The sequence below is a fragment of the Saccopteryx leptura genome, chromosome 9, assembly GCF_036850995.1.
Source record: "Saccopteryx leptura isolate mSacLep1 chromosome 9, mSacLep1_pri_phased_curated, whole genome shotgun sequence".
Taxonomy (NCBI): Eukaryota; Metazoa; Chordata; class Mammalia; order Chiroptera; family Emballonuridae; genus Saccopteryx; species Saccopteryx leptura.
Genome location: NC_089511.1, coordinates 43274006 through 43345758, shown reverse-complemented (window position 1 = coordinate 43345758; position 71753 = coordinate 43274006). Strand labels below are relative to the sequence as shown.

At 43.0% G+C, this 71753-nt stretch overlaps 2 protein-coding genes and 1 non-coding gene across 6 annotated transcripts; 1 reads left to right on the top strand and 2 right to left on the bottom strand.

Moving 5' to 3' along the window:
- Positions 1-122: 122 nt before the first annotated feature.
- Positions 123-198, bottom strand: TRNAV-AAC (transfer RNA valine (anticodon AAC)). Its single transcript has one exon. It is a non-coding gene; the product is annotated as a tRNA-Val (tRNA).
- Positions 199-12295: 12097 nt separating this feature from the next.
- On the bottom strand, positions 12296-61369 carry LOC136380501 (zinc finger protein 599-like). Of its 4 annotated transcripts, XR_010746956.1 has the most exons (5): positions 61139-61369; positions 56144-56270; positions 40188-41450; positions 13337-13524; positions 12296-12442 (listed from the first exon to the last, which is right to left on the bottom strand). XR_010746956.1 is itself a non-coding variant. In XM_066348371.1 (4 exons), the coding sequence occupies exons 1-3, from the start codon at positions 61151-61153 to the stop codon at positions 40192-40194; spliced, it is 1401 nt and encodes a 466-aa protein (XP_066204468.1). In that variant the 5' UTR covers positions 61154-61369; the 3' UTR covers positions 19842-19934; positions 40188-40191. The 4 variants fall into 4 exon arrangements, 2 of the variants coding, with proteins under 2 accessions (XP_066204468.1, XP_066204467.1); XM_066348371.1 differs by lacking the exons at positions 12296-12442; positions 13337-13524 and adding an exon at positions 19842-19934; XR_010746957.1 differs by lacking the exons at positions 40188-41450; positions 56144-56270; positions 61139-61369 and adding an exon at positions 13693-13816.
- On the top strand, positions 19261-21317 carry LOC136381483 (major allergen I polypeptide chain 2-like). Its single transcript, XM_066350217.1, has 3 exons — positions 19261-19321; positions 19823-20004; positions 21177-21317. The coding sequence occupies exons 1-3, from the start codon at positions 19261-19263 to the stop codon at positions 21273-21275; spliced, it is 342 nt and encodes a 113-aa protein (XP_066206314.1). The 3' UTR covers positions 21276-21317.
- Positions 61370-71753: the final 10384 nt, after the last annotated feature.

Here is a 71753-nt window from a genome sequence, read left to right as displayed (position 1 = left end):
AGCCATCCTCTGCACCGGGACCAACTTTGCTCCAATGGAGCCTTGGCTGCAGGAGGGGAAGAGAGAGACAGAGAGGAAGGAGAGGGGGAGGGGTGGAGAAGCAGATAGGCGCTTCTCCTGTGTGCCCTGGCCGGGAATTGAACCCGGGACTTCCACATGTTAGGCCAACACTCTACCACTGAGCAAACCAGCCAGGGCCGGTTTTGAGCACTTCTTTATTTATTCCGCCACTGTATGTTAGGGGTTTACTATATCTAAGTCACTGAGTTTTAGAGATTCAAAAAGTTAAAACAAAATAAGACACAGAACCTACCTTCATGAATTCAAAGCCACACAGAGATGGTCTTGGCGCTTGTCTAAGGTAACCGTGAATTCTGCGTGCTAGCCACTGTGTATGACCAGTCTTCAGCACCTCTTGTAAAGCAGTGGTGACATCCATCACACCTCCAGAAGCAATGCCTTCCTCCGCCCTGGCTGTGAGTAATAGGTGGAGCCCAATCTTGAACGCACTTAAGCCACCTCTGTCAACACCAGAGGGGGCAGGGAAAGAAGAGCCAGAAATTCTTAAATAGAATAAACAATTGCTGTGCTTTTAGAACTTTTTAGGTGGACAAGAATATACACTAGTCCATGGGGAATGTGTTCCAAGACACCCAGTGAAAGCCTGAAACCCAGGTTGTACCAAACCCTAAGTACACTATGCTGTTTTCCTACCATACACACCTATGATAATGTTTTTTTTTTAATTTTTATTTATTTATTTATTCATTTTAGGGGGGGAGAGAGAGAGAAAAAGAGAGACAGAGAGAGAGAGAGAAGGGGGAGGAGCAGGACGCACCAACTCCCATATGTGCCTTGACCAGGCAAGCCAGGGTTTTGAACCGGCAACCTCAGTGTTTCCAGGTTGACACTTTATCCACTGTGCCACCACAGGTCAGGCCGATAATGTTTAATTTGTAAACTAGGCACAGTAAGAGAGTAAAACAATAACCAACAACAAGTAAAATAATTATAGCAATATATGTACTATAATAAACTTTACATGCATGGCTTTGAGGCCATTTTTTAGTAAAACAAAGGTGACTTGAACATAAATACTAAGACACTGTGGCAGTGGATCTGATGACCAAAAACCTTACTAAATGGTGAACACGTAGTGATCAGACTTGTATGAACATATACAGTTTGGAGACAAGGGATGATTTATGTCTTGGGAAGGACAGGGCAGGCCACCATATACAGTTTTAAATGATCTAGAATCCACAATAAAAAAGTAAAAAGAAACTGATGAAATTCATTTTCATAATGTTTTATGTAACCTACTCTTCAAAAATGATCATTTCAACATCTAGTCAGTACAAAATTTTTTTTTTTAAATATTCTACATTTTGGTCCTGACTGGTAGGCTCAATGGATAGAGTGTCCACAGGGCAGTGGCCAGGTTCAATTCCCGGTCAGGACACATAAAAAAGTGACCATGTGCTTCTCTCCCCCTCTGGTAGCCAGTGGCTCGATTGGGCTTGAGCCCCTGAGAACAGTGAGTTTGGACTCAGTATTTGTGCATTGGCCCCAGATGGGGGTTGCTGGGTGGATCCCAGTTAGGGGGCATATGGGAGTTTCTCTCCCTTCCGCTCCTCTAAAAAAAAACCACAATGATATATCACCTCACACCTACTATGATGGTTACTGTCAAAAAGACAATATAGCCTGATCTGTGGTGGCGCAGTGGATAAAGCGTTAATCTGGAACTGTGGGGTTGCCAGTTTGAAACCCTGGGTTTGCTGGATCAATACACATATGGGAGATGATGCTTTCTGCTCTCCCTGCCCCCACTCTTCTCTTTAAAATGAATAAATAAAATATTTTTTTAAAAAGACAATAAATGGGAAAAACAAAAATGGCGACAGAGTAGGCAGACATTCCACCTGTCACCTCCCAGGACCAAATTGGATTACAACTTAATTTAAGAACAATCATCTTGAAAAACCAACTTTGGACTAAACTAAGAGGAGTCTATAACCAAGGATCGGCGAAGAAGCCAACCGAGACTGGTAGGAAGGACAGAGACGTGGGAAAAGCCTCCTGGCTCCCAGGAGTGAGCAGCAGCTGAGGGTCTGGAGAAACTCTCACTGCGGGGAGGTTTTCCCTGAGAGGTGTGGGTGCTCAGCCCCAGGCTGGGAGCCACAGACTAGAGCCCCAGAGCCTAGAAGAGGCACCCAGAAAGCATTTAGTTTTGAAAAGAGCTTGGTTTCTGTCTGCAAAAAAGAGACAGAACTTTCAGACAGAGTCCGTCTTAAAGGACCCGCGCAGAAAACCTCATTCACAGCCACTTACCTGGGGCTCTGGCGGGGAGAGCTGAGAGTACGGGAGTTGTGTGATGAGAATGTAAACTTGGAGACCCAGGGAGAGACACTGTGGGGGACTGCCACTGGAACCCCTGTGCTTAGTCATTCTCCAGTACATCAGTTGCCATCTTTCTTCGGTGGAGCAGTCCCCTTTGAGTGGCATAAGCCTGGAGTAAAGCAGGTGCTCCGCCCTCAGGAGTCTCTCCTATCCTAGTCAAGACAATGGCTTTTCGGAGAGGCCAGGAAGCAGGGGCATGTCAGTGACTCAGTTTTCTGGTGTTGAGACCAGAGCTTCCCCCACACTCTCCTGAGACTATAACTGGTGCTTCCACTTCACGGGAGACTCAGATGAAGCTGTCTGGAAAATGGGGAGACCACACCTCTGGGTCTCAGAGGCCAACCCACTGGACACCTGGAGGCCACACCATACAAAGTCTGTAACAAAATTCTGGACAGATTGACACCTGGGGCTGAGGGGCAAGGGCCACTCCAACCACCCTTCCTAATCCCTGGATTTCCCCAGGCTCTAGACTAGGGGTCTCAAACTCGCGGCTCGCCGAACAATTTGGTGCGGCCCGCGGACTAATCCATGAAGTTCAAAATATTTTGGATAAAATTAAGTAAGCCTAGGGGCCTACTTGTATTTTTCATTTCTCTAGCATCCTAGCTAGATATTAGCTTAGTTAACAGCAGTTGTGATGCGAACTACAGTTTCTGGTCGTTTTGTGACACTGAGTAAACTGCATGTACGATTGTGCTTGTTGTACTGATTTTTTTTTGTTTTCAACTGCAGTGAGAAAAGTGTTGCGTAACAGTTGCCTTTTGTAGACCTAGTGCGGCCCGCCGAACGGCTGTGATCTTGCTCTGCGGCCCACATGCTGAGTTGAGTTTGAGACCCCTGCTCTAGATTCTACCAGAGGTTTTTCAGCTGCGGAGCCCAAAAAGCAGCCAGAAAAAAGAGGCTGCAGGAGACAGGACGCAGGGAAACCTGACCATTTGAACTGACCTTCCCCAGACCCAGTGTGGATAAACGCCAGCCTAGAGTGCAGCTTGGTATTTCCATGTATACTTGGGCCTAGCAGAGGGAGCCACAAACTCTGGATTGTTTGTAGCTCCAAGAAGGTTGCTGAAGGCCAGTCACGAGCAGTGTCTCCCACTGGTCTGTGCTGGGTTTCTGCCACGGAGGCACAGGGCTAGCACAACCTGTGGCCAGCTGCAGAAAGCAATGGTTCAGGACCTAACTACCCTTGCCAGTGTGGTATCCTAAAGTAAAGCTCCTCACACTAGGCCCAGCTGAGGCAAGTTCCATTTTCTGTAATCAGCACTGACACAGAGGCTCATGTGCACTGGGTAGGGTGGAGCTTCACAGTCACAGTCAGCCAGACGTGCACTGGATATTCTGTCCAGCTAGGTTAGATTCCACAGGGGGAAGGGAAAGAGGCTTGGAGTATGGACATTTAACATGTGAGTCCCTGTGAGTCTATTGTTGGATATGGTTGAGGGGCTTAGCCACCTTTGAAAGGGCCACAGCCAGCACCAGGAGAGAACTATCTCAGTTTTCCTCCCTGAGACTGGGTTCTCACCAGCTGAAAGAACTTCTGCAGAGGGGATTGTCGGCCACACTTGGACTGAAACTGCTGCTCACCTTGTTGGGGAGAAATAAAATTTAATTATTCAGCAGTGGCCAAGGGATCAAGCTCTGGAGAAGGGGCCACATTCCCTGTCCTAAGCTCCTGACAAAGAGACCCTTGAAGTAGGGGGTACCACAAACATTGTATTCACAACCTCAGCTGCCCTAACCCAGCAAACGTGCAACCTGTAGAAGGGGTTGGTTGGGTAAGGCCAGTCTGAGCCCACACTACAGTCTTAATACAGAAGGCTCTGTGGAAAGACCAGGCAGTTGCAAGAGGAAGAGGAGCAGCTGAAAAGTGGAGACAAATCTTACAAATCTTGGGGCTTTTATGAAGCTTTTGTCATCTCTAATCAGGAAGAACCTAATCCTTATACAAAGATTGTCCACTCCCACAGTACCCAGGCAAAGAAAACACAAACAGCAAAAAGTGCAGTAGCTGCAGACTGGGGGCCCACAGTGGGGTAAAAAACAGCTGATGCCAACCCAAGATAAACTAGAGCCAACACTACTGGTAGTGGGTAACAGGCAGCACCAACCCTAGGCTCAACTACGTACACAAGCAGCACACCCAGAGGTGGAGTCTAGCAGGAAACAGACACTGTGGAGAATAAAAACACCCACAGGACAGACATTGCACAGTTTAAAATACACATGATCAAGGTTCACCCTTAGAGCCAGCCAGCCTGAAGGGATAATGTTACCCACGAAAGGACCAACTGCATCTAATACTCACATACAACAAGAGGAAAAATAGGTCCCTAAAGAAGCATTCTAGAACAAGGAAAACTAGTGGCCTGGAGGACAGAACCACCGAGCCCATCTTCTTCACAAAGACATCACAGAAGTTTCAAAGTCAGACGGCACTACTTAATATACAAACAAAATGGGCCGACAGAGAAATGTGACCCCAATTAATCAAGAAGAGAAATCCCCAGAAAAATAACTGAATGAGATGGAAGTAACCAAAATACCAGATGCAGAATTTAAAACAATGTTTTTAGGATGCTCAAGGACCTTAGAGCACCAATGGATGGACATAATGAGCACCTAAATCAAGAAATAGCAAGCATCAAAAAGGACATTGAAATCATAAAAAAGAACCAGTCAAAACTTGCAAATACAGTATCAGAAAAAAGACTGCAGTAGAGGAATTAACAGCAGGCTGGATGAAGCAGAGAATTGAATCAGCGATGTAGAGGACAAGATAAATGAAAGCACAAAAGCAGAGCAGCAAAAAGAAAGGCTCAAAAAGTCTGAGGAAACTCAAAGACAGCTTTGGGACAACATGAATAGAAACAACATCTACATAATAGGGGTTACTGAAGGAGAAGAGAACGAACAAGGGATAGAGAACCTGTTTGAAGAAATCATAGCTGAAAACTTCCCTAAATTGATGAAGAAAAATGTCACACAAGTTCAACAAGCACAGAGTTCTATTAAAGGGAAACCCACCATGTCTTGCCTACACCAAGACATAAAATAATTAAAAGTCCAAAATTAAGAAACAAAAAAAGAATACTAAAAGCTGCAAGAGAAAAGCAGCAAATTAGCTATGTAGGAGCCCTCATAAGGTGACATCCGACTTCTCAACAGAAACACTGGAGACCAGAAGGGATTGACAAGAAATATTCAAAATGATGCAAAGCAAGAACCTACAACCAGACTTCTTTACTCAGCAAGGCTATCATTAAAAAATTGAAAGAGAAATAAAAACCTTCTCAGACAAAAAAACACGCAAGGAATTCATTACAACCAAACCAGTACTACAAGAAATGTTAAGGGGCCTGCTATTAAAAGAGCAAAGGAAAAGAAATCTAGAAAAAGAGAATTGTAGATTTAAAGAATAAAATGGCAATAAACTACATATAAACGCATTAAATGCTTCAATCAAAAGACATAAGGTAGCTGCATGGATAAGAAAACAGGACCCGTACATATACTGTCTACAAAACACATAGACTGAAAGTGAAGTGATGGAAATAAGTATTTCACGTAAATGGAAATGAAAAAAAAAGCTGTGGTAGCAATACTTATACCTGACAAAATAGACTTTGAAACAAAGGCTATAGTAAGGGATAAAGAAGGTCACTACATAATGATAAAGGGAGCAATGCAACAGGAGGGTATAACCATTGTAAAAATCTATGCACCTAATATAAGAGCACCTAAATATATAAAGCAGATTTGATGGACATCAAGGGTGAGATCAACAACAATAATATAATAGAAGATTTTAAATCTCCACTAACATCAATGGATAGATCCTCCAGACAGAAGATTAACAAAGAAACAGCAGCCTTCAATGACACACTAGATCAACTGTATTTAATAGATATCTTCAGAACCTTTCACCCCAAAGCAGCAGAATATACATTCTTTTCAAGTGCTCATGGTACATTCTCTAGGATAGACCACATGTTAGGACACAAAACAAGTCTCAATATAATTAAGACGATTGAAATCACATCAAGCATCTTCTCTGATCACAGTGGCATGAAACTAGAAATCAATTACAATAGAAAAGCTGAAAAACATTCAAACACTTGGAGGCTAAACAGCATGTTATTAAATAATTAATGAGTTAACAATGAGATCAAGGAAGAAATAAAAAATTTCCTTGAAACAAATGAAAATGAACATACTGTACAACAACTCAAAATTTATGGGACACAGCAAAAGCAGTCCTGAGAGGGAAGTTCATAGCATTACAGGCATACCTTAAGAAGCAAGACAAAGGTCAAATAAACAACTTAACCCTGCATCTAAAAGAAGTAGAAAAAGAACAACAAATAAAGCCCAGAGGAAGTAGAAGAAAATAAATAATAAAGCAGAAATAAATGACATAGAGGCTAAAAAATAATACAAAATATCAATGAAACCAAGAGCTGGTTCTTTGAAAAGGTAAACAAGATTGATGAACCTTTAACCAGACTCATCAAGAAAAAAAAAGAGAGAAGACTCAAATAAATAAAATTGGAAGTGAAAGTGGAGAAGTAACAACTGACACCACAGAAACACAAAGGATTGTAAGAAAATACTATGAAGATCTATATGCCAAAAAATTTGACAACCTAGGTGAAAAGGATAAATTCCTAGAAACATGTAATCTTCCAAAATTCAATCTGGAAGAATTAGAGAACCTAAACAGACTGATTACAACAAATGAAATGGAAACAGTTATTAAAAACTCCCAGCAAACAGAAGTCCTGGACCAGATGGCTTCACAGGCGAATTTTACCAAATAATCAAAGAAGAACTAACACCTATTCTTCTCAAGCTATTTCAAAAAATTCAAGAGGAGGGAAGACTTCCAAACTCTTTTTATGAGGCAAGCATAATCCTCATTCCAAAACCAGGTAAAGACACTACAAAGAAAGAAAACTATAGGCCAATATTCTTGATGAATTTAGATGCTAAAATTCTCAACAAAATATTAGCAAACTGGATCCAGCATATATGAAAACAATCATACATCATGATCAAGTGGTATTTATTCTGGGAAGGCAAGGCTGGTACAATATTCGCAAATCAATCAATGTGATTCATCACATAAACAAAAGGAAGGATAAAAATCACATGATAGTATCAATAGATGCAGGAAAAGCATTTGATAAAATCCAGCACCCATTTATGATCAAAACTCTCAGCAAAGTGGGAATACAGGGAACATACCTCAACATGATAAAGGCCAAAAAGAAATGGTATAATAGAGTAACTATATTTATTTTTATATCTGGGCACATGCCGCAAACCAGCACAGCTAATAATTTCAGGTCCCGAGTAGGAATTGTATGGAATTAAGAAAATAGATGGAATTAAGAAAATACAAGGTCAGCAGGGCCCTGTACTTGCTGCTAGCAAGAACAAAGCATGCCCCAAAACTGCATCTTGCTCTATTTATAGGGTAAAGTGCGCCATTAGCAAATCAATGAGATTTTTTATCATGTTTCCTTTTTTTTTTTTTTTTTTCTTTCTTTTGTATTTTTTCCAAAGCCAGAAACGGGGAGGCAGTCAGACAGACTCCCGCATGCGCCCGACCGGGATCCACCCGGCACGCCCACCAGGGGGCGATGCTCTGCCCATCTTGGGGCGTCACTCTGCCACAATCAGAGGCATTCTAGCGCCTGAGGCAGAGGCCACAGAGCCATCCTCAGCGCCCGGGCAAACTTTGCTCCAATGGAGCCTTGGCTGCAGGAGGGGAACAGAGAGACAGAGAGGAAGGAAACGGGGAGGGATGGAGAAGCAGATGGACGCTTCTCCTGTGTGCCCTGGCCAGGAATTGAACCCGGGACTCCTGCACGCCAGGCCGACGCTCTACCACTGAGCCAACCAGCCAGGGCCTGATCATGTTTCCAATGCAACCCAAGAATTTTACCAAGTGCAGAAAATCCCCACCATACATATCATCCTGTCCTTTATGTCACTTGCCCATGGAGATAAATCAGCAAAAATATTGCTACAAGAGACATCGGAGAGTTTACTGCCTATGTTTTCTTCCAAGATGTTTATGGTTTTGTGACTTACATTTAAGTCTTTTATCCATTTTGAGTTTATTTTTGAGAATGGTGTAAGTTGGTGGTCTAGTTTCATTTTTTTTTGCAGGTAGCTGTCCATTTTCCCAACACCATTTGTTAAAGAGGCTATCTTTACTCCATTGTATGCTCTTACCTCCTTTGTCAAATATCAATTGTCCATAAAGGCGTGGGTTTATTTCTGGGTTCTCTGTTCTGTTCCATTGAACTGTATGCCTATTATTATGCCAGTATCAAGCTGTTTTGAGTACAATGGCCTTGTAGTGTAACTTGATATCAGGAAGTGTGATATCTCCCACTTTATTCTTCATTATTAAGATTGCTGAAGCTATTTGTGTTCTTTTTTGGTTCCATATAAAATTTGGAATATGTGTTCTATATTTTTGAAGTATGCTATTGGTATTTTAATAGGAATTGCATTGAATTTATAGATTGCTTTGGGTAATACAGACATTTTAATGATGTTTATTCTTCCTATCCATGAACACGGTATATGCTTCCACTTGTTTGTATCTTCCTTGATATCTTTTATCAATGTTTTATAATTTTTCAAGTACAAGTCCTTTATGTCCTTGGTTAAATTTACTCCTAGGTACTTTATTTTTTTTTGTTGTTGCAATAGTGAAGGGGATTGTTTTCTTAATTCCTCTTTTAGACAGTTTATTGTTGGTGTATAAAAATGCCACTGATTTCTAAATATTAATTTTATATCCTGCCACCTTGCCAAATTCATTTATCAGGTCTAGTCATTTTCTGACTGAGACTTTAGGGCAGTGGTTCTCAAGGTGTGCACCAGGGAGCACTGGTGTGCCCTAGATGTTTCCCAGGTGCACCCTATGGTATTCCAGAGAAATATGTGCCTGTTGGGGACCAGAAAACCAACAGAGTATTTGGAGTTTAGATTTTGGGGAGACAGAGGTGTGGGGAATTGGCTGTAAGCTAACAGTCTGCCCAACTCCCCACCACACTTGCCTGATTAGGTTGCAAAAGGCTGTTAAGCTTGGTGCTAGATTGTTTACACTATCCCCATGTTCCCCAGAAAAACTGGAGGCAACTTTCTTCTATCCTTTGTTTGGTGTAAAGTTGATATGTATGGTATGTACGTTCTTCCAGGGAAGCACCTCAGCACACACATGTGATACGAGTAGTGTGAATGTGTAAAGCTCCCTTAAGTCCCTTGAGTAAGCTTGAGATACAAAATCACATGGAGGTCTTCAGAACACACCTCAGTTTATTCACAAACCTAAGCGAAAGGTCATCAAAGAAAAAGGAGTCTATCCTGGTGAGGCTGTTTGGCCATGTAGGCAGCTGAAACAATTAGATGAGAGCCTGAAAATATACTGCTCACAAAAATTAGGGGATATTTTATCACTTTGTATTCATTTGGAAATATCCCCTAATTTTTGTGAGCAGTGTATATGGATGCCCCACTGACCTGGCAGAGCCTTAACTCACACAGATCAAAGACCTCAAAAAGGAGGCTTTCAGTTTCCACCCCAGGGACATTATATCAAACCAAGACTACAATTGAGAACAACTAAAAAAATTGAAACAAAGTTCAACAGAAAGGTGTTGTAAGCATCAGCACTATCAAGGCAGTGAGTATTTATTTGAGGGAGAAAGACCCTGGAGAGAAAAGAATTCCAAAGAGACGTGCCTGCTGTTCTTCATTGCTTTCCCCTTTGAAGCATTTGCCAATTTCCAAGTGGCAGCTGAAAGTCTGAACAGATCTTTTGCAGTCTCCTTAGGCTTGGAGGACAAAGATGGAGCTCAAGGTCCACTAATGAGGCAAGGCTTGTTAAACATTTCAGATTTTCCTTTAGGACCCCGAAGTGTTACATTCTGGGGAAATGGTAAGGCAGAAATCAACCAGCTGACATAAACTCAAACCCGGATTGGCTGCAAGTGCCTCCAGTACCTGCTACTCATGCTGCCTCCCCCATCCTTGCAGCATGACGGAAGCCTAAGTATTTCCTGCTCCGGGGGAATGTAATATCACCCGAAGTCTGAAATTCTCTTTCTAATATATCATTTACAATGTCTTGAAATTATTTAAAACTATTTAAAAAATGAAAAAGCGTGCAAAAAGACAAGTGAGAAGCCAAGGAGGCTGGGGTAGTGTGTGAGGGTTGCTCTGTGACTTTAACCACCCCCCCCACTTTCAGTGAGCCTAACAGTGGTTCAACAAGGTGCTGGAACAAGCCACCAAGCAGACAAGAGAAAGGCAAGTGTCTCTGTATGCAGCAGTCACCAGGGAGTTCTGTGGAAGCTGAGTAATAGCCAAGGGACTGATTGTGTCCCAGTGAGGATAAACTGACCGTCACTCATTTTCTGCTCCTCTCTGGATGGAGCACACATGACACTCATATAGTCACCGCAGGCAGGAGTGATCTATTTAAAGCATTGTAAGACCCATCCAACTCATGTGGGGTGTGATTCTTTCAGAAGCTCTGGGACTTTTAAATCTATAGAGGGTGGTGGTGGTAGAATACATGTCCTGGGCCACATGTGCAGGGGATGGAGAGGGTCTCTGCCCCACAACCTGCTCGTACCCCCTAAACTCCCCTTAGCTCCCAGAGGTCGTTCTCCATTTCAGAAGCAGCTCCCAGTGAGACCCTGGGGCTCAGAGTGATGGGGCATAGACCAAGAGCCAGGTCTCAGTCTGGGCGAGGTGGCCTTCCTCTGCCACCCCCAGTGCGTGCAGCACAGGGAGGGAAGCGGCTGCTCGGGAGCACCTCTGGGAGCCTCTGCTAGGCCTCTGCACCCTGAGGATCTCAGAGGCACTTCTTCAGGGGAGGGGCCTGTGGTGTAAGCTCCCAATTGATTGTGATGGAGCTATAAGAGAGACAAGGTCAAGGGCGGATTTAATGGCAGGTGCACTGGGCAAGTGCCTTGGGCCCAAACTTCTGAAGGACCCCGCAAACCCCCAACTTTATACCTTTTTCTAATGTAAGGGGCCCCATATTTTCTTCTGCACCCAGGGCCTCAACCGACCTTAATCCACCTCTGGACAGGCTGGCACTGGGGTCTGAGAAGTCTTCAGCATTATGGTCATGGAGCAGAGCCACAGGATAAGTTCTGAAGCTCCAGGACCCTGGCCCCCACTCTGAGCATTAGACCCAACTTATAGTATTTACATGAAGACAGCTGAATCTGCTGGGGGGGGGGGGCATTCGGATGAACTGAGGCACAGGAAGGGATCAGGGTCAGCACTTGTACCTTGAACCTTTGCTCTTTCTCGCCTGGCAGGTGCTAGGGACAGGGACCCCTTCTCAACCATTATTTTACTTTGGCCCCAGAGAGGGAGGCTCGGCATTTTCGTTGTATAGGTGGGAGCCAGAGGCCCGGTGAGGGGCTGTGTATGTGTACAGCTACGTGATGAGTTAACAGAGCCTGTCTCCCCAGCAGTGGACAGGCAGGGGCGGGTGCAGCACATTCTCCGCCCAGGAGCTTTGCAATCTTGGGCACACACTTCACATCTCTGAGTCCCCGCCTCCCCACTTGTAAGTCTAGGATGATTACTCCCATCTCTCAAGGTTGCTGGAGGGCTAAACTCTGGTAGATAATGCATGTGACCGGTGGATCCTGGTCCACAAAAGTGATCAAGCACTCTGGCTATTCTATGTAGTTATCAGTATCCCCTCCCCCCCTTAAACTGAATTCAGTAGAAGAACAACACCTGACAGCACTCAAATCTAGCGCCAGTTGGAAGTCACGTGGGTGTCTCGCCATGTGCTGCCCCTTCCTCCCAACCCAGTCTCCAAGGAGCAAGCACTCTTCCATGAACTGCAAGGCTTTTATTGATGGGATTCTCTAGTCAGACACCTGGACACGGAGGCTGCGGAGACTACTTAGTGATCAGGCAAGTGGCTTCCTTGGGGCTCCTGGCCAGGATGGTTCCATTAACATAAAGGACTTGAGTATATTTTATTCTGAAAAGAGAAAGTCAGGGAACCTGGTGAGTCTGCAGGGGTAGAAGACATCGAACTGCTCTGGACCCCCACTGGACCCTCTGCGGAGGTCCTGCGGGCCTGTTTGAAGGGTAGCCTCTGGATCTGGGCAGGTCATGAGGGTTCCTCCCTATCTCCTGCACCACAAGAGCATTCCAGGATGTGTCCAGCAGCTTCCTCCAGTGGAGCAGAGAAAGGAGGAAGGGTCACCTTGGTAGGATAGAGGACAGTCTGGGGTGGAACAGGAAGAGGCTGCTGGGGAGAACCTGGCGGGGCTTCCCGAGCACTGCGGGCCCCCGGGAGTCTCCAGGGACGAGCCGAGCCCAGTCGGCTTTGTCCCCCTGCCTCTGCCCACGTGCAGCTGAAGTAGTGGCTTGTTCCCACCACCACTTCGGGCAGCAGAGAGAGGATTCATTGTGATTCTCCACAAAGGGCCACTTGAACCTGGGGAAGGTGAAGGGGGGTGTTGGAAGGTGCCTCCTCTCCTGGCATTTGGGGCACAGAACAACCTTCTGGGGTCGAGGGAACAAAGCAAAATGACGTTTTTAGTGGGAGATAGAGTACGGAGCTTAAGGAATTAAGGTAAAGGAACCGGTGTTTGGAGAAGGGAAGGACTCAGTGATAAAGATTTGAAGATCCAGGCTTGTGTGCTGGAGTAGCTGAAGTCAGGGTGTCTAGAGCTGAGGGCCTGACACTGGGGCCACGTGGAGGGTGTTTGGCTGGGGCCTGGCAGACCTGAGTGGTCAGAGCCTAGACTGTGCCTCCCCAGATGGTCCTTGTGGAGGGCCATGTGGAGAGGAGAGCCCCCCACCCCCACTGATCTGCGCAGACCCCCAGGCGGGTGTCAGCGGCACAGACACACACAGCTGGACGCACCAGTAAGCTGAAAGCATGTTCTTTATCCTCTTCCGTCAATTTCTGATCAATGCAGTCCTTCAGTTTTCTGGCATTGGTCAATATTACAGAATTGTTTTGGTATTTTTCCACATAGGCAACATATTCATCTGGGGTTCCCATCAGGAATATGTTAACATCTTCTTTCACAGCTGGGCAAATGCCACAATCTGAAACACAAAGCAAGCTGGCACACCCTTGAAATGTTCATCAAGTTCATCAACACACATCCTTCCCTTTCTTCTCCCCAGGCACTGACATCCTCAGAATCGCCCTAGGAAAGTGTTAAAACTCCTGGAGCGTCCCTGTCTCCAGGCACCTGTGTCCCTGGCACCTACTTCCGCTGGAGATCAGGAGCAAGACAGCCCAGAGCAGCCCCAGGGCACCAGTCCGCATCATGGTGCAGGATGCCGGTGCTTCCTACCCAGCCCGGAACCCTTTTATACCTGCCGTGGGCCCCACGGGGAGCAGGAGAGGCCTGTCTCTGATGCCTCCTTTTCCAGGAGACACTGCCAAGGCCATTCTCATGCCACAGCTTGGAATCACCTGGGGCTGTAGAGGGAGGAAGTACATTTGTTGACAAGATCCTAAGTCCCTGAGTCAACAAAGGGCATTGGCTCGGCCTTCCTTGCCCCTCTGCAGGGGCACTGAAGGTTTATGAACTGAAATATCCCAGGTTGACTGAGAAAAGGGGCAAAAAGGGTTCCGAAACCAGGCCTCTGTCACAACCGCGTGTGTCCTGGCAGACAGTCTGGTTCTGGCTGTGGATTTTTCAGGCAGCTCAGTACTTAGCTGATGGCCTCACAGCTAGCGAGAGCCAAGGGAAGGCCAGAGCACAAGCCCTGGTCAGGCTCTCTGGCGGTCACTGCTTTCACCTCTGACGTGACGGGCTCAGTGGCTTCCCTTGACCACTGAGTCTGTTTCTGGAGCCCAAACCAGCCCCTGCGTGCTGGCCCAGAAGCCCTCGTTGCCTGCTGCCAGGTGCAAGTCTGCCACCTGCTTACTCTGGTAGGACCTCCACTCCCTCTGACACAGAAATATCATTTTTCCTCAATCTGTTTCTTATTTTCAGTTTCTTTGTACTGCTCACACCATCATTTTTGCAGAGCTACAACCCCAAAAAAGAAAAGCCAAGTGCCCCTATGGCCCATCACCTCTGTGTGCTTTGTACCACCAGCCCCCTTCCCCGCTGCCCACTGCCTCTCTAAACGTATTCGGGTCCTGTCTCCTGCCTCATTGGCCTCCATTCTGCTTCTTGACCATGTCAAGCGTACTCCTGCAGAGGGCCTTTGCACGTGCTTCCCTTACCACCTGGAATGCTCGTTCTCCAAGTGTCTGCATGATTCACTGCCTAATTCCTCAGGTCTCTTCAACTGTCACCTTATCAGAGAGACTTCCCCACACTCTTGATCCCGCCTATCACAGGGGGATACCCTTTACCACAGCATCTGTTTCCCCTCCCTCATCTTCCTCCATGGCCCTTCTTGCCACTTGTGCATTGTCCTCCAGTCCCTGAGCACCAGGAATGTGAGTGCTGTGTGTGCTGCTACATCCATAGGACTAGGCAGGAGTTGACACACAGTAGGTGCTTCACAGGTGTTTATTAGATGAATGAAAGGAGTATCCCATTTCTATGCCATCTGTAAATTTGCTATATATGTGCTTATGAATAGTGCCCAGGATTAATTAAATAAGGAAGAGGTTTCATATGTTTTGGTAAGTCAGAATTGAGAAGCTTTTTCCTGGGATAAGGTTTGTTAAAGCTCAGAGTTGAAGGTAGGACACATGTCTTCTGACCTCAATCAGAACCCCGTGCCAAACAGGATTCATATCCGGTAACTGCTCTTGGCAAAAAGGCCCAAGTACTGAGCTCCAGCTGTCGGTTGGCCTCCACAGAGCCTTCTCTTGCCAAGGCCTTTGATGCTCAGGGGCCATACCTCTGAAGATGACCCCATGAGGTCTCAGGTCACTGAAAATGTCCCTTCACGGTTCTTGGGCATCTATTAGCCCGGAAAAACAAACTCTACACACCCTAGGCTGCACATGCTTGCTTTCTCTCCCGGAAGCAGAATCTCAGTGTGGTGGAACACCTGGGCGAGGCTCACATGGCCGCTGCCCTTCACAAGACAATTCTTTCATCCTCTCCCCAGTGCTGTGAGATGACGAAGCAGGACTTGGGGTGCTGAAGTATCATAGTCAGGGCCCTGATGTCCATCAGCCCCAGATGCTTCCAAGCATGGGTGTCACAAGGCCATTCGGAGACATCTCTAGATGATGGAGATATTTGGTGAGGTCAAGCAGAATTAATTGCCAAAGTCAAGGAAGGAGCTGCAGCATATGTAGGCCTTTCCTATTGCACATTTTTCTTTTAATAAATTTTTATTTCGAGGTAATTTTATATTTATAGAAAAGTTGCAAAGATTTATTAAAACTTTTTTAAAAAAGTCATGACAAACTATATAATATATATATTTTTAATTCATTTTTTAAAAGTTTATTGGGGGCTCTGGCTGGTTTTCTCAGTGGATAGAGCATTGGCCTAGCATGTGGATGTCCCGGGTTCAGTCCCCGATCAGGGCACACATGAGAAGCGACCATCTGCTTCTCTTCCCCTCCCTCTCCCTCTTCTCTCTCTCTCTCTTCCCCTCTTGCAGCCAGTGGCTTGATTGGTTCAAGTGTCAGCCTCAGGCGCTGAGGATAGCTTGGTTGATTCAAGCATCGGCCCCAGATGGGGGTTGCTGGATGGATCCTGGTCAGAGCACATGGTGCATGTGGGAGTCTGTCTCACTCTTTCCCCTCCTCTCACTTAAAAAAAAAAAGTGATGATGGTGACATGGTTCACCCAACTGAAACCAGAAAAATGACCCTCAGGTTTGGCTGCCTGTCGCCATGAAAACCAATTATATGACACAGGTGCTAGTGAGAAAGAAAGAGGTTTATTCATGTGCTGGCCAGCTGAGAAGATGGGGGGACCTCCTGTCCTCAAACACCATCTTCCTGTTCTGGAAGAGGAGGGGGAAGAAGGGGGAATGAGCAAAACTAGAACAAAAGAATCGAAAGGAGGGGTTTGTCCATGCAGGAGGAGGGGACTAGTCCAAGCCAGCTCAGAGTATTCAGATAGCGGATTGAGGCCACATGTGTTCCGGAGCTGGCACACCTGAAAGTGAGAGCCCATCCCCTCCCTTGGTTGTTGAAGGAACTGAAGCTAGCAAGTAACTTATAAATTAGGGTTTTTGTTTCATGCAGCAAATGTTGACAGATTCCCACAGTCGAGCTGTCTTTTTGGCCTTGAGTGAGAATCAGAATTGCAAGCCTGAGCGTGGTGGGAGTGAGGAGAAGCAGTTATTCTTCCTGCTCAAATGTCAACCCTTGATGCACATCAGCCAGAGGGGAAAGGGCCTTTCAACTGTAGTGAGAGCTTGGTCGGAAGTGAAAGTACAGTTTTGATTATATATTTTGATTACTAAACCAGAAATAGTGAATCTTAGTTATAAGAGCAACAAATTGGATCTACATTTTACGGGAACCCTTTTATAAACTTACTTTGTTAGTACTATCTTATTTAGCTTTATTTTTTGGCTGGTCATATTAATATCAGTAAATCAATAATATAACATATTTAATCCTGGTTATAAAACCATAGAGGTTACAAGTGTACAACTCAATATAACACCCTCTGCACACTCATCACGCATCCTCTGCCCCAAGCAGAGTCTCTTCCCACCCCGTTCCCCCCACCTTTGCCCTCCTCCCCTACCTCTACCCCCCTTCCCTCTGGCTATTGCCACCTCTTGTCTGTATCTATATGTTGTGTATGTAAGTTTTTAATTGACACTGGTCCTTTACTATTAACTAACCTCCAAACGTAATGTGGATTTCACCAGTTTGTCCATCGACACTCTGTGTTCCAAGATCCAATCCACATCCTAAACCCTCTGCACTGGTGGTTGTGCGCCTCCCCGTTCTCTTCAGGCTTGTGGCAGCTTCTCCGTCTTTCCTTGCTCTCTTGTTATGGCTGTGGCTGTCATGAGGAGAACTGGTTGAGTGTTGTAGAGAGTCTTGAAGCTGGGTCTTTCTGCTGTTTTTCTTATAATTTAGACTGAGGTTAAAGCTTTGGGTTTGGGGAAGACAACACAGAGGTGAAGTGTCATTCTTGTCACATCACATCTGGGCATGTAACATCAACATGTCTTTCTGCTGGTTATATTAGCCTTAGTCACTTGATTCATGTCATGTTTGCCAGGTGTCTGCACTGTTTTCCTCTTTCCCTACTCTTTTCTTTGGGAATGAGTTCCCAAGTCTAGCCCACTCTTAAGGGGGACAGAATGGTATGCTTTCTCTTTTCCCCCAGGTATTTATTTCTTTTGTTGTTGTTTTTCTTTTCTTCCCTAAAGTGAGAAGCGAGGAGGCAGAGACAGACTCCCACATGCGCCCGCCCAGGACCCACCCAGCATGCCCACCAGGGGGCAATGCTCTCTGCCCATCTGGGCCATTGCTACATTGCATTTGGAGCCATTCTAGAGCCTGAGGTGAAGGCTATGGAGCCATCCTCAGTGCCCAGGCCAACTTTGCTCCAATGGAGCCTTGGCTGTGGGAGGGGAAGAGGGAGATAGAGAGAAAGGAGATGGGTAAGAAGCAGATGAAGAAGCAGGTGGAGAAGCAGATGGGAGCTTCTCCTGTGTGCCTTGGCCAGGAATCGAACCCAGGACTTCCACACGCTGGGGCGACACTCTCAGTCAGGGCCATGTATTTATTTCTAAACCACTTATTTATATCAGTATGGACTCACATATATTATTTTATACTTTGGGTTATGATTCAATACTATGTTATTTATGTTGTTGCTCAAATGTTCCAGATTTGGCCATTGGGAGCTTTCTCAGGCTTCTTTCTGCCTGAGTTTTCATGAACTGTCTCATCATATTTGTGCCAACAAACTATTCTCCTAGAGTAGAAGTCTCAATTTAACTCTTGAGAGAATCTGAGCAGATTGAGTGCCACCTCTGGCTGACCCTGCACTCTAGTCTGCAGAACTCTAGCCCACCGTGGCCTGCAGGGCGGTGGATACCTCCGAGTCCCCAATAAGGAGACAAACCGCACAACCCACAACTGCTCGCTTATGATGTGCTGTCAGTAAAAGCCCCTCTTAGGGCCAGGTTCACTGATGGAGGAGGAAACAGCCAGACAAGCAACAAGGCTGGAGCCACTAGGAATCAAGGAGGTGTTGAGCAATTTGCTCCCTTAAGGGTGAGAGTGAAGCTGGTGGCAGGATCTAAAATTGGAGCATTGCTAGTCCCTGAGAACACATGGTTACAAGTCCTGCAACTCTCCTGATGGAGAGTGATTTGGAGCCCAAGGACAGTGCCCACCCATTTTGGGGACCCATCCAGGGACTGCAGCAGCTGAGATACTCAAGGGACTCCAGTAAAGCCCAGATCCTCATACTTAGCTCCAGAAATTAAAGCTGGGCAAACATAAGGTTTCTGGATGTGGTTTTGTTTACCGATCGTGGCACAGACCTGTCCTTGACCCCTCCTGTGGTTTTTGTCTTCACATTTTGAGAGAGTATTACATTGGGAGCCAGGATAATTTGGGGGAAGGATGACTAGGGAACAGAACTGACAGTTGGGCTGAGACAACAGAGCTTTTAGCTCAGAATGAAGTCATTTAGAAATGTCAGTTCTAGTAAGTCTTTGGCAAAGGTAAAACCACATCTTCCCCAGGAGGTATGCTCTCAGAGACTGCGCCCCACACTTAACACTCCAATGGCTGAGGGGGTCACATGTGCCAGGTCTCTGCCCACATGTCTTGGTAGCTGCTGGGGTGTGGGCTGGGCTCAAGGAACTAATAGTTTATAAAGCAGCAGAAAACCTCTCCTGGGCAAGAGCATTCTAGCAGTCGACATTATGAAGGGGACACTTCTTGTGCTGGCCTTGCTGGTGACCAGAGAGCTGGGCACTGAGATGGGTGAGCATAAGAAGCAGGGAAAAGGTGGACTTCCTGACTTTTGGCTAATCTATCCCTCTCTCCCAGGGATCTCTGGGCAGCTTCTGGCAAGAAATTTAGGGAAGAGCTGGGAGACTTTTACACAAGAGCCCTGTAGAAAGCCCCTGAGGTTTTCAGTCTTTCAGTGGAGGGAGAGGTTTGGAAATGAAGGGGTCATTAGTTATGCACACATAGGGGATAGTGAGTTGGGATTGTGGTGCTTATTTGAAGGGCTAGGATGCCTGGGGGCAGTGGTCCGGGGCAGACCACTAGTCCTAGCCTCTTATACCGCTTCTTTGAGCTGGGAGTGCCTCTTAGAGAATGTTTGCTCTGTCAGTGTGAGCAGTCCTGGGAGAGCACAGGTCTCTGTGGAAAAGGAGTCAGGAAACACTGGATATGTCAATTACTCTCAAGTGGAGGGGAAACAAGAACCTCTTACCCTGGTGATTCCTTTGATGAGGTGTTTTCTGTCTGTATCTTCAGCGGGAGCTTGCCCTGTTTTTTATGGAGCCTTTGGTGCGGTGGCTCTTGGAAGTAAGTTACTATTGAACATCAACCTCAATCTGGTCCACGCTACTGAACCTGAAAAAGTAGCCTTCAGAAAAATTCAGGATTGCTACAATGAGGCGGGAATTACATCCAAGATCTTGGATCTGATCGTCATGGTAATTTACTCTCTTCCTCCCCATCCCCACCCTGACAACATACATGCAGCATATTACAACATGTCACATACAAATAGTCCATTCAATCATGGGATACATGACAGTCAAAAGCTATAAGTAGCCAAGCACATAAATCTTAGCTCCACTCTACAGCACGTACAATATGCAACCACATGCTCCGTGCACATCCAGCCTGTTCTGCTATCACACGTGTCCTTATCATGCCAGTTAGCTCACAAACAATTGGAAAATAGGGGACTAATACCAGTGTAACACAGGAAGTGTGTGATTTTTTTCCCTGTGTTAGGGGAGCTAGCTTTGCAGGAGTAGAATTTTAACTTTTGGCAAGAAAGTAACAATTCAGCTCCTGCACATGCTCTATTTTGGAAATATTAAAAGTGAGCACCAGCTTTCAGGCTCTTTTCCCAGAAGGGACTCACTGGCTTTGCAAGGCTTCTGGGTTTTGACCTGTTTCACTTCTTCTCGTGCCCACCCTGATGGCTAGTCCTCTGGCTTCTGAGCTCCACTTCCACCTGTATTTGGCTCAGTGCCCACAAGTCCGAATTTCTACTTTATTAGTGCCTGAGGCCTGTGAGGCAGCTTCTAGCTATGTGCAGCTGCTTACAGGGCTAATCAATGTATCTCCTGATAAACTATCTTTGTTACTGCTCTTTTACACAGTTATGCAGATTTTGAATTGTCTGTCTCTTACCCCATTTCCCCCAAAGTGCTGATATTGCAAAATGAAAGGTTTTTCAAGAAGCAGTATTTCTTGCATTATAATATAGGCACACAGGGCACATCAATTGTTTGCAATACATGCATACACATTCCACACATCAGTACCTCTAACAGATGGGTCTTAGGCACAAGAGATACCACACAAATCTGGCCCCTCTCTCAGGCCCAACCCCACCATGCTTTCCAGAACCTTCTTATTTCCTTCTCTCTCTGCCTCTGCTGGTTGTTTAAGCACCCCACTAACACCTGTGCATGGCAGTTAGGGAGGCACCCTCATCCTGGCCTAACTGATCACAGCCCCTCTCCAGTGATGGGTCTTGCTGGGGAAGAAACTGAACCTCTGAGGATGAGGAGTGGGAATGACCCTGGGGAAATAGGTCAGCCCTGCCAGGGGCTCAGGTCCTCTGCCCCGGCATCTTACTGTCTCCCAGGCAACCATCACCACCAGCAAGGAATGCATTCATTACGCAGCGGACAAGCTGAAGGAGGATGTCCAGAAACTTTCCAAACTGAACCCTTTGGAGAGATGAATCTTTGCCACTGATGCCTGATCTGAGCTCTATCGTCCTGCCCTGTTCTCCTTTTCATCTGCAGCTGGAAACTAGACACCTGTCCCCACCTGATGCTGTGTTCATCAGGCTAACTAATAAAATAACTGCTGCTCGGCTCTGTGTGCTGTGTGCTGTGCGAACAGTGTGAGCGGCCGGGGGAGAGCTTAGGAGATCACGAGGAGTGACCCATGTGGTCACTGAGAGCATAGGGGCTGGAGTTAGGCAGAACCAGAATAAATCTAGGCCCTGTCACTGACATGCTGTTTTGTTTTTCTCGGGCTATTCCCTCATCTATAAAATGGGGATTGTATATGAAGATAGGTTAAATAACATAGGCAACCTCAGACTTAACCAGCCTGGAAGGATAAAAATGTTGTCAACAGCTACAGACAGCGTGCCTCTAGTTGTCTAGTTGCAGAATCTCTAGTCTCTGAAATGTCACTCTGTAATTAAAGAGTGACTCAGAAGATGGCTGAGCAGGCTTATCACAAAGTCCTCTCTGTTTCCCAGTGGCATTTGTCATTTTATTCTTAGGTGGGTGTCTTCTGAGGCAGCTGATTTTTCTGCAGGGGCACTGAGATCCACTGCTGGTTTTGGGTTTCATCACTGGGACCAGGACCCCATGCAGCCTTGGCCCAGAAGGAAGGGAGAAAGGGAGTGGATGGAAGAAGCAATCCCGAGGGAATGCTGCTAGGGTGGTAAAGCTCAGGCTCTGAAGTCTTACTTGCAGGATGTGTCCCCTGGGGCAAGTGTCATGAACCCTCTGAGGTTACTTAGAAAAGCATCAAATGGGTAATTGTATTACCAGTAAGCATCTTGTGAAGCTACAAGGCAGGGACTAGATTTTTGCCTCTATTTCTTAAAGATTAGAGCACTGTTGGGCTGCAGGAAAGATGGCCCAGAAAAGAAAAATGGCATAACCAGTAACATCCCTATCTTCCTGCGACAGGTAGACACAATAAGGTAACATGCAGGGAGCTGAACTTGGGAGTTGGGGCTAAGAGGCCTGAAGCTTGAGTCCTTGCTCTTCTCCAACCTGCTGGCTGAATTTAAGCATTTGAGTTGACCTGTTTGCTTATTCTACACCTTAATTTTGCATCTACTAAGTCCTGGACACTCTGTCAGACCTAATATTTAAGTGTTCAAGTTGTATTAAAAAGTTCTAAAATTTTATTGAGAAGTAAAAAATAAAATTTGAATGGATAAAGGGCTAAATTATTCTCTTGGATAAAATAAATCAACATTATAGAAATAGCAACTATTGCCTGACCTGCAGTGGCGCAGTGGATAAAGGATCGACCTGGAATGCTGAGGTTGCTGGTTTGAAACCCTGGGCTTGCCTGGTCAAGGCACGTACAAGGAGCAGCTACTACGAGTTGATGCTTCCCACTTCTTCCCCCTCTTTTTATCTCTCTCTCTCTCTCTCCTCTATCTAAAAATCAATTAAAAAAATTCAAATTTCTATATAAAAAAGAAATAGCAACTATTCCCAAATACATCTGAATTAATCTTTGTCCTAATGAAGATTGACTTAAAGTCAAAAGACTAAATGCTTGAAATTAACCAACAAATTTAGAAAAACAAAAACTATGAGCAGGATCTTTTTCATCATATGTTATAACATAGTTATAAGTCTACAACTAATAAAGAGTTTTAGTAGAGGAATAGACATATGGTCATTGTGACAGGAGGGAAAACACACAAATAGACTCAAAGATAGTTTAAGATGTAATAACAGCTATTGAGTCATGGGGAAAGAATGGATTATTTTTTGAAATGGTATTGAGAAAAACAGCCAAATATTTAAAGATCAGGATGGATTTGCCAGACCTTTCCCTATGAATGAATGTGGATTAATGATTTAATTGCCATAGTGTCTGGTTAATTATTTATTTGTAACAACTAATCTCTCTCTCTCTCTCTTTTTCTTAGTTTGACTTTCATGATATTATAGTCTCTTAGTTTTTCTTCTACTTGACCGCAGGCTCCTTGTCAGCTTCTTTTATGGTTACTTGTGTCTTATACCAGAGATAATTTTATTTGCATCCTTTTTTTATATATATACTCATTTTCTTAATGATATCATCCAGTTTTTTTCACTTTATCTACAAGTTCTGAATTTAAATCTCCAGCCCCAGTGCTAAAACATTGCAAGGCACAGAATAGGCCCTAACTAATATTTGTTGAATTAATGAATATTAAAAAAAAACAAACCTCTACAATCTTCATGTCAGACACAGAATTTAAATAAATGAAAATTGAATGGGAATTTTTTTTTTATTTAGACATTAAGTTTAACAGGGTGACATCGGTTAACTAGAGTACATAGATTTTGAGAAACCATCTCCACATCATTTGGACAGTTGATTATGCTGAATACTCATCACCCAAAGTCAAATCATCCTCCATCACCTTATATTTGTCCCTCTTTACACCCTTTCCTCTTCTTCCCCTCTCCCCCCTCCCCCTGGTAACCACTGCACTCTTATCTATGTCCATGAGTCTCAATTTTGTGTCCCACCTATGTATGAAATCATATAGTTCTTAGCTTTTTCTGATTTACTAATTTCATTTAGTATGTTATCAAAGTATACCCATGTTGTTGTAAATGATCCTATGTTGTCATTTCTTATGGCTGAGTAGTATTCCATAGTATATATGTACCACATCTTCTTTATCCAATCCTCTATTGAAGGGCACTTTGGTTGTTTCCATGTCTTGGCCACTGTGAATAATGCTGTGATGAACATGGGGGCACATGTGTCTTTCATACCAATGTTTTTGAGTTTTGGTGGTATATACCCAGTAGAGGGATTGCTGGGCCATATGGTAGGTCTAGTCTCAACTTTTTTAGGAACCACCATACTTTCTTCCACAGTGGTTGTACTAATTTACATTCCCACCAACAGTGAATGAGGATTCCTTATTACCTGTCTTGTTGATAATAGCTAGTCTAACAGGTGTGAGGTGGTATCTCATTGTAGTTTTGATTTGCATTTCTCTAATTGCTAGTGAAGATGAGCATCTTTTCATATATCTATTGGCCATTTGTATTTCTTCTTGGGAGGAGTGTCTGTTCATGTCCTCTCCCCATTTTTTATTGGATTACTTGCTTGTTTGTTGCTGAGTTTTGTGAGTTCTTTATATATTTTGGATATTAACCCCTATTTGAGCTGTTGTTTGCAAATATTATCTCCCATTTAGTTGGCTGTTTGTTTTGTTGTCAGTTTCTTTTGCTGTGCAGAAGATTCTTAGTTTGCTAAAGTCCCATTGATTTATCTTTGCCTTTACTTCCCTTGCCTTTGGGGTCAAATTCATAAAATGTTCTCTATGGGCAAGGTTCATGAGTTTAGGACCTATGTTTCTTCTATGTTTTCTTTTATGTAATTTATTGTTTCAGATCTTATATTTAGGTCTTTGATCCATTTTGAATTAATTTTTATGCAAGGGAACAAACTGTAGTCAAGTTTCATTCTTTTGCATGTGGCTTTCCATTTTTTCCATCACCGTTTATTGAAGAGGCTTTTCCTTCATTGTGTGTTTTTGACTCATTTATCAAAGATGATTTGTCTATATATATTTGGTTTTATTTCTGGGCTCTCAATTCTGTTCCATTAGTCTGTGTGTCTATTTTTCTGCCAATACCACACTGTTTTGATTATAGTGGCTCAGTAGTATAACTTGAAGCCAGGTATTATAATACCTCCAGCTTCGTCTTTTTGTTTGTTTGTTTTGTTTTTCTTTCTCAGGATTACTTTGGTTATTTGGGGGTTTTTATGTTTTCATACAAACCTGATGATTTTTTGTTCCACTTCTTTAAAAAATGACATTGGAATTTTGATGGGAATTGCATTAAATTTGTATATTGCTTTGGATAATATGGCCATATTAACTATATTTATTCTTTCTATCCAAGAACATGGGATATTTTTCCATTTCATTGAGTCTTTTTCAATTTCCTTTAATAATGTTCTGTACTTTTCATTATATAGGTGCTTTATATTCTTTGTTATGTTTATTCCTAGGTATTTTATTTTTTTGTTGTTGCAACTGTAAAAGGTATTTTTTTTTAGTTCATTTTCTGAAGTTTCATTGTTGGTATATATGAAAGCAATAGACTTCTGTATATTAATTTTGTATCCTGTTACCTTACTATATTGGTTTATTGTTTCTAATAGTCTTTCTGTGGAGTCTTTGGGGTTTTCTATATACAAGATCATGTCATCTGCAAAAAGTGAAACCTTTACTTCTTCTTTCCCAATATGCCTTTTATTTCTTTCTCTTGTCTAATTCCTCAGGCTAGAACTTCTAGCACTATGTTGAATAGGAGTGGAGAGAGTGGGCAGCCTTGTCTTGTTCCTGATTTTAGAGGGAAAGTTTTCACCATTTAGTATGATGTTAGCTGATGGTTTGTCACTATGACCTTTATTATGTTAAGATATTTTCCTTCTATATCCATTTTATTTTAAACATAAAAGGATGTTGTATTTTATTGAATGCCTTTTCTGCATCTATTGACAGGATCTTATGGTTTTTATTCTTTGTTTTGTTAATATGGTGTATTATGTTAATTGTTTTACATATGTTGAACTATCCTTGTGCTTCTGGAATGAATACCACTTGATTGTGATGTATTATTTTTTTAATGTGTTGTTGTATTTAATTTGCTAGTATTTTGTTTAGTATTTTAGCATCTGTATTCATTAAAGATATTGGTCTGTAGTGTTTTTTTTTTATTGTCCTTGCCAGGTTTTGGTATGATGGTTATGTTGGCTTCATAAAATGTGTTTGGAAGTACTGCTTCTTCTTCAATTTTTTGGAAGACTTTGAGAAGGATAGGAAGCAAATCTTCTTTGAATATCTGGTAGAATTCATTAGTGTAGCCATCTGGCCCTGGACTTTTATTTTTGAGTAGGTTTTTTGCTAGTTGTTTCTATTTCATCCCTGCTTATGGGTCTATTTAGGCTTTCCATTTCTTCATGATTCAGTCTAGGAAGATCATATAGTTCTAAAAATTTATCCATTTCTTCTAGATTGTTGATTTTGATGGCATATAGTTTTTCATAGTATTCTACAATAATCCTTTGTATATCTATGGTAATTTCTTCTCTTTCATTTCAAATTTTGTTTGAGTCCTTTCTCTTTTTTCCTTAGTGAGTCTTGCCAGGGGGTTGTCAATTTTGTTGATCTTTTCAAAGAACCAGATCTTTGTTGTATTAATTTTTTCTATAGTTTTTATGTTCTCTATTTCATTTATTTCTGCTCTAATTTTTATTATTTCCTTTCTTCTGCTGATTTTGGGTTGCCTTTGTTCTTCTTTTTCTAGTTCCTTAAGATGTGATGTTGTTTACTTGGGCTCTCTACAGGTTTTTTTTGTTGTTGTTTTTTTGTATTTTTCTGAAGCTGGAAACGGGGAGAGACAGTCAAACAGACTCCCACATGCGCCTGACCGGGATCCACCCGGCACGCCCACCAGGGGCGATGCTCTGCCCACCAGGGGGCGATGCTCTGCCCCTCCGGGGTGTCGCTCTGCCACGACCAGAGCCACTCTAGCACCTGGGGCAGAGGCCAAGGAGCCATCCCCAGCGCCCGGGCCATCTTTGCTCCAATGGAGCCTCGCTGCAGGAGGGGAAGAGAGAGACAGAGAGGAAGGAGGGGGAGGGGTGGAGAAGCAAATGGGCGCTTCTCCTATGTGCCCTGGCCGAGAATCGAACCCAGGTCCCCTGCACGCCAGACCGACACTCTACCGCTGAGCCAACCGGCCAGGGCCTCTCTATAGTTTTTTTATATAAGCCTGTAATGATATGAACTTCCCCCTTATTACTGCTTTTGCTGCATCCCAGTGATTCTGATAGGTCATCCTGTCATTTTTGTTTGTTTGTATATATCTTTTGATCTATGCTTTTATTTCTTCTTTGACCCAGTCATTTTCTAGAAGTATGTTGTTTAATTTCCACATTTTTGTGGGTTTGTTTAGTTCATTTTTGTAGTTGAATTTAGTTTCATAGCCTATGGTCAGAAAATATGCTTGGTATAATTTCAATTTTTCTGAATGTGTTGATGTTAGTTTTGCAGCCCAACATATGCTCTCTCCTTGAGGATGTTCCATGTACACTGGAGAAAATGTATACTCTGACATTCTGGGATGAAATGTCCTCTAGATGTCTATTATATCCATTTGTTCTAGTGTTTCATTTAAGGCTGATATTTATTGATTTTCTGTTTGGATGACTGATCTAGAACCATCAATTGTGTACTGAGATCTCCAAGTATGATTGTATTTTTGTTGGTTTCTATTTTTAGATCAGTTAGTAGATATCTTATATATTTTGGTGCCCCCTGATTTGGTACATATACATGAAGATGTCTGATGATTCTGATGATAACCTGATGGTCCTTCCTTTATATGTTCTGTTCTTCTTTTCCCTACATTGCCTTAGGCACTCTGTCATTGATTTTTGACAAATTTATTACAATGTGCCTTGGAGGTCTATTTGGGTTGAGGTTACTTGGCATTTTATTTGCTTGTTGGATTTGAGAATCTCTTTCCATAGGCTTGGGAAGTTCTCATCACATATTTGTTTGAATAGGCTCTCCATTCTCTTCTCCCTCTCTTCTTCTTCTGATATACCCATTATTCTTATATTGCTTTTTCTGATGAAGTTGGACAACTCTCGTAGAGCTCTATTATTTTTTAAATTTGTGAGTTTCTCTTCCCTTCTCTCTGTAGACTTCTCTCTAGTTGCCTCTCTTCAATATCACTGATTCTGTTCTCTATCTGGCCTTTTCTATTAGCTAAACTTGCTACTTCATTTCTCATTTCATATATTGAGTTCTTCGTCTCTGTTTCTAAAGTTTCAATCAACTTGATGTACTCATTTTGTTCATTAGTTTGTTTTCTGAGCTCATTAAATTATCTATCAGTGTTTTCAGTCTTTGTGACTAGTGCAACCTGCAGGTAGACCACAGGAACACTGTCTGTGATCCCTCGTTCTGCCATTGCTTCAGTTTAGTATCTCCTTCTCTGCTCAATCTCACTACTCTTCCCAGCAGAAGGAGACCCAGTCATTCTGGGCTTCTCCCCTCTCCAGAGCCCTAGCAGACAAAAACCCAGTCTTGGCTTCCTTACTCTCTGGAGCCCTGGCACACAAACACCTGGATAGTCATGCCTCTCTCTCTCCCAAGCCTACTGTGAGTGCTTCTTATCTTCTGCCCTCCCTTCTCAACCCTTCCCACCTTTAATCCATTCAGTGTGCAGATATTTCAGGCAAGACTGTGAGCCCAGCTGGAGTTCCTCTGCAACATTATAGATAGTCAATTTGTTAAAATTTCAAGAGGAGAACTCAAGGGTATCTCTCAGCCACCATTACTCTGACATCATCCTCTAGCATTTTTTCATGTGACTATTGGCCTTTTGTATATCTTCTTTGGGAAAATGTCTATTGGAGTTTTTTGCTTGTCTTTTTATTGTTCAGTTGTAAGAGGTGAAATAGTCTGAATACTAGACATGTATAGAATTTACAAGTATTTTCTCCCATTCTATTCTTTTTATTGTCTTGACCTTGTTTTCTACAGCACAAAGTGTCTAACTTTGATGTAGTTCAAATTATTCTTTTGTTTCCTGTGGGGTTTTTTTGCATCATTTCTAAAAATCCTTTTCCAAATCTGATGTCAAAAGTTTTCCTGTGTGACCAGGTGGTGGCGCAGTGGATAAAGCATCAAACTGGGATGCAGAGGACCGAGGTTCAAAACCCAGAGGTTGGCCCTGGCCAGTTGGCTCAGTGGTAGAGCATCGGCCTGGTGTGCAGGAGTCCCGGGTTCGATTCCTGGCCGGGGCACACAGGAGAAGTGCCCATCTGCTTCTTCACCCCTCCCCCTCTCCTTTCTATTTCTCTCTTCCCCTCTGCAGCCAAGGCTCCATTGGAGCAAAGTTGGCCTGGGCGCTGAGGATGGTTCCATGGCCTCTGCCTCAGGTGCTAGAATGGCTCTGGTTGCAACAGAGCAACGCCCCAGATGGGCAGAGCATTGCTCCCTGGTGGGCATGCCGGGTGGATCCCGGTCGGGCGCATGCAGGAGTCTGTCTGACTGCCTCCCTGTTTCCAACTTCAGAAAAATACAAAAACAAAACAAAAACAAAACCCAGAGGTTGCCAACTTGAGCACAGGTTCATCCGGCGTGAGCCTGGGCTCATCAGCTTGAGTGTGGGGTCGTGGGCTTGAATGTGGGATCATAGACGTGACGCCACAGTTGCTGGCTTGAGCCCAAGGTCACTGGCTTGAGCAAAAGGTCACTCACTCTGCTGTAGCCCCCCACTCAAGGCACATATGAGAAAGTAATCAATAAACAACTAAGGTGCCACAATGAAGACTTGATGCTTCTCATCTCTCTCCCTTCCTGTCTGTCCTTACCTGTCCCTCTCTCTGTCTGTCTCTGTTGCAAAAATAAATAAAGTTTTCCTGTTTTCTTCTAAGGTTTTTATTGTTTTAGTACTTACATATAGGTATTTAATGGATTTCGAGTTCATATTTGAATGTGGTATAAAGTATGGGTCCAACTTCATTCTTTTCATGTTGTCCCATTACCATTTGCCCCAGCACTATTTTGTTGAAAAGACTGTTCTTTCCCTATTGAATAGTTTTAGCATTTTTGTCAAATATTAATTGACCATACATGTGAAGATTTACTTTAGGGCTCTCTATTTTACTGGTTCATATTTCTGTCCTTGTTCCAGTACCACATTGTCTTGGTAACTGATGCTTTGTACAGGGGGTCCTCAGATAACAACAGTCTCAAAATACAACATTTTGAATTTACAACACTTGCTCCCATAAAAACAAAAAAATTGAGATGTGCTTCAGCTTATGCCATTAGCATCATACTTACAAACTATGGGGCAAAACTAGTTTGGTTATGCAGTGGAAGAATACGCAGTAACACATACAATGCAGTACAATATATTTATGCCCTTTTCCTTTTCTGTGGCTTAGTTCTGTTTTTATGTTCTAGATTATGATTTTACAACTGTGTTAGGGTAGGTAAGTGACTTAGGCTAGGGTGTGTTTTGACCAAAATTTGGGTTATGTCACTGTATAGGAACGGAATTGTGTCATAGCCCAAGGATTCCCTATATTAAGTTTTGGAATGAGGAAGTATGATTTCTTTACATTGTTCTTTTTCAAGATTGTTTTGAGTATCCTGAATGCTTTAAGTTTCTATATTAATTTTTAGAATTAACCAATTTCTCCAAAGTCATCAGCTGGGATTTTGTTAGATATTGCATTGACTCTATAGATCACTTTGGGATTATTGATCACATTACATGTTCTGATCTATAAAACTAAATGTTTTTCCATTTATGAAGATATTTAATATCTTTTTCATTTATTTTTATTTTTTGCAGAGACAGAGAGAGAGTCAGAGAGAGGGATAGACAGGGACAGACAGACAGAAAGGGAGAGAGAAGCATCAATCATTAATTTTTCGTTGTGCGTTGCAACACCTTAATTGTTCATTGATTGCTTTCTCATACGTGCCTTGACCGCGGGCCTTCAGCAGACCAAGTAACCCCTTGCTCGAGTCAGTGACCTTGGGCTCAAGCTGGTGAGCTTTTGCTCAAACCAGATGAGCCCTCGCTCAAGCTGGAGACCTTGGGGGTCTCGAACCAGGGTCTTCCGCATCCCAGTCCGACACTCTATCCACTGCGCCACCGCCCAGTCAGGCGATATTTAATATCTTTTAATTATGCTTTGTAGTTCATTTTATAGTACTGCACTTTAAAATTTTATTTTTTATTGATAATGGTTAATAATAAATTTCAGATGTACATCAATTTGATATCTGTATACTCTATTGTGTGCTCACTACCAAAATCTAATTTTCACTTGTTCCCATATATACTGCTAACAAAAATTAGGGGACATTTTAAAATAAATATAAAGCAATAAAATATCCCCTAATTTTTGTGAGCAGTGCATTTACCCCCTTGCCCATTTTACCTTCTAAAATCCCTTCTGCTCTCATAACCACCATTCTGTTGTATCTACAAGTGATTTTTATTTAGTTATCTCATTTTTGTTTTATATTCCACAAGTAAAATAATGTTTTTGTCCTTTCCCATCTGACTTATTTTACTTAGCATATATACTATTAACATATATGTATATATGTATATATATATATGAATAAATTTCATGTCTTCTTGGTGGACTGTCCTTTTTATTATAAAATGTCCATATTTGTCTCTTGCTATGTTTTTTGTCTTGAAATCTATTTTGTCTGCTATAAGAATGTCTATACACACTTTTATCTGGATACCATTTGCTTATGTATCATTTCTACCCTTTCACTTAAGAGTCTATGTTTATCTTTAAAGTTGAGATGTTTCTCCAGAAGGCAGCATACAGTTGAGACTTTTTAAAATCTACCCAGCTACTGTGTGCCTTTTGACTGGTGAATTTAGTCAATTTACATTTAGGGTGATTGTCGATATCTGAGGACTTCCTACTGTAATTTTAACCTTTGTTTTCTGATTGCTTTGTATCTCTATTATGTTATTTTATTTATGTTTCTGTCTACTGTTTTAGTTTGGTGGTTTTCTATTAAGTTTTTCTCCACTACATCAAAATAAAAAGTTTTTGCTCAGCAAGAGAAACTGATATCAAAATAAACAGACAGCCAACTAAATGGGAAATGATATTTTCAAACAACAGCTCAGATAAGGGCCTAATATCCAAAATTTACAAAGAACTCATAAAACTCAACAACAAACAAACAAACAATCCAATAAAAAAATGGGAAGAGGACATGAACAGACACTTCTCCCAGGAAGAGATACAAATGGCCAACAAATATATGAAAAGATGCTCAGATTCATTAGAGAAATGCAAATCAAAACTACAATGAGATACCACCTCACCCCAGTTAGATTAGCTATTATCAACAAGATGGGTAATAGCAAATGTTGGAGAGGCTGTGGAGAAAAAGGAACCCTCATTCACTGTTGGTGGGACTGTAAAGTAGTACAACCATTATGGAAGAAAGTATGGTGGTTCCTCAAAAAACTGCAAATAGAACTACCTTATGACCCAGCAATCCCTCTACTGGGTATATACCCCAAAACCTCAGAAACATTGATATGTGAAGACACATGTAGCCCCATGTTCATTGCAGCACTGTTCACAGTGGCCAAGACATGGAAACAACCAAAAAGCCCTTCAATAGCTGACTGGATAAAGAAGATGTGGCACATATACACTATGGAATACTACTCAGCCATAAGAAATGATGACATCAGATCATTTACAGCAAAATGGTGGGAACTTGATAACATTATACGGAGTGAAATAAGTAAATCAGAAAAAAACAAGAACTATATGATTCCATACACTGGTGGAACATAAAAACGAGACTAAGAGACATGGACAAGAGTGTGGTGGTTACCAGGGGTGGGGGGAGGGAGGACATGGGAGGGAGGGAGGGAGAGAGTTAGGGGGAGGGGGAGGGGCACAGAGAACTAGATAGAGGGTGGCGGAGGACAATCTGACTTTGGGTGAGGGGTATGCAACATAATTTAATGACAAAATAACCTAGACATGTTTTCTTTGAATATATGTACCCTGATTTATTAATGTCATCCCATTACCATTAATAAAAATTTATTTAAAAAAAAAAAAAAGTTTTTCTCCATTTTTTTAATATTTCGTGTCTCAGCTCTGAACTTTTTTTTGTGGGTACCATGAGTTTTGTATAAAATGTCTCATAGATAAAAGTTTTCTTTTTATTCTCATAGCATCTTCATTAAATTGTGGATTCCATCCTTTCCTTCTTCCTTTTAATATTTTGGTTGTTTCAAATTATCCCTTTTTATGTTGTGCATTCATTACCAAATTGCAATGGCTACAGTTATTTTAAATGCTTTTCTCTCTATAATCTTTAATTACAATGAAGTTTTTAACACCTTGTTTTGGAAAATAAAGTTCAATGTTTTCTGTATGTCTGTAAGCTTACTCAAAGTTTTATGCACTTTTGTCTTTTTGCTTCAGGTTAAAGAGCTTCTTTTAACATTCCTTGTAACGCACTCTTGTGAGAGCAAATTCCCTTAGCTTTTGCTTGTCTGGAAAAGCCTTTATTCCAGTGGTCCCCAACATTTTTTGGGCCACAGACCGGTTTAATGTCAGAAAATATTTTCACAGACCAGCCTTTAGGGTGGGATGGATAAATGCACAAAATAAAATTATGCAACCAGCGTAAAAACTGTATTTTTAAATATAATTGTCGAACTTACGAGACAAGCATCAAGAGTGAGTCTTAGATGAATGTAACAGAGGGAATCTGGTCATTTTTTAAAAATAAAGCATCATTCAGACTTAAATATAAATAAAACGGAAATAATATGTTATTTATTCTTTCTCTGTGGACTGGTACCAAATGGCCCACAGACCAGTACTGGTCCACCGCCCCGGGAGTTGGGGACCACTGCTTTATTCTACTTCACATCTAAAGGATAACTTTCCTGGATATATTATTCTTGGCTGGTGGTTTTTATATTCAATATTTAAAATATATCATGCCACTCTCTCTTGGTCTGTAGTAATCTGATAACTGGCTGGGATTCCTTTGTTACTTTTTCCCCTGGCTACCTTGAGAACTCTTTCTTGGTCATTAACATTTGACAATTTTAGCAAAATGTCTCTTGGTGAAGGTCTGTGTTGAGATAATTAGGTATTCAGTTAGTTTATGAGAAAGTGCAGTTCCTTCCCTAGGTTTGGAAAGTTGCTATCAATTATTTCTTTGAATGGGCTCTCTGTTCCCATTCCCCTCTTTTCTTCTGGGTTACCCATTATCCTTTTGTTTCCCTTTCTTCAAATAAAGTTAGATAGTTCTCACAGAGTTCTTACCTTTTAAAAAAATCCTATTTCTTTCCTTTTCCACTTGAATCACTTCTATATTTCTATCATGGGCTCACTAATCCTCTCTTCCATATGCTCTTCTTTATTCCCCATGCTTCTACTTTATTCATCTTATTAACTCCATAGTTAATGGAGTTAACTTCTTATAGTTTTTTTCTGTTTTTTTTTTTTTTTCTTTTTTTGTTCAGAGACAGAGTCAGAGAGAGGGATAGACAGACAGGAACAGAGAGAGATGAGGAGCATCAATCATTAGTTTTGCGTTGCAACACCTTAGTTGATTGCTTTCTCATATGTGCCTTGACCACGGGTCTTCAGTCAACTGAGTAACTCCTTGCTCAAGCCAGCAACCTTGGGTCCAAACTGGTGAGCTTTTTGCTCAAGCCAGATGAACCCGCGCTCAAGCTGGCGACCTCAGGATCTCGAACCTGGGTCTTCCACATCCCAGTCTGATGCTCTATCCACTGCGCCACCGCCTTGTCAGGCTCTTTTTTATAGTTTTAACCTCCTTGGTGAAGTACTCCTCTTCATTATTACTGAGCTCACTGAACTTCTTTTCTGAGTTTTCTTGTATCTCATTGAGTATTTTCATGACAGCTCTTTCCTATTCTCATTTAGGTTTGAGTTTGGTTTTTGAAGAACTGTGATTTTCTTTCTGTTACCATGTTAACATGGTTGTTCATAATACTTGATGGGTTGTTCTTCTGCTAGTGCACTTGAAGTAGTGAATACCTTTCTTATTTAAGTACCATTTTAACAATTCAGCAGGCTAATAACTAGAGATCTTTCTTTTGTTTTCCAGTACATGGTGTGAGAGCTGTTTTTGTTTTCTCTTACCTGTGCTACTTTGCTTCCAGGGTCACAGTGGGAGAACATCACTGTAATTATAGAAGTTGCCACCTGGATGACCAGGGTGGTGGGTGTCCTGGCTACATTGTGGTCCCTAGGTCTCAGGGTTACACTACCATGGTGGATGGGTGTGGCTGGGGGCTAGGTTCCAGAGCATGGTTGTTACTTCACCCCCTATGGCTGCTGGCGCTGCTGTTTTATAGCCAGGAGTCTATAGATGTAGCTCCACTATTGCTACCAGGTCCTGAAGGAGAGGGACCTGGATTCTCAGTCACTGATGCCGCTCTGCCTCTTTTAATCTCCACCTGACTATAGTGTGGGAGCCATACCCCAACTCCTCCATCACTACTACTGGCTCAGACCTCAGGCTCGGCTACATGAATCAGGGAACCACATCTGCAGGGGCCACCCCTGTCCTTCCCTCTATTCTGCCTCCCCTGTGCATTTATTTCCATATGCCCACCTTTACATGTACCAATGTGTAGACTTATGCATGCTACTGTGTTGAGCAGAGGAACCTTTGTTGGGTTATAAATGTCTGACTAGTTGTAGATTTAAGGGAAGATACAAATGAATCACCTCACTTTAGCATGATGCTGACAGCACTCCCTCAATTTACATTTAAAGTCATTATTGATAGTTAAGGGCTTTAACCATCACCATTGTATTAATTTGTTTCTGTCTGATTTGTAGTTCTTCTGTTCCAGTTTTCCTTTGTGAGTTGATTTTTCAGTAGTAATATACTTTATTTTTCTTGTCTCTGCTATAATTTTTTTCTTTGTGGTTACCATGAGGCTTCCACAAGACCCTTACTGTTTTATAAGTCTATTATGAGCTAATTACAACATAATTCCAATCACATACAAAAACATTTCAGTCCCTCAACACACTTTATATTACTGAAATAAAAATTCATTTGTTTCTATTTTGTACCTATTAAATAAATTTTGTGGTTACAATTATTAACTTTTATCTTTTTTCTACTAGGGTTAAAAATGATTTATTAATCATCCTTACAGTTTTACTTTATCCTGTATTTTTCTATATGTGTCTTTACCTGTTACTTTTCACTTACTGCTTTCAAAATTCTTTGAGTTTTGACAATCTAATCACAATGTATTTAGGTATATGCCTCTTTAGGTTCCATTTAACTGTATGTTTTGGGCTTCACGAATTTGGATGTCCTTTTCTTGAATTTGGATGTCTTCCTCATCAGATTTAAAGTTTTCAGATATTCTTTTACATAAATAAGCTTCTTGCCCCTCCTTCAACTTCTATAGTATGTACAGTTATTCCTTGATAGCTACAGGGGATCAGTTACAAGAGTTTTTGAAGATACCAAAAACCCAGGGGTGCTCAAATCCTTTTATATAAAATTTGCATAGAACCTAAGTACATCCTCTTTGTACTTAAAATCATCTCTAGATTAGTTATAATATTTAATACAATATGTTATAAAAAGTTAGACTATCATATATTAAGGAACAAAATAAAAGTGCACATGTTCAGTACAGATGCAACCACTGTACTGAACTACATAGTACATAGTCCTAACTACATAGTACATGTCAGCAACATGACATTTTTCCAAATATTTTTGATCCGTAGTTTGTTGAATCCAATGGGGCAGAAACATGAATACAGATGGCCGATTGTATACTGGCTTGCTTAATGATGTCTCTTTTCTACTGGTCTCAGCCTATCAGTAACCAATGTTACACTTGGACTAGCCCTTGTGCTTTTTATTATGATTGCAAGAAACTCTTTAGTGATGATCATCAGGAAACTTTGAAAAGGTATAGGTTTATTACTTCTAAGACCTGGAAATCACATAGCCCACCTGAGGCCACACAGCAAGTTTACAGAAAGAAAGAGAGAGAGGAGAGAGCTCATTGGCCAAGGGTTCTACTTTTATTGGGTTCAAGAGTGAGGGCCTAGGGCTTCATAGGCTCACACATTATTTTTAAATTATACCACCTTTAATAAACAAAGATGTTTTCAGCAAATGCTGGGATGAAAGTCACCCCTACTCATTATTTTTGTTATCAGTGGAAATGTAATTTACACATAAATAAAATTTCAATCACATCACAGCCATCAAGACCAATAAATGCATTTACACTTTTCCATGAGCTACTCTTTTTGAAGTTTAATTTTATGTTTGGCTCTTAGACCATAGATTAGTTGAAATACTTTTTCTTTTAATTTTTTTCCCATTATACTTTACATTCAGTATTATTCTGTATTAGTTTCAGATGTACAGCATAGTGGATAGAGAATTCTGTACTTTACAGTGGCCCCCGATAGTTCAAGTACCTACCTGGCCCCAGTGTAGTTATATTACTGACTACATCCCCTATGCTGTAATTTATATCTCTGTAACTATCAATTTGTACTTCTTAATCTTTTTACCTTTTTCACCCAGTCCCCTAACCCTTTTCCTCTAACACGCTCATTCTTTATTGGTGAATTTAAAATGTAAGTGTGGAAATATAGAGTGCTGGAAAAGAAAACAAACAGGTACTTAATGGTCAGTTATTAAAATCAACCAAGACCTCTAAAATAGAGGAATCTCAGTGGAGGGAGGTGGCCTGGCTCTTTAGCTAGTTGTGTGGCTGTATTTATTAAAGGTAGTTCTTTAACATAGATGCCTCAGCAATCAAAGCAAAGTCAGGCACTTGCATTACAATAAAACAAACAAAACCCCCCAAATGTCAGGGTGTACATCAGTGTCCCGTAAGTCCCATAGACTTTCTTCACTTTCCTCTTTTTGTTTCTCTGTGTACTCGCAGAACAGTTTATGAATTGCTGATTCTTCCCTCCGCTTGCTCAAGTTTGCTTTTGGAGCTCTGTACTGAAGTTCCTATGTCATTGTGATCTTTAGCCCCATAACTTGGTTCCTTTTTTGATTTCTATCATGTTCAACATTTTGTTTTGTTCATGTATGTTATCTTGACTTTGCTTAGTGATTTTTTGTGTTCTCTTGTAACTCACTGAGCTTCCTTAAGATAATTATTCTGAATTATTTCTCGGGCTATTTGTAGATCTCCATACTATTAGGGTATTACTGATACTTTATTTCTTTGGTGGCACTGTTTTCTTGATTCTTTGCAATTCCTGCAGCCTTGCATTGGTGTCTTAAGGCTTTGACATGGAAAGTTATTCACTAGTCAGTCCAGTCAGGCATTATGGGAGAGGCAGCTGTCAGGTTCCTCAGGAAAATCTGGTACCAGAGTCAATGGCTGGACAGGTCTGGTGCTGGGATTTGGAGGAGCTTAGCCTGGCACCAGCCCACTCACCCACAGACCTTGGCACTAGCCCAATCAAGGACCCAGCCATACAGTTTATCTATTGAGATAGGTGTTAAGCCTGGATCTTCAGGCCTTGGCCTGACGTCTAAGCCTCTGGCAGCAGGCCTGGAGCTGGGATGCATAGGGTGTGGCCTAAAACCAGGAACCAATGTGGCAGGCCTGGACATATAAGGTGGGCCTGGAGCATGAACTAATAGAGGTAAGCTTGAAAACTGGATTGAAGGGTAGCCTGGCACCAGGAACCACTAAGATGGGCCTCTGGCTTGTGTTCATGCATGCTAGCCTGAAAATTGGTTCTACAGGAGCTAGCCTGGAACCTGGGTCTGTGGGAATGGGCATGAAGGCAGATTGTGGGAGCCAGTCTGGAACTCAGGTAGGTAGGTCTGAAACTTGAGTGTGAGGGAGATACGTTGGCCCCAAGGTCCACTGGAAAAGGACTAAGCCTGGGTCTATGGGTGCAGGCCACAAGGATGGTAGGTGGGTGAGGCCGGAGTAGCCCTGGAAACTGTCAGAACCCAGGTCTGCTGAGGTGGACCTGGACCATGCAAAGTCAAACACTCATTTCACTCTTCCCCATGAGAGAGTTCCTGAGTGGAGAGAACCGCTCTTTGTGTTCATCTAAATGGACTGGAAGTAGAGGTGATGCAGGTAAACTGAAATTGTTGATCCTATTCTCTTTGATGAATTTTTTCTCATTTCTATGCTCCACCTGAGTGATGAAACCTCTTACCTGGATACCAGAGCTCTCGAGGCTTTTTTTTTTTTTTTTTGTGGATCATTATCAAATCGAAGTTTCTGTGAAAATGAAGGCTGGAACCTCCTATTCTACTACCTTGCTGATGTGGCCCTGTGTAAGTCTTAGTCTTTTTACATCATAAGTAAAACGGAAGAAAATGATTAATTCTAGATGTTCCTAATGGCATCCAAAAGATGTAGATTCCCTGAAAGGCATCATTTGTAGATAAAAATAAAGAAGGTCAAAGAAATAATCTAATTTTCTGAAATGGAAGAAAATGGCAACAGCTGATCCAAGTTGGGAATTAGGGACTGTCTCTGGTATCTGTGCTGTTTAACCACACAACTTCACAAAATTGATCCAAAAGGTCTTGAGTCCAGATATGACAGTGATGATGATAACAACAATATTGACAACAGTAGCAACATCAGCAGGGATCATAACTGCCAATCCACACACTCAAAGAGCAATGGATTCTGCTTTCATTTTTATCATACCTGAAACCATTTGCTCTCATAACAGCCCTGTGAAGTAAGTACTATATTACTAAATCACCCATTTCACCAATGAGGAAATTGAAGTAGGCAGAGATTTAGTAACTTGCACAGGGCATTATTGCTCCTGGCCTGCAGAGTTGGGATTGAACACTGAGTGTTATGGCTCCAGAGCTCTCCACTAAGCAGGAGGCATCTCACAGCCCTGCCAGGAGCCAGCAGCCTTGGAGAAAACAGGCTATGGAAGCCCTGGCTGGGTAGCTCAGTTGGTTAGAGCGTTGTCCAGATACGCCAAGGTTGTAGGTTCAATCTCTGATCAGGGCACATACAAGAATCAATCAAGGAATGCATAAATAAGTGGAACAACAAGTCAATGTTTCTCTTTCCCTCCCTCTCTAAAATTAATCAATAAGTAAATTTTTTAAAAAAATGATTAAAATTGAATTTTAAAAAAGTGAGAGAAAATAGGCCATAGAGGTGCAAGGAAGAGGAATGAGAGGAGTAACCATGGGAAAGAGGAAAAAACGTTTCCTACAGTGAGGATCCTATTATAATGAATAGAGATGAGTACGAAGTGAAAGCCAGTCCATACTTACGGGTTTATCTCATGTGACTCCGCTGGTGCTTTATGAGGTATGACTTGAGAATGAAAGCTTTCCCACACTCAATACACTCATAGGTCTTCTCTCCAGAGTGAATTTCCATATGTCGACTAAAATTACCATAGTAGCAAAAGCCTTTCCCACAGACTTTGCATTTAAAGGGTTTTTGACCAGTGTGGTTCATATAATGAACACAAGATGAGTGCTGGTTGAAGGCTTTTCCACATTTAATGCTTTCATGGGGCTTCCCTCCAATGTGAACCTTCAGGTGTTGACGCAAATTAAACTGGGAACAAAAGCTTTTCCCACATTCTTTGCACTTAAAAGGTTTCTCGCCAGTGTGGATCCAACTGTGTTGGGCAAAACCAGAGTGGTAGGAGAAAGACTTCCCACATTTACTGCATTCGTAGGGCTTCTCTCCCGTGTGAACCCGCTGGTGCTCTGTGAGGTGTGACTTGCGACAAAATGCTTTCCCACATTCACTGCACTCATAGGGTTTCACTCCAGTGTGAATCTGCATGTGTTGACTCAAATTAAACCTGTAGCAAAAGGCTTTCCCACAGTCTCTGCATACAAAGGGTTTTTCTCCAGTGTGGGTCTTTCGATGCTTAATTAAATTATGATGTTTGGTGAAGGCCTTTGCACATTTACTGCACTTATAGGGCTTCTCTTCTGTGTGATTCTTCATGTGTTGCCTGAGAGCAGAACTGTGGTGAAAGGTTTCCCCACATTCTTTGCACTCAAAATGTTGTTCTCCAGTGTGAATCTGCTGGTGCTGCATGAGGTCTGATGGACAGCTGAAGGTCTTCCTACACTGTACACACTCATAGGGCTTTGCTTTAGCATGAACACAGTCATGTGCAAGATCCCAATTCTTGATATTGCCACATTCACTATATTCACAATGGGTCTTCCCCACTTGATTTCTGGGGTGTTTAACTGGTCTGTGTATATCACTTTCATGGAGAACACACGCTGGAGAGAGTTGTTCCTGTAACACTCTTGAGTGTAGCCTGTTATCCATCCCTGACTTATTGTATTTAGGGTTCATCTTCCCAGGGCCAGTCTCCATGTGGGGGCCTGTCACTGGCCTTAAGATTCCTTCCGGTGTTTCTGATAGCCCTTCCTGAGTTTTGGTTCTTCCAGTCCTGGAGCCTCCTAAAGCTGTTTGTCTGAGCCATACCTGCAGTGATGGTCTCTTGGACAAGAGTGACTGAGAAGTGCTTGGATCTGTAGTCTTTGATTTTGTTCTGGGTCCTGAAAAAAATTGATGACACAAGAGTGACCTATTAATGATGCCAACATAGAAGAAACAAAATTACCACTTTTATTGGAGGAAAAATGATGAAAATAATGCTTGGCAGCCTGATGTTTTCACATATCTGAAACCCAGGTTTAAAATTTTGTTCTTTTCTGTTCTTTGGGCTCTTATCATTTAAAAAAGGAAACTCAAGAGGGGATTCTTGGGCAGAGAATAGAGAAGCTGGTGGGAGAATCCTCCTTATATTCCAAAGTAAAGGAGTGTGGACAGTAACATGATGACATCACATACAGTGCGCTGGCTCTGAGAGAATGTCTCATCACAGCGCTACGACAACACCAGTAGGATGCACCAAATCCAGTCCAGATGGGTAAAGAGGTTTCACAGGAGATGTGCCAGGAGTCGTTTCCTAATAGAGAGGCAGAAACTACTTGCCAGAGGAAGTGGACGGGGTGCTATAGGCAAAGGAAACAAAGCTGATTTTGAATGTGAGTGAAACCTGGATGCCTGGAGAACCTCAGAACATGAGAGGATGCTGGAGATATAGAGGTGCAGGCAGACAGAGGCAGAGGGCAAGCAGGACTCTGACGTGGGTGCCAGTGAGCACAGTCATTGCTGTGCCCAGACAGGGTTTACGTGGCAAAAGTAAGCACAGTCTGAGTGGACACACTGTCTGCTCTGCCAGAGGAACAGCCAAGTAAAAAGACAAAACAGATACAATCTGGATAGTGAAAATTATAACTACTTACTTGTAGGCTTATAAAAATGGAAATGTTAACAATATAAAGGTGTTTATTCTTCCTCAATGGACCTATTAATCAATAAACTCTAGATAAATTCACAATAGGGTTTTTCATAGAACTCAAAGATAATTCTAGATCTTAAGTGGAAGAGTAAAGGGACAAAATATAGGGACAGATGGTTTACTGCTAAATTCTACAGAACATTTAAGGAAGAAATAATACCAAATATCAATTCTATATAATCTCCTCCAGAAAACAGAAGAGGATGAAATATTCTCCATCTCATTTTATGAGATCTTCATTACCTTAATACTAAAACCAAAAATGATATTATTACTAGAGATTAATATCTCAAGATCATAGACATGAAAATATATGACATATTAGCAAACTGAATCCAAAATATGAAAGATAATATACCACAAAGAACAGAGAGTCAATGCAAGAATAAAAGGCTGGTTTAACATTTTAAAATAAGTCAATTTAACAGACCCTATTGAAAGATTAAAAACTAAATCTATATGATCAAATCAACACAGAAAAATCAATAAATAAAATTCAACATTCATTCATAATTTAAAAAAACTCTCAAAAACCTATAGATTAGAATGGATTAAGTGTAAATCTTTTACTATGTGCAGAATTTGTATGCTGAAAATTAGAAAACATTGGTGAAAAAAATCAGAGCAGCTCTAAATAAATGAAGAGATATTCTATGATTATAGATTGGAATAATTAATTCTGTTAAGATGTCAACTCCCCCTAATTTAATCTTTAGATTAAACACAATCCAAATAAAACTTTCATTAAGTTTTCTTTAAAGATATTGAAAAGGCAACTACAAAATTTATGTGAAAAGGCAAAGGAAATCAAATTGTTAAGATAATTCAGAAAAAGAACAAAATCTAAGGATACACCTTGCCCAATTTAAAACCTACAAGGAAGCAATATTAAGCAAAATTGTGTTGTTGGCAAAACTATGCAGACATGTAGACAAGTGGTATAAGACAGAATCATAGACTTAAATGTAAACAATAAAAACATAAAACTTCCAGAAAAACAGAAGAAAATCTGATAGATCTAGTGTTTGGCAACAGATATTTTGATAAATGCAATTGTTCAAAAAAATATATTGATAAATTGGACTTTATATAATAAAATTTAAAACATGCATTCTATGAAAGATACTGTTACGAGAATTAAAACACAAGCCACAGAGGTAAAATATTTGCAAATCACATATTAATAAAGAACTTGTATCTAAAATAAAGAATCCTTAAAGCTCAACTATAAGAAAATAATAACATAGAAAGATGGCGACAGAGTAGGCGGACCTTCCAACTGCCACCTCCCAGGACCAAATTGGGTTACAAATTAATTTAAGAACAATCATCTTGAAAAACCAACTTTAGACTAAACTAAGATGAATCTATAACCAAGGATCACTGAAGAAGCCACACGGAGACTGGTAGGAAGGGCGGAGACGCAAAAAGGGCTGCCTGGCTCCCAGGAGTGAGCGGTGGCCCAGAGACTCTCATGGCGGGGTGGGATTGCCCTGAGAGGTGTGGGTCCTCAGCCTCAGGCCCAGAGCCACAGCCTAGAGCCCCAGAGCCTAGAAGAAGCGCCCAGATAGCATTTAGCTGTGAAAAGAGCCGGGTTTCTGTCTGTGAGGAGACACACTTCTTGGACGCAGACTCTGTTTAAAAGGGCCCGCACAGAAGACCTCATTCTCAACCACTTACCCAGGGCTCTGGCAAAAGAGATCTGAGAGGACTGCAGTTGCGTGAGGAGAGTGTAAAGTTGGAGGCCCAGGGAGAGACACTGTGGGAGGCGGCCACCAGAACCTCTGTGCTGAATCATTCTCCAGTACTGCAGTCGCCATCTTTCTTGGGTGGAGCATCCCCTTTGTGAGGCATTAGCCTGGGGAACAGCATCTGGTCTGCCCTTGGGAATCTCTTCTACCCCAGAGATAGTGAGGGGTCATTCTGAGAGGCCAGGAAGCAGGGGGTGCATCAGTGACTCAGTTTTCTGGTGTTGAGACCTGAGCTCCCCCTCACACTCTCCTGACTCTATGACTGGTGCTTCCACTTCACAAGAGACTCAGCTCAAACTGTCTGGAGAGGGGGCAGACCACACCTCTGGGTCTCAGAGGCCACAACCTACTGAGGTCTATGAAAAAAGTATAGACAGACTGACAATTGGGGCCAAGGGGCAGAGCCACACCCACCACCCTTCCTAATCGCTGAATTGCCGCAGGCTCTAGACTCTAGCAAAGGTTTTCCTGTAGAGGCTGAGCCCTACAGGAAGCCAGAAGACAGGCTCCAGGAGGTGAGACTCAGGGAAACTTGGCCATTTGAGTGGACTTTCCCCCAGGACTAGAATGGGTAAAAGCCAGCCTAGGAGTGTAGTTTGGTATTTCCACGTACACCTGGGCCCAGCAGAGGGAGTCACAAACTCTGAATTGCCTGTAGCTCCAAGAAGGTTGCTGAGGGCCAGTCCCGGGCAGTGTCTCCCAATGGTCTGCAGTGGGTTTGCCTGGGAGGCCCAGGGCTGGCACGTCCAGGGGCCAGCAGTGGAAAGCATTGGTTCAGGACCTAACAACCCTTACTAGAGTGGAATCCTAAGGAAAAGCTTCTCACACCAGGCTCAGTTTAGATAAGTTCCACTCTCTGTGATTAGCACCAGCACAGAGGCTCATGTGCATTGGATAAGGTGTAGTTTCAGAGTGTGTCGACCTAGGTACTGGATATTCTGTCCGGCTATGCTAGATTCCACAGGGTGAAGGGAGAGAGGATTGGAGCATGGACATTTAATGTGTGGGTCCCTGTGAGTCTATTGTTGGATCTGGTCGAAAGGCTTAGCCTCCTTTGGGAGGGGCACAGTCGGCTCCAGGAGAGGACTCTCTCTCTCAGTTTTCTTCCCTGAGACAGGGGTCTCAACAGCTGAAATAACTTCTGCAGGGGGGACTGTTGGCCATACTTGTTCTGAACCTGCTACTCACCTTGTTGGAGAAAAATAAAATTTGAGTATCCTCAGAGGCTGAGGAATCCAGCTCTGGAGTAGGGGCCACATTTCCAATACTAAGTTCCTGACCAAGAGACTCTTGAAGTAGGGGTCCCACAAACGTTATATTCATAACCTCAGCTGCACTAACACACCAAGCTTTAACCTGTATAAGGGTTGGATGGGTGAGGCCAATCTGAGCCTACACTACAGTCTTACTACAGAAGACTCTGTGGGAAGACCAAGCAGCTGCAAGAGGAAGAGGAGCAGCTGAAAAGTGGAGACAAATCTTACAGAGCTTGGGGATATTACAGAGCTCTTGTCATCTCTAAGCAGAAGAAAGCTGATCCTTATACAAAGGTTGGCCCCTCCCACAGTACCCAGACACAGAAAACACAGATACAAACAGCGAAAAGTGCAGTAGCTGCAGACTGGTAGCCCACAGCGGGGTACAAACAACAGCTGATGCCAACCCAGGAAGAACTAAAGCCAACACTACTGGTAGTGGGTGGCAGACAGCACCAACCCTAGGCTCAACTACCTACACAAGCAGCACACCCAAAGGTGGAGTTTAGCAGGCATCAGACACTGTAGAGAATAAATACGCCCAACAGGACAGACATTGCACAGTGTGTAATACACATAATCAAGGTTGACCCTTAGAGCCAGCCAGCCTGAAGGAATCAACGTACCCAAGAAAAGATCAACTGCATATAATACTCACATACAACAAGAGGGAAAATAGTACCCTCAAGAAGCATTACTAGAACAAGGAAAACAAGTGGCCTGGAGGACAGTACCACCGAGCCCATCTTCTTCATAAAGACCACACAAAAATCTCAGTCAGATAGGGCTACCTAATACACAGTCAAAATGAACAGACAGAGAAATGCGAGCCAAATGAATCAACAAGAGAAATCCCCAGAAAAAGAACTGAATGAGCTGGAAGTAACCAAAATACCAGATGCAGAGTTTAAAACAATGATTTTTAAGATGCTCAAGGATCTTAGAGCAACAATGGATAGACATAATGAGCATCTAAATAAAGAGATAGCAAGCATCAAAAAGGACATTGAAATCATAAAAAAGAACCAGTCAGAAGTGACAAATACAATATCAGAAATAAAGACTGTACTAGAGGAATTAACAGCAGGCTGGATGAAGCAGATAATTGAATCAGCGATTTAGAGGACAAGATAAACGAAAGCACAAAAGCAGAGCAGCAAAAAGAAAGAAGCTCAAAAAGTCTGAGGAAACTTTAAGAGAACTCTGGGACATGAATAGAAACACCATCCACATAATAGGGGTTCTTGAAGGAGAAGAGAATGAACAGGAATAGAGAACCTGTTTGAAGAAATCATAGGTGAAAATTTCCCTAAACTGATGAAGGAAAAAATCACACAAGTTCAAGAAGCACAGAGTTCCATTAAAGAGGAACCAAAGGAGGCCTACAGCAAGACATATCATAATTAAACTATCAAGTTAAGAGACAAAGAATATTAAAAGTTGCAAGAGAAAAGCAGTTAATAACCTAGAGTGGATCCCCCATAAGGATGACATCCAACTTCGCAACAGAAACATTTAAGGCTAGAATGGATTGGCAAGAAATATTTAAAGTGATGCAAAGCAAGAACCTAGAACCAAGACTTCCTTATCCAGCAAGGCTATTGTTTAAAATTCAAGGAGAAATAAAAAGCTTCCTAGACAAAAAAACAACTCAAGGAATTCATTACATCTAAACCAGTACTGCAAGAAATGTTAAGGGACCTGCTGTAAAAAGAGCAAAGGATGCCTGACCAGGCAGTAGTGCAGTGGATAGAGCGTCGGACTGGGATGCAGAGGAACCAGGTTTGAGACCTGGAGGTTGCCAGCTTGAGCGTGGGCTCATCTGGTTTGAGCAAAAGCCCACCAGCTTGAACCCAAGGTCGCTGGCTCCAGCAAGGGGTTACTCAGTCTGCTGAAGGCCCGCGGTCAAGGCACATATGAGAAAGCAGTCAATGAACAACTAAGGTGTTGCAATGCGCAATGAAAAACTAATGATGCTTCTCATCTCTCTCCATTCCTGTCTGTCTGTCCCTATCTATCCCTCTCTCTGACTCACTCTCTGTCTCTGTAAAAAATAAATTAATTAATTTTAAAAAAAGAGCAAAGGAAAAAAATATCAAGAAAAAGTGGATTGTAGATTTAAAGAATAAAGTGGCAATAAACAACTACATATCAATAATAACCTTGTAAATGGATTAAATGCTTCAATCAAAAGACATAGGGTAGCTGCGTGGATAAGAAAACAGGCCCTGTACATATGCTGTCTACAAAAGACCCACTTCATAACAAAAGATACACATAGACTAAAAGTGAAGGAATGGAAATAAGTATTTCATGCAAATGGAAATGAAAAAACAGCTGGGGTATAATACTTATATCTGACAAAATAGACTTTGAAACAAAGGCTATAGTAAGGGATAAAGAAGGTCACTACATAATGATAAAGGGATCAATGCAAGAGGAGAATATAACCATTGTAAATTTCTATGCGCCTAATGTAGGAGCACTTAAATATATATATAAAGTAGATATTGCTGGCCGAGATAAAACAGGTGAGGTCAACAGCAATACTATAATAGTAGTGGATTTTAATACCCCACTAACATCAAAGGATAGATCCTCCAGATAAAAAATTAACAAAGAAACAGTGGCCTTAAATGACACACTAGATCAGCGGTTCCCAACCTGTGGGTTGCGACCCCGGCGGAGGTCGAACAACCACTAGATTTAATAGGTATCTTCAGAACATTTCACCCAAAGCAGCAGAACATACATTCTTTTCAAGTGCTCATGGTACATTCTCTAGGATAGTCCACATGTTAGGACACAAAATGAGTCTCAATAAACTTAAGAAAACTGAAATCATATCAAGTATCTTCTCTGCTCATAATGGCATGAAACTAGAAATCACTACAATAGAAAAACTGAAAAACATTCAAACACTTGGAGGCTAAATAGCATGTTATTAAATAACAAATGGGTTAACAACGAGATCAAGGAAGAAATAAAAAATTTCCTTGAAAAAATTAAAATGAACATACAACACTCAAAATTTATGGGACACAACAAAAGCAGTCCTGAGAGGGAAGTTCATAGCATTACAGTCATACCTTAAGAAGCAAGAAAAAGCTCAAATAAACAACTTAACCCTGCATCTAGAAGAACTAGGAAAAAAAAACACCAAATAAAACCCAGAGGAAGTAGAAGGAAAGAAATAACAAAGATAAGAGCGAAAATAAATGACCTAGAAGTTAAAAAAATAATACAGAAGATCAATGAAACCCAGAGCTATTTTTTTTTAAAGGTAAACAAGTTGATGAACCTTTAACCAGACTCATCAAGAAAAAAAGAGAGAGGACTCAAATAAATAAAATTAAAAATGAAAGTGGAGAAGTAACAACTGACACTACAGAAATACAAAGGATTGTAAGAAAATACTATGAAGATCAGTATACCAAAAAATAGGACAACCTACATGAAAAGGATAAATTCCTAAAAACATATAATCTTCCAAAACTCAATCTGGAAGAATCAGAAAACCTAAACAGACCTATTACAACAAATGAAATTGAAACAGTTATCAAAAAAATCCCAGCAAACAAAAGTCCTGGACCAGATGGCTTCATAGGCGAATTTTAACAAATGTTCAAAGAAGAACTAACATCTATCCTTCTCAAGCTATTTCAAAAACTTCAAGATGAGGGAAGATTTCCAAGCTCGTTTTATGAGGTGAGCATAATCCTCATTCCAAAACCAGGTAAAGATAGTACAAAGAATGAAAACAATAGGCCAATATCCCTGATGAACTTAGATAATAAAATTCTCAACAAAATATTAACAAACTGGATCAGCAATACATGAAAAAAATCATACACCATGATCAAGTGGGACTTATTCTAGGGAGGCAAGGCTGGTACAATATTTGCAAAGCAATCAATGAGATTCATCACATAAACAAAAGGAAGGAGAAAAATCACATGATAATATCAACAGACGCAGAAAAAGCATTTGATAAAATCCAGCACCCATTTATGATCAAAACTCTCAGCAAAGTGGGAATACAGGGAACATACCTCACCTCAACATGATAAAGGCATCTATGACAAACCCATGGCCAATATCATACTCAATGGGAAAAAATTAAAAGCAATACCCTTAAGATCAGGAACAAGGCAGGGGTGCCCCCTTTCACCACTCTTATTCAACATAGTTCTGGAAGTCCTAGCCACAGCAATCAGACCAGAAGAAACAAAAGGCATCGAAATTGGAAAAGAAGTAAAACTATCATTATTTGCTGATGATATGATACTGTGCATAGAAAACCCTAAAGTCTCAGTCAAAAAACTACTGGACTTGATAAGTGAATTCAGTAAGGTGGCAAGATATAAAATTAATATTCAGAAATCAGTTGCATTTTTATACAGCAACAATAAGCTGTCTGAAAAAAAATTAAGGAAACAATCCCCTTCACTATTGCAACAAAAAAATAAAGTACCTAGGAGTAAATTTAACCAAGGAGGTAAAGGACTTGTACTTGAAAAATTATAAAACATTGATAAAAGAAATCAAGGAAGATACAAACAAGTGGAAACATATACCATGTTTATGGATAGGAAGAATTAAACATCATTAAAATGTCTGTATTACCTAAAGCAATCTATAAATTCAATGCAATTGCTATTACAATACCAATGGCATACTTCAAAGATATAGAACAAATATTCCAAAAATTTATATGAAACCAGAAAAGAACACAAATAGCCTCAGCAATCTTGAAAATGAAGAATAAAGTGGGAGGTATCATACTTCCTGATATCAAGTTATACTACAAGGCCATTGTACTCAAAACAGCTTGGTACTGGCATAAGAGCAGGCATATAGATCAATGGAACAGAACAGAGAACCTAGAAATAAACCCACACCTTTATGGACAACTGATATTTGACAAAGGAGGTAAGAGCATACATTGGAGTAAAGACAGCCTCTTCAACAAATGGTGTTGGGAAAATTGGACAGCTACCTGTAAAGAAATGAAACTAGACCACCAACTTACACCATTCACAAAAATAAACTCAAAATGGATAAAAGACTTAAATGTAAGTCACAATACCATAAACATCTTGGAAGAAAACATAGGCAGTAAACTCTCCAGTATCTCTTATAGCAATATTTTTGCTGATTTTTCTCCACGGGCAAGTAAAATAAAGGACAGGATGAACAAGTGCGACTATATCAAACTGAAAAACAGGACACCAGGAACAAAATAAAAAGACAACCCACACAATGGGAGAACATATTCGCTAACACGTCTGATAAGGGGTTAATAACCAAAATTTATAAAGAACTTCTAAAACCCTACACCAGGAATGTAAACAATCCAATTAAAAGATAGGCAAAAGAAATGAGTAGATACTTCTCCAAAGAGGACATAAAAATGGCCAATAGGCATATGAAAAAATGTGCAACATCATTAATCACTAGAGAAATGCAAATCAAAACTACAATGAGATACCACCTCACACCTGTTAGATTGACTATTAGATTGACAAGACAGGTGTTGGAGAGGCTGTGGAGAAAAGGGAACTCTCATTCACTGCTGGTAGGAATGCAAATTAGTACAACCATTATGGAAGAAAGTATGTTGTTCCTCAAAAAATTAAGAATAGAACTACCATATGACTCAGCAATACCTCTACTGGGTATCTACCCCCAAAACTCAAAAACATTAGCACATAAAAACACATGCAGCCCCATGCTCATTGCAGCATTGTTCAGTGGCCAAGACATGGAAACAACCAAAGTGTCCCTCAACAGAGGATTGGATAAAGAAGATATGGTACATATATACAATGGAATACTACTCAGCCATAAGAAATGATGCCATATTGTCATTAACCACAACATGAATGGACCTTGAGAACATTTTACTGAGTGAATTAAGTAAATCAAAAAAAGCTAAGAACTGTATGATTTCACACTTAGGTGGGATATAAAATTGAGACTCACAGACATAGATAAAAGTCAAGTGGTTACCAGGAGAGGTGAATGTGGGGAAAGGGGTGAGAGAAGGATGTAAAGAGGGAGAAATATAAGATGACAGAAAATGATTTGACTTTAGGTTATAGGTAGACAAAAAAATCAACAGTTCAAATGCTATAGAAATGTTTTCCTGAAAGCTATATACTCTTATTGATCAATGTCACCCTATTAAATTTAATTTTCTAAACAAAATAAAAAATCCCCCCCAAAATAAGGACATGCTGTCAATTATTGACTATATGCAACCACAAAAATGACTCTCATAGACATACTGATGATCAAAAAGCAGAGAGACACAATCTGACTTTGGGTGATGGGTATGCAACATAATTGAATGACAAGACAACCTGGACATGTTTTCTTTGAATATATGTACCCTGACTTATTGATGTCACCCCATTAAAATTAATAAAAATTTTTTAAAAAAGCAGAGAGACAGAATATACAGTGGGGTTCCATTTACATTAATTCTAGAACAGTCAAAACTAATCTACGGTGACAACCTAAATATTGGTTACCTTTCTAGGAGGAAGCATCAAGAGCCTCCTGAATTGCTGGAAGTACTGTGCATGTTGACCTGGGTGGTGGTTACTTGGGCTTATATCTATGTAAAAATTCGTCAGGCTGAACTCTTTAAGATACATGAATACTGCTGTATGGAAGAAAAATAATAAAAGAAATAGAGTTGAGTGGGTGCTCTCCCTCTTGGGAGCATGTCCAAGCCTTTTCTTCCCCCTCCTCTTCACCCAGGTGTCTTGCCGTTGCCTTTCCCTCCTCTATGCTTCAAGGCTCTTTACTCCTGTAGTTTGTTTCCTGAGCCCACGCAACCCAACTGGCTCACTTCCATTACCTTCATAATGTTCCAAAAAAACTTTTTAATTTGAAGAAAGAAAAAAAAAGCAGAGCAGAGCTAAGGAAGCCAAATGTAGGCAACTTTTCCAAGAATAAGACAACTCCTCCAAGAGTTTGATTGTACAAATATATTAGTCAACATTTACAAACTGCCACAGAACCAGGACTGTTTTGTGTTTTATTTTCCCCAATTAAGCACCCTGAGCATGTGTTTCTAAGGTTGAATAGAGGGAAATACAAAAGAAACAAAATAAGTGAGAAAGCAAGGTCCCTGAGAAGGCAGGAGATGTGAGTTAGTCTCTGGTACAAGAAGTGGCCACAGAACGGGACAAGATTTCTTCCAAAGGTAAGAAAGGGAGCCTCAGGTACGAGACAGACAGATGAATCTGTAAGGCTCAGCAGCAAGAGCAGGAGGACATGAAGTAGGCTGTATGCTGAGGCATCAGTGGCTCAGGAATGGTCAGTGTTTGGGTCAATGGTTGAGTGGGTGGGGGAGCTGGTGCAGGAGACAGGGCTGACCAGAAATAAACAGATGTGAGCTGACCAGTTAACGGTGTGCTGGGATCATGCCAGCACAAGGTGATGAGGGCTTACACTAGGATATTAGTGGAGGTGATGGATTCACCTGATGGGAAAAACATAAAATAAGCAAGATGAGGATGGCTGGAGGTTGGTTGGAGGCAGAGTGCTATGGGTTTGTACAAGGTTGTTTTCCCTTCTCAGCTGTCTGAGCGACAGAGCCAACCAGTGAGAATGTGAAGGACGAAGCGGTGGGCAAGATTGTGATTTCCTTCTAGGCACGAAGAATCTGATGGAACACAGGGCATGTAACTGAAAGATAAGTGTTTGGAAGAGACTGAGCCGGGCTGAGGAGGACTGGCTGGAGAGTCACCGGCAGCCTGAGCAGGACAAGGCAGCAGGAGAGGGGCGTGAGCGTGGCTCTGCAGTGGCGCCAATCAACACACTCAGTGATTCCAATTTCCTCAGCGGCCCAGATGTGGGGCAGACAAATCCAAATGTCACCTTGAGGTTTTCCAGTAAAGGAGGGACAGGACACCAACAGAGCCGGGGAGTGCTTCTGCCTGACAAATGGGAGGATGAATGAATGGATGGAGAGGGTGGGAACAGATTATAGGCAGATACAGTAAGATAGGCCTTCTTTCTTCTGAGTCCAGAAGGACATGAGACATTATGCATTGTGATTGATATCAGTTGAATGATCCCAATAGCTGACTTTTATTGAGATCTTAACTAAAGCTTAGGCATGATGTTAAGCAGTTTCATGCATGGAATGATTACACCTTCAAACAACCCACAAGTAAGAAATTATTACCAGTTTCACTTTCAAGAGTAGGCTGAGTCAACCAAACCCATCTGCTCTTCCCCGTGGGCATGCAGCTAAACTTCAGTTCCTGCTGCATCCAAAGAGGTGGCCAACTGCTGAGTTCGTAAACAGAATGTGAGGGGAAGTAATGTGTGTGTGTGTGCAACTGGGTGTGACTCTACCGTTCTCTCACTTGCCCTTTGCAGCAGAATGATTCCAGGGTAACCATAGAGGCCACATACAGGTGACAAAAGGCACATGGGTCTCTGAGTAACTGTGATATGGACTCACATGCTGACCCACATGAACCTTGTCATAAGCGAAAAAATATGTTTCATATGTTGAGCCACTGATATTTTGGAGGTTATCTGTTACTGCAGTGAGCATTAACTTAGCCTAACTTAGCTATTCAAGGCACAACAAAACCATGTCACTTCCCTATTGTCACAGGGCTGGTGGGGGCAGAGGCAGGTTTTAAGACCAAGCAATTGGAGCCCAGAGCCTTACCCTAACCTAACAAAACAGATTCTTCACCTGGTGGCAAGAATGTGTTGATGTGGGAGGACAGAGGGACATCAAAACACCCAAATGCCCAAGAAGGCCACAAGAAGCTTCCCCCGGAATTCCAGGGGCAGTGGTCCCCTCACAGGCTGCCTTGACACCCGCTGCCTAAATCCTGGCCACCCGCCTAGACAGGCACTTTGGGATAGGCCTCTCTTCACCATCTGTAACTCCTGCCTGTGCTCTGCGAGGCAAACCCGTTCTGATTTGGGAACTGGACATCCTGTCTGTGGAGAAAGAAATAAGGTATGCATATTTTAGCAAAGTCAGAAAGAAATGTCTCAACAGTGTCTGGGGCTTCGGATGGAGAAGAGACCTCGAAATGTGGCTGCTCTTGTCAAGTTGATCTGTAACCTGGCAATCAAGGCCAAGAATATCATCACTGGGTTGTAAACACTGAGTAAAGTAGTGAAGGTCGTCTCTGCCTAACCACCTCCCTTAACCACCATCCTAGAGAACCCCCCAAACTATTCAGATATAGTCACAGGACCCATGGGCACCAGTGCTCACAGAACATTATGACCATTGCCATTAACTTTTTTTTTAACACTGACCCACTTTTTATTTAATTTTTTAATACATGCCTTCAAAAAGGAAATTTTGTGTCAAACTGAGAAATAGAAAAACCAGTTTCATTTGCCACAAACATAAAGTTACTATAAGAAAATCAAAGCACTATTAACTCACATTGCCTGCTCAGGGCTGTGAGTCTGAGACTGCCTCCACTATTGAAGAAGAAAATTACCAATATTCAAAGGAGCATTAAGAAAGGCTCAGCACAGCCTGACCAGGCGGTGGCGCAGTGGATAGAGCATCGGACTGAGATGCGGAGGACCCAGGTTTGAGACCCCGAGGTCGCCAGCTTGAGCGCGGGCTTCTCTGGTTTGAGCAAAGCTCACCAGCTTGGACCCAAGGTCGCTGGCTCCAGCAAGGGGTTACTCGGTCTGCTGAAGGCCCGCAGTCAAAGCACATATGAAAAAGCAATCAATGAACAACTAAGGTGTTGCAACACGCAACAAAAAACTAATGATTGGTGCTTCTTATCTCTCTCCTCTCTCCGTTCCTGTCTGTCTGTCCCTGTCTATGCCTCTCTCTGACTCTCTCTCTGTCTCTGTAAAAAAAGAAAAAGAAAAAGAAAGAGAAAGGCTCAGCACAAAACAGATACTTTCTCCCTGAACAGTCAGCAAGCAGGAAAAAAAGAGAAAAAAGAATAACTTTCTCTGATTGCCCATCAACGCCATTTCTTGTGTTTGTACCCCCAATGACCTCCCACACAAAGAGACGATCGTGGCCAAGACTTCAGGATACAAGGGATGAGCGGGTAGGCATCAGGGGTCAAAGAGGTCTTTTAAATGAATTGTGTTGTTTAGAACAATAGCCAGTAGGACTCATCCCTCCTGGTGTCCTATCTGGTTCACTCATTTTTGAACAACATCCCACTACCCATGGGTCCTGCTGACTGGGCGCTGAACCAAGTAAGCTTGGCTACTCAGCTCCCATCTCATGGAAATCTGGAGAAGGGACAGACTAAGGCGGCCTGTGCCAAGCACCGGGATGAGAGGGTAAAAAGAAGTGTGGGCTCAGGACATCTGTGCAGAGACAGCGAAGTGGAGAGAAGACAGAAATGGGGGGAAAAAAACCACAACAAACCCAAAGAAGAGACAAGGAATTGGGGGTTTCTCAGAGTGAGGAGAGGAATGGCCGCTTCCAGCTATCAACTCTCTGTAGCAGAAAAAGCCAATCTGCTGAGAATGGCACAAAAAGACCCACAAAGAAACATATCGATCAGAAGACTTCAGGGCCAAAATCTAATCAGGATTTCTTCCATTTCCTGACTTTAGCCTCTCATGATACCCAGCTACACATCTTGCCCTTGGATATTAAAAGAAACCCAAATTTCCTCTTTCAGAGACTTCTCCTTTAGTATCTGAGCCATTTTGAAGGGAACTACATTTCTTGTTTAAAATCCCCGTAGGAAATACAGGGAGACAGGCAAGAGAAGGTGAAAACAACACACATTGGGCTCTGAGAGGGATAGAAGGCATCCTATAGAAATCTTCTGAACATAAGGTGGAATGAAGGAGGCTGTAGGGCCCCACAGAAAGGCGCAGTGAGGCCTTACCTAGCGAGATCAGGAGCGTACAGATCTCCAGCATCACTTCCATGTATAGGGTCCTCTGGGCAAGGTCCAAGTGCTCCCACTCGTCCTGGGTAAAGGTCACTGCCACATCCTCGAAGGCAACTGATGCCTGTAAAGTCAAACGGAGGTAGCTTCATTAGCCCAGAGCCAGTCAGATGAGATTAGAGCCCGACGGCCAGTTGTTGGTAAAGAAACACAGAGCCCCAAAACCAGTATCACTGAGCACTTCCTGGCAGCCTAGCTCTATTCCAGGATCCGAGGAGTCAGACACTGCTGTCGGACAGAATGTGACTGTGTTAAGAGACAAAAGCTTTCTATGGTGGAACCATTCACAGAAGACACAAGACAATGGCAAGGCCCTGTGGCCTGAGAGGCAGATAGCAAGCATTTTGGGAATGAAGAGGAACGGGGAGGACATGACAATGATCAAAGCACCAGTCATGACAAAAGCAGGAACAGTTGAGCCTCGCTGGTCATTACCATGTGCCTGCGCCATGTTGAAGCTGCACATGTCATATTCTAGCAATTACACGTTGCAGCTCTGGAGCTAGGTTCTGACTTTGAAGACAGCCTACTGGAAATAACACTTGCCTGCTCTATAATCTGGAGGAACATCAGCTTATTTCTCTGAGCCCCGATTTCCACATCAGTACAGTAGTAGTTCCCCCTTCACTAGGTGGTTATGAGAATTACAGGAAAATGTTCATGAAGCACACCTTGGCGTGCCTAGTACATGTTAGTGCTCAACGTGCTTTTCCTACTTTCATTACTCCACCCACAGCTATGAGGTAAACAACATCATCATCTCCATGGCCAGGCAGTGGGGCTCAGGCAGCTCTAGCAAGTCACCCCGAGTTACATGCTCCAGAAACAAAAGCAGAATTTCAGCATCCGTGAAAGACCACACAACTTCACTCTCCTGAGATCTTCCCTACCTATGTATTATACATACAGTTCCATCTGGCTGGAAGCTCCGCCATCTGCCCTTGTTCCCAAGTCCGCATGCCAAATAGACACTCCTTACCTTGCAAAGTTGTCATTAGGTGTAACTTCCAAGCCTCCCCAGTCCACTGTGGATGGAAGGATGATTAAGAATGCAGGCTCATCCCTGGCTGGTTGGCTCAGCAGTAGAGCCTCAGCCTGGTGTGTGGAAGTCCCGGGTTTGAGTCCTGGTCAGGGCACACAGGAGAAGCGCCCATCTGCTTCTCTACCCTTCCCCCTCTCCTTCCTCTCTGTCTCTCTCTTCCCCTCCCACAGCCAATTCTCCATTGGAGCAAAGTTGTCCCTGGCGCTGAGGATGGCTCCATGGCCTCCACCTCAGGCACTAGAATGGTTCTGGTTGCAAGAGAGCAACGCCCCAGAGGGGCAGAGCATCGCCCCCTGGTGGGCATGCCGGGTGGATCCCAGTCGGGCGCATGTGGGAGTCTGACTGCCTCCCTGCTTCTCACTTTGGAAAAATACAAACAAAAAAGAATGCAGGCTCTGGTGATCAGTGTACTGGGTGTTGATTTCTGGCTACTCAGGAGTTGTGTGACCTTTGTGGGAGGCCTGAAGTTCCTCTTTGATAAAGCAGGGATGAGGAAAGAACCCAACTCTGAGGAGGTGGGGAGACTCCGCCCCAGCACACATCGAGCACTAACCGAAGGCCAGCTCTTACAGTTTCAGTTGTTATTTTTCCTCTTTGTTCCCAGAATATGATAAAACAAACAAACAATTTTTTTTAAAAAACCACATCTCTGCTTTTGTAACTGTACTCAAGTCTGTGCACAAAGATTCCAGAAGACAGGCAGGCAGGAGTGGGGATACTTCATCCAGAACTAGCTAGGCCAAGGGAAGACCGTGTCAGAGGTGACACTGGACAGAGCTGGGAAGGAAGCAGAGAGGCAGCCCTGCAGAGATCTGGAAGCGCTTTCCCAGGCTGAGGAAACTGCATGGGGAAGGCCAGGAAGTAGGAAAGAGCTTGGACTATTCAAGCCAGTCTAGCTGGACAGCAGTGAGCAAGCAGGAACAGGAGAGAACAGAAGGGGGCGGGGCAGAGGTCGATGCAGTAAGGCCTTGCAGGCCACCGTAGAAATGCCCAGAGAAGGGTCATTCCCTTACCAACCACTGTGGAGCCCTGGTCACAGGCCCTGTGCTGTTCCAGGTCTGAGGACGAAGCAGAGAACAGGAGCTGGAGTTTCGGGGTCGAGGGCAAGTTCCCAAAAAGAAATGCAAATTACTATCTCAAATGGCCTTAAGGATGCTACAGACAACAAACCAGAATGACGGTAACAGAGATTGGGAGGACTTTAAATAGGGTGAATGGGGAAGGCCTCTCCAACGAGGGGACACTGGAGGGAACATGAAATGAAGTGAGAGAGGGAACCACATAGGGGACAAATTAATAAGACAAGTCCTGAGCCATTATAGGATTATGACAAAAGTAAGTGGGGTACCATGCTAGGGAGCAATACAGGACCTGTTGTGTGTTTACATCTAAAGACACAACACTTCTGCGCACCATTATTACTGATGTTGACATAAGAAACATCAAACCTATAAAGAATTTTTATAAGAATTTATTTGAGCCGAAACTAATGACAATTGCTAGAAAGCAAGACCTCAAATGCTCTCCGGATGACAGCTTTGCAGTTCTTTTAGACATGTGGAATTAAGGAGAAAATTTAAAGATTACCTAAAGGTGGGAGAAAGCAAGTACAGGATAGTTACAAGATTAATTATCCCTTGAGGGTAGTAACCCCTCCAGGAAGTCTGGAAAAGAAAATTATTTCTGGCATTTCAAAGGTGTGTTAACCTAGATGTACAAGACCAATGAACAGGGCTTGCTTGAGGCAAAGATAGACGTTTTACTAAAGAAGTTTAAGCCTGGGGTGTGACTACCCAATTAGCAATTTATGATCAAATCACCCTGTGAGGGTACTTTTAGTTAGATTTATTACAGTGCCCCTTCTTTATCTACACTAAATATATAATGAATGTGCTTTTTCAAATGTGTCTCAAAGAGGTAAACTGATTCACTACTGTTAGTAGCAAGTCAATCCCACTGGCGAGGTTGCAACTGTAAAAGATGAATTGGGGGCCCTGGCCAGTTGGCTCAGCAGTAGAGCGCTGGCCTGGCATGTGGAAGTCCTGGGTTCGATTCCTGGTCCCGGGACACAAGAGAAGTGCCCATCTGCTTTCCACCCTTCCCCCTCTCTTTTCTCTCTTCTCCTCTCACAGCCAAGGCTCCACTGGAGCAAAGTTGGCCCAGACACTGAGGACGGCTCCATGGCCTCCGCCTCAGGCACTAGAATGGCTCTGGTTGCAACAGAGCAACAGCCCAGATGGGTAGAGCATTGACCACTAGTGGGCATGCCAGGTGGATCCTGGTCAGGTGCATGCCAGTGTCTGTCTCTCTGCCTCCCAGTTTCTCACTTCAGAAAAATACAAGGGAAAAAAAAAAAAGATGAATTGGGGGCCTTTCTGGCTCTCAGCCTGATTTATGACCTTCTGTGCCCTAAGAACAGCAATTCTACACACTTTTCCCACCCATCTTTCCCCCAGGCTATCCATGTCCCACTCCATTCATCAGTTATGTGTAAGGCCAGAGCCCAGGAAGGTCAGGACCAGATTTATCTTGGGGTGAGGCACTAAGATCAACACAGGTCCAGGATGCACCTCTCAGGTAAGAGTACAGAGTACAGAATGATGACCCCTGGGCAGTGCCTAGGACAGACACACATAACAGATGTCGGAGCCCACCTGCTCTGCAAGAGATGGCTTAGGCAGTGAGAGTCCCAAGGTAAAGGACGCATCAGGAGCCTGACCAGGCAGTGGTGCAGTGAGTAGAGCATCAAACTGGGATGCGGAGGACCCAGGTTCGAGAAACCCCGAGCTCGCTGACTTAAGCATGAGTTCACCAGCTTAAGCGTGAGGTCACTGGCTTGAGCATGGGATCATAGACATGATCCCATAGTCGTTGGCTTGAGCCCAAGGTTGCTGGCTTGAGCAAGGGGTCACTCGCTCTGCTGTAGCCCCCTGGTCAAGTCACATATGAGAAAGCACTCAATGAACAACTAAGGAGACTAAGGAGCCGCTACGAAGAATTGATGCTTCTCATCTCTCTACCTTCCTGATGCTTCTCATCTCTCTACCTTCCTGCCTGTCTGTCCCTATCTGTTCCTATCTGTCCCTCTCTCTGTCACCAAAATGAATGAATGAATGAATGAAAGCATCAGGAGCTGGAGGAATATGAGACATGTTGCAATGCTTTATTCTTACCCTAGCAGTGCATTAGATATAGTACTTAGGGACAATATTGGCATGGTGTCAACGTTACATGAGCACAAGGGGCGGAGAGATGATGTCATGGTTTACATATCAGTTGCTAGGTCAGGCCACCAGGTGTGGGAGCTAGAGCTGAGTCAGGTGAGCCGTAGCCAGGGGGCCCAAAGGCGGGGGAGCCGAATGACCTGTGAAGTCTACATTGTTGACTAGGGCCCACATCCTGGGTCTCACTGTCATTTCCCCACAGCAGAAATGCACTCTCCAGTTCCCTAAACTAAGAGGGAAGAACTGCTAACATGCCCATTTTATACCTGAGAAAATGTAGGCCGAGTATAATGAGTGGACTCAGACAATGTCACAGCCCAGGAATGGTTGAGGGCTACAAGCCACCCTGAGGTCTTCACTCAGCAGCCCAGTTCCACCCAGTGGGAAGGTCCGCGTGGGTGGCGCGTACTGGAGAGATTCTGGGAAGCTACATTTCCTCCTTCCACGCCGCAAACCGGTGATTGCCGGAAATGAGAATCTCTCCACGGAAACCCCAGCCTGGATCCCATACCACGGGCTGCGAGCGACCCCATGCCAGGACCCTCCAGACCCAAAGGCTGCGAGGGAAAGGTGATGACTCCCCGTATTAAAACCAGCTTTCACTTCAAGGCGCCAATGAAGGTAGGGGTCTGAGTGGGTAGGGGTCCCGGGGCACCCTGTACTCACCGGCGCCAGGTCCATGAGAACTAGCACCAACTAGGAAGTCCGTGTGCGCGGAGCAGGGCCAAGAGAGGCAGCGACAGAGAGTGTCCTGGGGGCCCCAGGTCCTACAAGGCGCGGCGGTGGCTGTCCTCTCCTTGCGGCTCTTCTCTGAAAGGTGCTGAAGGGCCGCCTGACTGGAGAGCCAAGGTGTACAGACGCAAGTTTGAAAAGCCTACTCACCCGCGACACCGGAAGTCCCGCCCAACTATAAAGGTAGCTGCAAACGGCCCTTTCACATCCCTCATTGTTTTAATTCCCACCCGCCTAGACTTCTGGGTAACGTAGTTTCACATCTGGCGCTCAGCCTAGGGGAGCTCTTTCCAATCTCTGGAGCTGGGTGGAGCTCTGGGATAATATGACTTGTAGCAAGCCTCAGCTTCCTATCTTCATAAAGGGGAAGCACCAGTGATGGGATTCTAATAGTTTAACAACCGGCTGAATCCCCTCACTGAGAGACACAATTTCATATGCACCTATGAGGGAAGAAGAAGCTTTCCTCAAGGTTCTTTTAGCTGATCTAATAATTAAATCTATAAAAGATTAACAAGAGAAAATAACCAAATTTAATACGTACATACATACTGTGAACAAAAAAGGGTGTATGTAGCATATGTGATAAATTCAGTGACTATAGTAACCTCAAGGGGTAAGCTGATCATAAATTCCTATCTGGACAGGTCATGGTGAGTAGTCATACCCCAGGCCTATATATAACTTCTTTAGTAGAAAGTAGTGATGGGATTCAGCTGCTTTGCACCAGTTCGGCAGAACAGATACCTAATTTTTTGTTGAGTTTGGCAAAACGGTTGTTAAAATGGCACTTGTAATCAGGGTTCTTTCTAAGGTGGGAGCCTGGGCAGCCGCCCAATGTGGAAATCACAAATGTACATTCCTTACTCTTTTTTAAAGTTCATCTGCACAACAGCGTATTCTAAGCCTCTGTAGTAATGTTCATTCCATCCACAGGTGAAAACAATTGCAAGTGAGGACGCCAATCAAGAAGCAATATGGAAATATCTTAAAAACAGTTTTATTGTTTTTTGTCAGGTATTATTATTTTTTCATTAATATTTTTAAACTCTTATAATCTAGTTTTGTGTACCTCTTTTATTCTTATTTAAGTATTATATGCATGAAATAATAAACTACCTTTCAGCATATTGTTTTTTTATACTTAAAACGGTCATTATGGTAGAGAATCAGTTGTTAAATTATTTGAATCCCAGTACTGGTAAAAGGTTTATCTTTGCCTTAAGGAAGCCCTGTCCACTGTTCTTGTGCATCTAGATTAACACGCATTTGAAATGCCAGAGTGTGAAATCCATGAAGGACATAGCCCTTCCTCCTCCCGAGATGTGCGATGGCTGTCTGGCTAGCAGCCACAAGGAGAGAGAAACACAGTTTGATCCCAGGATGTTCCCAAGAAGTGCACTGGGGGAAAGGTCAGACTTTTCCATACCCAAGCCTGAGCATTTTCTGCTGTTTTTAGTATTGCTCTCTCCTCCCTCCTTTGGTGTACAAGTAGGAGGGATGGGGCTGCTGAGGTGCGTGTTTGCCCAATCTGCTGCCATTGGGCTTCTCCTGTAACATGAGTAATAAATGGCTATATTTCCACTGCTGGTCCCCCTGGTGGTTCTGGAGTATACAAGTACAGGGTTGATATCCTTGGCTTGGAACTCCTGTGTTGCGATCGGCATAGCTGGCAGGATATTTCAGAAAGTGCGTTGCTTGAGCGGACCTTTGCTGCCTCCATGCCTCTGGGGGATTGCGGTGGGGCCTCCCAGGTTGGTCTGTTGGCTCCAAGTGGTGTGAGTTGGCAAGCCCCCTAGACTCCATCCTGGGACTGGGGGGCCACCCCCAGAAATGCCCACTGGTATGCTTTAGACCTTGCAGAAAGTCAGTGAACTGTGTCTCTCACCTAAAAAGAAATATCTGCTCCTCCTTGTGGGGGCTGTTGACTGGCCCTTTCTTCAGGCACTAAAGTCAGTTACCAGCAAAGCAATTTGCTGCAGAAGCACACGCTGGAGAAGGAGTTGAAGTTAGAACTGGACATGAGGTTAATGCAGGCAGGCAACAAGGATGTGCTTGGGAGGCAAATAGAACTGACTAGTGAGTAGTTACGGGATTTGGCAGGCCACTTTCCACAGTCTGAGGAAGGCAACTAACTCAGGCATATATTAGTTCTTTGGTCATGCAGTCTGGAACCTGGCCAAATGGGACTCCATGGCCAAGAGTAGGAGATAGTTTTGATGGAGGACAACAGTCCGCTAGAAGCCCGTAACACGGAAGGTGAAAATGCAAAAGAAAAAGCATATAAATAAATAAATAAATAAATAAATAAATAAATAAATAAGCAAGCTAAATGGTGATTTCAGCAACAAATGAAAAGGCTCAGGATCTTCCTTTGCTTTTTAAAACTGAAATTTCCCACAGAAGCCCCACCCCAGGACAGTTGACAGTGAGAAGCAAATTTATTAGGCCTGTACGGGACTTGATGCTTCCTGCTCCTTCCCACTTTCTCTCTCTCTGTCTCTCTCTCTCTAAAATGAATTAAGTCTTTAAAAATATACATATTTTAAAAAATAGTGTGTTAGACCCCCTTAGCTGGGGAATGAACTAGGAGGCCGGAGAGTGGTATTTAAGCATTAGCCTCTAGGAATAACATTTAGTTTATGTTTCATCTCCAGGCCCAAAAAAGCAGAAAAATAATTACTAATTCTATAGAAATAAAATAATCAAAACTTATGTACAAGGACAAACAATAGACATATTCCTAATACAATAGCCTTATATTTGTAATGCAATAGGTCGAGACCAGGGAGGTGCACACTAGATTTGGTCAGACCAAAGAGTATATATGCGGAGCTGGAGGGTATTGTGTCATTCCTCTTTATTAAGCCTTGTGGCAGTGGGACAAGCAGACAGGCAGGGGAAAGAACTGCCCTCTAGCTCCACATACATTCTTTGGGTCTGATCGAGTCCAGTAGGAACCTCCCTGGCCTCAACCTCCTTCACTACAGTTGGCACAGCAAGCAGGGTAGGGGACTGCTTGCTTCAAGTCTGGAAGAGAGTCACTGGTTAACATGATATCATCAATACAATGGTACATGCGAACTGCCTCTGGCTGGCTCCATGTAGCTGTGTCAGCAGCTACCAGCCCATGGCACAGGGTAGGCCTATGCAGATAACCCTGTGGTAATGCTATAAAAGTCCACCATCGCCCCTCCCACATAAAGGCAAACTGATCTCGGCTCTCCACAGCTATATCAATGGAGAAAAAGACATTTGCCAAATCTGCCACAAAATGTTACACTCCCAGTTCATGACTCAGCCGATCCATCAGGTCAGCTATAGAAAGAACAGCAGCATGTAAAGGAGGTACAACTTTGTTCAGTTCTCTGTAATCTACAGTCATCTGCCAAGTTCCATTCGACTTGTGCACAGGCCATACCAGGGAGTTGTAAGGACTGGGCGTGGGTCCAGTGATTCTTACTTTTTCTGACTCTAGGACACATCAGGCTCATGTTTCTGTGATTTCCTCATGTCCTCCCAGCAACCAATATTGGTTGGTATTAGTCACATGCCGGGGGACAGGCAGTTGCAAGGGGGAAATGTGCTTCATGCCCCGCAATACCTCCTTCAAATCCTGGATCTGAAGGCGGAACTCTCCTGCTGTAGTCTTTAACCACTGCCCTTCCAAGATACCCACCCTTAAGATATATTCAGGAATGGGAGACATATGCACCTTGTACAGTTTATGAGGCAATTTTCCTATCCCCTAAGGCAGTGGTTCTCAAGATATGCGCCAGGGCGCAATGGTGCACCCTAGAAGATTTCCAGGTGAGCCCTATGGTATTCCAGAGATATATGTGCCTATTGGGGACCAAAAAACCAACAGGGTTTTTGTAGTTTAGACTTTTGGGGGACAGAGGTGTGGAGAATTGGCTATAAGCTGACAGTCTGCCCAACCCCCCACCTCACTCGCCTGATTAGGTTGCAAAAGGCTGTTAAGCTGTGGTGCTGGATTGTTTACACTACCCCCCATGTTCCCCGGAAAGACTGGAGGCAAGTTCCTTTTATCCTTTGTTTGGTGTAAAATTAAGATGATATGTATGGTGGAGATTTTCTGCACTCACATAATTAAGAGTAAAAAGAGAGAAATTCTTCAATATATTAATGAGGAAATGAAAGTTTGCCTTTCAAATGTATGCCCAAACATTGAAGAAATCGCTAGGACACATCAGGCTCATGTTTCTCATAAACACAAGAATGAAAAAACTTCACACATTCGCACCAGGACCTGCCAAATTTACTAAATCTTACTAAGAATGCATCTATATATATAAAAAGATAACATTTTTGTTGTTTCTTTATTTTTTAACCCCTCTTTTTTATGAATTCTAAGACTCATAACTCAAAAAATGTAACATAAAAATCTTTTTTAATGTCAGAATAAATTAAATTTTGTTATATTTATTTTGTTTAATTACCATAAAAGCATGCTTGGACTTTATATTTTTTTCTTTAATACTTGACTTAATTATTATAACATATTTCTCAGAAATTTGTACATAGTGCACCTACAATTATTTGTAGGATTTTAAATGGGCCCCGACTTCAAAAAGTGTGAGAACCACTGCCCTAAGGGGACAGTCGTGGGTTTTACTGTGGTAGTTTGGCCCCTGTAGCCATCAATAGTCACTGAGGGTCCAGGGAACCACTCCAGGTTCCCGTAGAAGAGGAAGCTTCTACTAAGTCCAACACCTGTTGCACATTTGAAGGAGACCGGTGGATTGCCAATTCCATGTGGGCCCTCTGGTCCCCTCCTGAACCTGTTAGACGGTGCCTCGGCCTTCCCCCTATTCAAACTGAAACAACACAGCGACTGTGGTTTCTCTTTCTCCTCTACTGTCTCCAACATATAGTCCTGCAGGTGTGTGGCGTGAATGCTGTTTTCTTGGTGGTGCTGGGGCCACTCGCTTCCCCTGCTGGAACTTCTGTTCTGGTTTCAACTGCTGCCAGATCTCTAAAAGGATTTAATTATCTTTTTCATCTAATTTCTCCTTATCTGACTGAGCCATCAGCAAATCCACCCACATCTGTGTTCTGGTTAATTTCACAGGCCCATTTCCTTTGTTAGTAGTGGGGTGGGGGGCAGCATAGGGAGCAGCCCATACATGCTTGAATTGCCGCACTGCCTCTACCTCCCCCAAATCTGCCACTGGCTGCATAATCACATTGAAGCTTTGCCCCACATAGAGGCCCAGGATAGTCACAAAGGACCCAAAAAGGGAAGATAGAACAGTCTGGAGGATAAGATCGCTCATCTCTGCTGTAAATGCCTTCTCATCTGGTCCCTGGGTCCTAATATTAAAAATAGCATTTGTCATGCCTAGTTTCTGGAGGATCTGTTGCAACTCAGTATATGACAGCCATCAGCTCACCACCCCTAGCAGGTCTCCAGCATTCTTCCAGGTCATATGGATGGCAGCCATCATCCAGTCTAATTAAAAATCATTTCCAGTCCTGGCTGGTTGGCTCAGTGGTAGAGCATCGGCCCGGCATGTGGAAGCCCTGGGTTCGATTCCTGGCCAGGGCACACAGGAGAAGTGCCCATCTGCTTCTCCACCCTTCCCCCTCTCCTTTCTCTGTGACTCTCTTCCCCTCCCACAGCCAAGGCTCCACAGGAGCAAAGTTGGCCTGGGTGCTGAGGATGGCTCCATGGCCTCTGCCTCAGGTGCTAGAATGACTCCGATTGCAGCGGAGCAACGGCCCTGGGGCCGAGCATCGCTCCCTGGTGGGCATGCCAAGTGGATCCTGGTTGGGAGCATGCAGGAGTCTGTCTCTCTGCCCCCCTCCCCACTTCTCACTTCAGAAAAATACAAAAATAAAAAAAGGAATGATTTTCTGGGTTGGCACAACAGTTTTGGAGGTGCTCTCTCAGGAAGGAGTGCACGGTAATGGTGACTAATTTCTCCATCTCTGCTCCAGAGAGCACAATACCATCCAACCCTATGCCCCACAACCGCAGCAACCAGGCTGCCAGACACTTGGTTTCTGCCTAAGTTTTGCCCTTAACTCTATCAACTTTATATGGGTGTAGGGTGCTAGAACACAAAGGGTTCCACTACTGTGGAGGGGGTTGTGCCTGCCCCTGAGGTACCCTGTGCTGCTGGGGTTTCACCTTCTGGGTGACTGGTTGGGCTCTGAGTGTGACAAGGTCAGCCTCAGCACCCTCATCCTTCTTGGAGGAGTCGAAGCCATCGCTACTGCAGACTCAGAACTGCCATGTTGGCAGGCATGCATCTCCTCCTCCAGCAGCTGTTTGGTGTGTTCCAGTGCCTGCTGCTGCTGTTGTACAGCCTCCAGCTGGCCCTGGAGTGTCACAAGCCAGCGCAACTTGTAATTTTGCAGGTCTCAAGTGAGAACGATAGAGGATTAGAAAATAAACACAGAGAAAAAGGATGGGATCGGGAGGTCTCATTGCCAAAACTAATGGTCAGCAAGAGCAAGCCTGCACTCCCAAAAGCTTTATTTTATAGTGCAGAGAGCAAAGCCATTTGCAAAACAAAGAGAACTCAAATACAAAGTCACATTTCCAAGGCAAACCAAGAATTCTCCCAAGTGCAGAAAACCCCCCACCATGCATAACATCTTAACTTCACAAAACAAAGGGTAAAAAGAAAACTGCCTCCAGTCTCTTTGAGGGACATGAGGGATGGGATGAGTAGAAACCATCAGCATTAGAGATAACATGGAGGTGTGGGGAAGGGCATGTAAATTGCCTTTACCAACTTAATCAAACAATCAGAGGTTGTGGGGAAGAGCTTAGCCCTTTGGCTTAAGCCTTAAACTGGGAGGACTTTTGTCAGATTGCAGTCTCCCCACACAGGAGTTCTTGGGCTCAGGCAGCCTCTCACAGAGTGTTTTGGGTTTCTTCCCACAGAGCTGTAGGAAATATTCACTCCACGATTCCTGCCGCTGTGTGGGTGCTTATTTTCTTGAAGCCCTCACCCACAGTGTGGAGACACTTTCCACCTGAACAGGTGTCCTGTTCACATCAGGCCAGTCCTGGGGAGATGCCCAGGTGGACAATAGGGAAGCCACAGGAAACCACATGCTCGAGGATGGCCATCCCTGTATCCCACTCTCCAAGGGTGCAGGCAGCTCCATACTCATCTGAGACAAATCCTGCTGACTATGCCAACTGTAATGCAGGAGGTCAAGGCCAGGGAGATTCACAGTAAATTCAGTCAGACCAAAGAATATGTGCCGAACCAGAGGCCGGTTTTTCCCCTGCCTGTCCACTCACCCCACTGCTGCAAGGCTTAATAAATGGGAATGACACGCCGCCCTCCAGCTCCACATATATTCCTTGGTCTGATTGAATCTAGTGTGAACCTCCCTGGCCTCGATCTTCCGCATTACACACGCCATATTGTAGAACTGTCTGAATGTTTCTTTTTTTCAGGCTTAGGGATGCCAGTTGGACTGCTTCCCTAGCCCAAATATCAGGCGTTGAAAAACAACAAATGCAGGAGTCCACAGCTCTGCAGAGTACTTGGGCCCAATATAGATCCTTGAAGAAAGTAACAAAGCCATAACATCTCCAAGGACAGTGAGAATGCCAAGGCATAATAAAAAAGTAGGATCCAGACCAGAGTAAGAACACATAGCCACATTCCTTTCCCATCCCTAACTAGCCCTATTCATCGTATAAAAGAGTTCTCTAAACTGACACTGTTAAGGCAGGCTTTAGAGGCATTTGTGCCATGTTCCACATGGAGTGTTGTGTATACATATATCCCTGACAATACACATAACATCACTGAAGCATTATGTTCCGTGTCCATTGAGACTTTCCATGTCACCTCCATAGTGGATGGTTCTTTGAATTCTTGGAGTTCTCTCTGGACTTTTAGAGCCAATACATCATTATTGGTCTTATTGGGCTTTGCTTGCTCCTTTTGATTCTTGGATGCAGCTTATATTATATTTGTGGCATCTGGATGCAAAACGCTAATGCTGTAACCACATAGATGATTGCCCAGAAGACTTAACACATAGACTGTGACTGAGGTGTGACTCCAGGGTAGACCGTGGAGTCGATAACCCTTCTGCATCCCTAGATGCCAGATGGCTGTCTGGCCAGAAGGCATAAGAAAGGGGGAAACACAGCTTAGTCTCAGGATGTTCCCATGAAGTTTACTGGGAAAAAGGTCAAACTTTTCCATACCCAAGCCTGAGCATTTTCATTGTTTTTAGTATTGCTCTCTCTTCACTCCTTTGATGTATAAGTAGGAGAATGGGGCTGCTGAGGTGTGGTTGTTGTGTGCCTGAGCTGCCACCATCGGGGCAATAAAAATAAATAAATCTTGTCATTTGTGACAACATAAAAAGACCTAGAGAGTATTCATGCTAAGTGAAATAAGTCAGGCAGAGAAAGACAAACATCATATGGTTTTATTTATATGTGAAATCTGAAAACAAAATAAACAAAAACAGATTTATAGAGACAGTGATCAAAGTCTGAGTAGTGTTCCATTGTATATACGTATCACATCTTCCTTATCCAATCCTCTATTGAAGGACACTTTGGTTGTTTCCATGTCTTGGCTGCTGTGAATAATGCTGCATTGAATGTGGAAGTGCATGTGTCCTTACATACCAATGTTTTTGAGTTTCTTGGGTAGATACCCAGTAGAGGGATTGCTAGGTCATATGGTAGCTCTATTCTTAGTATTTTGAGGAACCAGCATACTGTCTTTCTTAATGACTGTCCCCAGTGGTGGGATTCAAATAATTTAAATACGATATACCAAAAGGTAGTTTGTTATTTCATGCATTTAACACTTTAAAAAGAACAATAAAAGAGGTACAAAAAACTAGATTATGTTATAAGAAAGAGTTTTAAACAATTAATGAAAAATATTAAATAATACCTGACAAAAACAATAAAACTGTTATTTAAGATATTTCCATATTGCTTCTTCTTCTTCTTGTTCTTTTTATTTACTGAGAGGAGGTGAGGCGGAGAGACAGACTCCTGCATGCGTCTTGACCGAGATCCACCCAAAAGTCCACTATGGAGCAATGATCTACCCATCTGGGGCATTGCTCAGTTGCTCAGCAACTGGGCTGCTCTTAGCACCTGAAGCAGAAGCCATGGAGCCATCCTCAGTGCCCAGAGACAACTCGTTCCAATTGAGCAATAGCTGCAGGAGCGGAAGAGAAAGAGAGAGAGAGAGGAAGAGAGAGAGAGAGAAGTAAGAGAAGGAGGGGGTGGAGAAGCAGATGGGTGCTTCTCCTATGTGCCCTGGCTGGGAATTGAACCTAGGACATCCAAACGCTGAGCTGACGCTCTACCACTGAGCCAACTGGCCAGGACCCCTATTGCTTCGTGATTGGCGTCCTCATTTGCAATTTTTCACATTGAGTGGCTGTCCAGGCACCCACCTTAGAGAGGACCCTGATTACAAGTGCCATTTTAACAACTGGTTCACCAAACTCAACAAAACATTAGGAATTGGTTCTGAGAATTTTGTCTAGGTCTCCTTTTTTTTTTTTTTTTTTTTTTTTTTTTGTATTTTTCTGAAGCTGGGAACGGGGAGAGACAGTCAGACAGACTCCCGCATGCGCCCAACTGGGATCCACCCGGCTCGCCCACCAGGGGCAATGCTCTGCCCACCAGGGGGCGTCGCTCTGCCAAGACCAGAGCCACTAGCGCCTGGGGCAGAGGCCAAGGAGCCATCCCCAGCGCCCGGGCCATCTTTGCTCCAATGGAGCCTTGGCTGCGGGAGGGGAAGAGAGAGACAGAGAGGAAGGAGGGGGGGTGGAGAAGCAAATGGGCGCTTCTCCTATGTGCCCTGGCCGGGAATCGAACTCGGGTCCCCCGCACGCCAGGCCGACGCTCTACTGCTGAGCCAACCGGCCAGGACCCTAGGTCTCCTTCTAAAGCAGCAGAAGTTAATGGATGGAATTGGAACTTGTTCAGCAATCTTGGTTCTTCAGTTCATCTGGGAAAGAAACCAGAGCCAAAAACTCAAATCATAAGAGAAAGTTTATTTAGAAAGTCACAGAGGTAGGTAAAGTGAGCCAGCTAGCCTATGTGAGCTAAGGAAACCAGTTACAGATGTAAAAAAGAAGGGCTGTTGGAATTTAGGAAAAAGAAAGCAAAGCTGTTATGCAACTGGGAAAGGAGAGGATGAGGCACCAGTGTGTTCAGGTTGATTTCTCTCTGGGTTTAGAGTGCAGAACAAGAGTTGCCAGTGCAAAGTATTGAATATATTCCTATCTACTCTTTTTTATACAAAGTCCTTTGTTTTTCCTAAGTTGTGCCAGTTTCCAATTCTACCATATATTTTGGTTGCCAATTATTAGTGCCAGTACATGGTTTGGTGAAACTACCAGATGTTGCCAATCTGTTAATTGTGAATTGTGACTATTTTGGCTTACATTTGTATTTTTTTTATTTATTTAGAAATTAAATTTAGGCCCTGGCTTGTTGACTCAGTGGTAGTGCAACAGCCCAGCATGTGTATGTCCTGAGTTCAATTCCCAGGCCAGGCTCACAGGAGAA

Bases quoted from the DNA above. Each gene is read 5' to 3' on its own strand.
- LOC136381483 (XM_066350217.1), top strand. From the start codon at position 19,261: ATGAAGGGGACACTTCTTGTGCTGGCCTTGCTGGTGACCAGAGAGCTG. The intron at 19,322-19,822 runs GTGAGCATAAGA...CTGTATCTTCAG, and splicing joins AGAGCTGGGCACTGAGATGG to CGGGAGCTTGCCCTGTTTTT. The intron at 20,005-21,176 runs GTAATTTACTCT...ACTGTCTCCCAG, and splicing joins TCTTGGATCTGATCGTCATG to GCAACCATCACCACCAGCAA.
- LOC136380501 (XM_066348371.1), bottom strand. The intron at 41,451-56,143 runs GTAAGGCCTCAC...AATTTTTTTCAG, and splicing joins TACGCTCCTGATCTCGCTAG to GACCCAGAACAAAATCAAAG.